Source organism: Ranitomeya variabilis, chromosome 5 (genome assembly GCF_051348905.1).
Source record: "Ranitomeya variabilis isolate aRanVar5 chromosome 5, aRanVar5.hap1, whole genome shotgun sequence".
NCBI lineage: Eukaryota > Metazoa > Chordata > Amphibia > Anura > Dendrobatidae > Ranitomeya > Ranitomeya variabilis.
The window spans coordinates 683,314,305-683,386,393 of NC_135236.1; positions in this window are offsets into that span (position 1 = coordinate 683,314,305).

The window sequence follows — 72,089 nt, forward strand, 5'->3', positions numbered from 1 at the left end:
ATAGGATTAGATACACAGCTCAGCAGTCAGTATCACACAGGATAGGATTAGATACACAGCTCAGCAGACAGTATCACACAGGATAGGATTAGATACACAGCTCAGCAGTCAGTATCACACAGGATAGGATTAGATACACAGCTCAGCAGTCAGTATCACACAGGAGAGGATTAGATACAGCTCAGCAGACAGTATCACACAGGAGAGGATTAGATACAGCTCAGCAGTCAGTATCACACAGGAGAGGATTAGATACACGGCTCAGCAGTCAGTATCATACAGGAGAGGATTAGATACACGGCTCAGCAGTCAGTATCACACAGGAGAGGATTAGATACACGGCTCAGCAGTCAGTATCACACAGGAGAGGATTAGATACACAGCTCAGCAGTCAGTATCACACAGGAGAGGATTAGATACACGGCTCAGCAGTCAGTATCACACAGGAGAGGATTGGATACATTGATCATTTATCATTTGTATTTTGGGGGTCTCGCTTTCCGTATTATTACTCTGCAGGATTTGGGGACCCCACTGCAAGTTGTCGTCGTCCATTTGGAATGGCCAATAATTACATGGTGCCCGAGGTGAACACGGAGGGCAGGAGGAGCGGCAGTTGTTGGCCCCGGGGAAGTAAATGTCGGCCCCCAATAATCCATCCGATTTCCCCCAGATCGGCTCATTATCCGGATGCATGTGGTATGACGATGGCGCGCAGGAATCCGATGTCACCTACGCCGCCATGGAGAAACAATCAGGGAAATATTTGGCAATCTTTTGGGATCAAGTTGAGGAGAGTGCAGCAGTGATCAGGAGAGTGGAGCAGTGATCAGGAGAGTGGAGCAGTGATCAGGTGAGGGGAGCAGTGATCAGGAGTGGAGCAGTGATCAGGTGAGTGGAGCAGTGATCAGGAGAGTGGAGCAGTGAGCAGGAGAGTGGAGCAGTGATCAGGAGAGTGGAGCAGTGATCAGGTGAGGGGAGCAGTGATCAGGAGTGGAGCAGTGATCAGGTGAGTGGAGCAGTGATCAGGAGAGTGGAGCAGTGATCAGGAGAGTGGAGCAGTGATCAGGAGAGTGGAGCAGTGATCAGGAGAGTGGAGCAGTGATCAGGAGAGTGGAGCAGTGATCAGGAGAACGGAGCAGTGATCAGGAGAACAGAGCAGTGATCAGGTGAGGGGAGCAGTGATCAGGAGAACAGAGCAGTGATCAGGTGAGGGGAGCAGTGATCAGGAGAGTGGAGCAGTGATCAGGAGAGTGGAGCAGTGATCAGGAGAGTGGAGCAGTGATCAGGAGAGTGGAGCAGTGATCGGGAGAGTGGAGCAGTGATCGGGAGAGTGGAGCAGTGATCAGGAGAACAGAGCAGTGATCAGGAGAACAGAGCAGTGATCAGGAGAACAGAGCAGTGATCAGGTGAGGGGAGCAGTGATCAGGAGAACAGAGCAGTGATCAGGTGAGGGGAGCAGTGATCTGAGAGGGGAGCAGTGATCGGGTGAGTGGAGCAGTGATCAAGTGAGGGGAGCAGTGATCATGAGAAGGGAGCAGTGATCAGTTGAGGGGAGCAGTGATCATGAGAGGGGAGCAGTGATCATGAGAGGGGAGCAGTGATCATGAGAGGTGAGCAGTGATCAGGAGAGGGGAGCAGTGATCAAGTGAGGGGAGCAGTGATCAGGAGAGGGGAGCAGTGATCAGGAGAGGGGAGCAGTGATCAGGAGAGGGGAGCAGTGATCATGCAAGGAGAGCAGTGAACAGGAGAGGGGAGCAGTGATCATGTGAGGGGAGCAGTGATCAGGAGAGGGGAGCAGTGAACAGGAGAGGGGAGCAGTGAACAGGAGAGGGGAGCAGTGAACAGGAGAGGGGAGCAGTGAACAGGAGAGGGGAGCAGTGATCAGAAGAGGGGAGCAGTGATCAGAAGAGGGGAGCAGTGGTCAGGTGAGGGGAGCAGTGATCAGGAGAGCAGAGCAGTAATCAGGAGAGGTGAGCAGTGATCAGGAGAGGGGAGCAGTGATCATGAGAGGGGAGCAGTGATCATGAGAGGGGAGCAGTGATCGGGTGAGGGGAGCAGTGATCAGGAGAGGTGAGCAGTGATCAAGTGAGGGGAGCAGTGATCAGGAGATGGGAGCAGTGATCAAGTGAGGGGAGCAGTGATCATGCAAGGAGAGCAGTGATCAGGAGAGGGGAGCAGTGAACAGGAGAGGGGAGCAGTGAACAGGAGAGGGGAGCAGTGATCATGTGAGGGGAGCAGTGATCAGAAGAGGGGAGCAGTGGTCAGGTGAGGGGAGCAGTGAACAGGAGAGGGGAGCAGTGAACAGGAGAGGGCAGCAGTGATCAGGAGAGCAGAGCAGAAATCAGGAAAGGTGAGCAGTGATCAGAAGATGGGAGCAGTGATCAAGTGAGGGGAGCAGTGATCAGGAGAGGGGAGCAGTGATCAGGAGAGGGGAGCAGTGATCAGGAGAAGGGAGCAGTGATCAGGAGAGTGGAGCAGTGATTAGGAGAGAGGAGCAGTTATTAGGAGAGTGGAACAGTGATCAGGAGAGCAGAGCAGTGATCAGGAGAGCAGAGCAGTGATCAGGAGAGTGGAGCAGTGGTCAGGAGAGTGGAGCAGTGGTCAGGAGAGGGGAGCAGTGATTAGGAGAGGGGAGCAGTTAGGAGAGTGGAGCAGTGATCAGGAGAGTGGAACAGTGATCAGGCACGTGGAGCAGTGATCAGGAGCATGGAGCAGTGATCAGCAGCGTTGAGCAGTGATCAGGAGCATGGATCAGTGATCATGAGAGAGCAGCAGTGATCTGAAGAGTGGAGCAGTGATCAGGAGAGGGGAGCAGTGATCAGGAGAGTGGAGCAGTGATCTGGAGAGTGGAGCAGTGATCAAGAGAGGGAAGCAGTGATCAGGAGAGGTGAGCAGTGATCAGGAGCATGGAGCAGTGATCAGGAGCATGGAGCAGTGATCAGGAGAGTGGAGCAGTGATCAGGAGAGTGGAGCAGTGATCAGGAGAGTGGAGCAGTGATCAGGAGAGTGGAGCAGTGATCAGGAGCGTGGAGCAGTGATCAGGAGCGTGGAGCAGTGATCAGGAGAGCTGAACAGTGATCAGGAGAGGGAAGCAGTGATCAGGAGAGGGAAGCAGTGATCAGGAGAGTGGAGCAGTGATCAGGAGAGTGGAGCAGTGATCAGGAGCATGGAGCAGTGATCAGGAGAGTTGAACAGTGATCAGGAGAGGGGAGCAGTGATCAAGAGAGGGGAGCAGTGATCTGAAGAGTGGAGCAGTGATCAGGAGAGGGGAGCAGTGATCAGGAGAGTGGAGCAGTGATCTGGAGAGTGGAGCAGTGATCAGGAGCATGGAGCAGTGATCAGGAGAGTTGAACAGTGATCAGGAGAGGGGAGCAGTGATCAGGAGAGTGGAGCAGTGATCTGGAGAGTGGAGCAGTGATCAGGAGCGTGGAGCAGTGATCAGGAGCATGGAGCAGTGATCAGGAGAGGGGAGCATTGATCAGGTTCACAGGACGTTCACAGCCTCTTCAGTTACACATTATAACTAGGCAACCGTCCAGAGGGCGAGGAGGGTGTGACCCTAAATCCACACAATGCTGGTCCCAGGACCCCAATATACTGTGCCCAGAATTATGGCAGCTCTCATCTGAAAGCGATTAGTGGCAGCGGTCCAGTGCGGGGCACTCAGGACCTTTTATTGGATCCGTCCTTCCTGTGGGTGGCCGCTGCCGCCGCCGGTCTCACCCGGTTAAATAGTGGAAAACAATTGCAAGGTAGAGGATGGCAGCGAGCGCTGAGCAAATCTTTCCATTTTATCCGAGCGCTGGAGGAAACGTTAAATATTCCGGGCTCCGAATGTGGAAAGATCCCGCGCCTGCCACGGTCAGCGCAGGGAACGGCGCCCCATGGCATCTCCAGGGCCAAACATCGGCGGGGGCTCAGGAAGAAAAGGAGAATGCAGCAGATACAATGTATCCAGGAGGCGAAACGTGCAAATGCTGCTCCCATCGGGCCCCAGTCTGTCCATATGTCTAGGGCCCCGCGGTGTGCGCCACCTACTCTAGGCCTTAAATAAAGGGGTTCATGGGACACTTAGCGCAAGACTATACTCTGCTGTATATAGACCACAGACCCCCGTATACAGACCCCCTCTATACAGACCGACCCCAGATCCCTGTATACAGACCCCAGACCCCCTGTGTACAGACCCCTGTATACAGACCGACCCCAGATCCCTGTATACAGACCCCAGACCCCCTGTGTACAGACCGACCCCAGATCCCTGTATACAGACCCCAGACCCCTGTATACAGACCGACTCCAGATCCCTGTATACAGACCCCAGACCCCTTTATACAGACCGACCCCAGATCCCTGTATACAGACCCCAGACCCCCTGTGTACAGACCCCAGACCCCTGTATACAGACCAACCCCAGATCCCGGTATACAGACCCAAGACCCCCTTATACAGACCCCACACATCTGTACACAGACCCCAGACCTCCTGTATACAGACCTCAGACCAGACCCCTTAAATCCAGATCCCCTGTATACAGACTCTAGACCCTTGTGTACAGGCCCCAGGCCCCCTGTATAAAGACCCCAGGCCCCTGTATCTGTATACAGAACCTAGACTCCTATATACAGACCCCAGAACCCTGTATAGAGACCCTAGACAGCCTGTATACAGACCCGAGACCCCTGAATACAGACCTCAGATTTCTGTAAACAGAACTCAGACAAGACCCCCTGTGTACAGACCCCACATCAGACCCCCAGTATATAGACTCCAGACCAGACCCCCTGTATACAGACCCCATACCAGACCACCTGTGTGCAGACCCCAGAGAAGGAACCCTATGTACACACCGCAGACCAGTCCCCTACATACATACCCCAGACCAACCATATACACACCCCCGGACGAGACCCCATGTATATAGACCCCAGAGCAGACTCCCTGTGTATAGACCCCAGACCAGACCTCCTCTCTACAAACCCCAGACCAGACCCCCTGTGTGCAGACACCAGACCAGAACCCCTGTATACAGCAAGACATCCTGTATACAGACCCCAGACCAGATCCCCTGTGTACAGATCCAAGACCAGACCCCCTGTGTACAGACAGACACCAGACAAACCACACTTCCTGTAGAAAGACAGGGACCCACACCCACTTCCTGTGGAGAGACAAGAACACACCCCCACTTCCTGTTGGGAGACAAGAACACACCCCCACTTCCTGTGGAGAGACAAGAACACCCCCCACTTCCTGTGGAGATACAAGGGCCTACCCCCACTTCCTGTAGAGAGACAAGAACACCCCCCCACTTCCTGTGGAGAGACAAGGACCTACCCCCACTTCCTGTGGAGAGACAAGGACCGGATTCCATTTCCTGTAGAGAGACAAGGAACTGCCCCCACATCATGAAAAGAGACAAGGACCCTGTCACGGATCCCAGGGAGGATATCTTTATCATCCCCACCACTCACACTAATATGTCATGAACCGGGGTTGTTTGGTTGCCGCTGGTTCCTTTCTGAAGGGGATTTATCTATATCCCACTTCCCAGTTCCGGTTTGGAACTTGCAGCTCTCTGGCACCTCTTTTACCCTCAGGTCAGACCGGGTACTGCACCTGGGATAATTAGTCACCAGAAACGCTGCTTTACTTTGTACTGGCTAATGGGCACACTGCAGCGAGGGTGATATAACTACTCCCACTCAGGCAGGAACAGTAATTATCAACGCCGTCTGTCGCTACAAAGTTTCCCAAACGCACAGGGCAAATCTGCTGCCATCAGCTCCGATTTCATAATTAATAATGGGTCTGGAGCCAACCCAGATTAGTAGCGTAATTCACTTCAGAGAACACGACAGTACATTATAGAGCAAGGAGAAACAAAGCTAGTAATTTTATATATGTTACTCCAAAAAGGTAGGCAGTGTCTACAGAAGTATAAAAAGATATTATAAAAGTAGTCAAGTATTGTATATACAGTACAATTACAAATAAAATGGGATTAAAGTTGAAAAAAACACAGTTCCTTATGTCATTTCATCTCATGGCAAACCATGTGGCTCTGGGGAAGGGGGGGAGGCGATGCATCCAGATGCATTACAGATCTGTCTCACAGCTAGACCCGGGACAAAAGACTAGTGAAGATTGATGTCTCACTCCCTTATCTTCGTGCCCAAAACCAAGGCACTCCCCCTGTGGTGATCTCACTCAGAGGCTGAATACTCCCCTTTCCTATAGCTATGACAAGCCATTTCTATACATAACTCGCTGTATGAACCTCGTAGAAGAACAACACAGTGATCATAATGCTCTCCATGTCGTGAGGGTTCTTTTAAGTATAAACACGGCATAGATAGATGACCCGCTTACGGATAAATCTGTTCCTTGCATTTTGTTGGATTTAGATCCTAGCGATTTCAGTGAGTTATAGATCTCTCGGTGGACATCCGGAACATGTACCTTTTATATCTCTATCCCGGATCGGTGCCATTATACATAACTTTTCAAGAACAAATGAGTCCCATGCGGTTGGAAAGTTGCTATACCAGTTATAGCTGGTATCAGGCGGGAGGGGGGATGAGGGGTTTAGACAGAAGACTGGCTTTCCCAGCTCAAAGCCATAAAAATTCCTCAGCGGTTTCAGTGAGTGTTGCTGGCACGCTGGTCTCACATTACAGCTACATAGCAGGGGGGAGGGAGGAAGAGTGGCTTAGAATTCCAGCCTGTGTCGGCAGGCAGAGGAAACTGCAGCTGAGAGCACTGTATGTGTAATTGAAGTAATAAGAAATTCTTATTTCCTGACAGACCCACCTCCCACTTCCTGTAAAGAGATAAGGACCCACCCCCATTTCCTGTAGAGAGACAAGGACTTGCCCTCACTTCTTGTAGGGAGACAATGACCTGACCCCACATTCTGTAGAGAGACAGAGACTCAACCCCACTTCCTGTAGAGAGACAATGACCAGCCCCCACTTCCTATAGAGAGACAAGGACTTGCCCTCACTTCTTGTAGGGAGACGAGGACCCACCTCCACTTCTTGTAGAAAGACCAGGACATGCCCTCACTTCCGGCAGAGAGACAAGGACCCATCCCCACTTCCTGTAGAGACAAGTTACCCGCCCCCACTTCCTGTAGAGAGACAAGAACCTACCCTCACTTCCTGTACAGAGACAATGACCAGCCCCCACTTCCTGTAGAGAGACAAGGACTTGCCCTCACTTCGTGTAGGGAGACAAGGACCCACCTCCACTTCTTGCAGAGAGACTAGGACATGCCCTCACTTCCGGCAGAGAGACAAGTTACCCGCCCCCACTTCCTGTAGAGACACAAGGACCTACCCTCACTTCCTGTAGAGACAAGGACCTGCCCTCACTTCTTGTATGGAGACAAGGACCCACCTCCACTTCTTGTAGAGACAAGGAACTGCCCTCACTTCCTGCAGAGAGACAAGGATCCGCCCTCACTTTCTGTAAAGAGACAATGGCCAGCTCCACCTCCTGTAGAGACACAAGAACCTACCCTCACTTCCTGTAGAGAGACAATGACCAGCCCCCAGTTCCTGGAGAGAGACAAGGACTTGCCCTCACTTCTTGTAGGGAGACAAGGACCCACCTTCACTTCTTGCAGAGAGACTAGGACATGCCCTCACTTCCGGCAGAGAGACAAGTTACCCGCCCCCACTTCCTTTAGAGACACAAGGACCTACCCTCACTTCCTGTAGAGACAAGGACCTGCCCTCACTTCTTGTATGGAGACAAGGACCCACCTCCACTTTTTGTAGAGAGACCAGGACATGCCCTCCCTTCCTGTAAAAAGAATTGACCCATCCCCACTTCCTGTAGAGAGACAAGGACCCGCCATCACTTCCTGTAGAGACAATGACCCATCCCCACTTCCTGTAGAGACAAAGACTCGCCCCCACTTCCTGTAGAGACAAGGACTTGTCCCCACTTCCTGTAGAGAGACAATGACCAGCCGCCAATTTCTGTAGAGAGAAAAACACCCATCCCCACTTCCTGTAGAGAGACAATAACCAGCCCCCACTTCCTGTAGACAGGGACCCACCTACACTTCTTGTAGAGACAAGGAACTGCCCTCACTTCCTGCAGAGACAAGGATCCGCCCTCACTTTCTGTAAAGAGACAATGGCCAGCCCCACCTCTTGTAGAGACACAAGAACCTACCCTCACTTCCTGTAGAGAGACAATGACCAGCCCCCAGTTCCTGGAGAGAGACAAGGACTTGCCCTCACTTCTTGTAGGGAGACAAGGACCCACCTCCACTTCTTGTAGAGAGACCAGGACATGCCCTCACTTCCGGCAGAGAGAGAAGGACCCATCCCCACTTCCTGTAAAGACAAGGACCCACCCCCACTTCCTGTAGAGAGACAAAGACCCACCCCCACTTCCTGTAGAGAGACCAGGACATGTCTTTACTTCCTGTAGAGACACAAGGACCCGTCCCCACTTCCTGTAGAGAGACAAGGACCTGCACTCACTTCCTGTAGAGACAAGGATCTGTCCCCACTTCCTGTAGAGAGACAAAGACTTGCCCCCACTTCCTGTAAAGAGACAAGGACCTACCCTCACTTTCTGTAGAGACAAGGACCTGCCCTTACTTCCGGTATGGAGACAAGGATCCGCCTCCACCTCTTGTAGAGAGACCAGGACATGCCCTCACTTCCTGTAGAAAGAAAAGGACCCATCCCCACTTCCTGTAGAGAGACAAGAACCCGCCTTCACTTCCTGTAGAGACAAGGACCCATCCTAACGTCCTGTAGAGAGACAATGACTCACCCCCACTTCCTGTAGAGTGAAGGACCTGTCCCCACTTTCTGTAGAGAGATAAAGACTCGCCCCCACTTCCTATAGAGAGACAAGGACTTGCCCTCACTTCTTGTAGGGAGACAAGGACCCACCTCCACTTCTTGTAGAGAGACCAGGACATGCCCTCACTTCTGGCAGAGAGACAAGGACCCGTCCCAACTTCCTGTAGAGACAGTTATCCGCCCCCACTTCCTGTAGAGAGACAAGGACCTACCCTCACTTTCTGTAGACAAGGACTCGCCCTCACTTCCTATAGGGAGACAATGACCCGCCTTCACTTCTTGTAGAGAGACCAGGACATGCCCTCACTTCCTGTAGAGAAACAAGGACTCGTCCCCACTTCCTGTAGATAGACAAGGACCCACCCACACTTACTGTAGAGAGACAAGGATCCACTCTTACTTCCTGTAGAGACAAAGACCCATCCTCACTTCCTTGTTATGATCCTAGTGGCAAGGATCGCAAGTAGGACTATGTTATGGTTCTCAATGGCAAGAGAACATAGCCCAGCAAACATAAGAACTAGCTCTTGGAAGGATGGAAACTAAACTGACCATGAACTAAACCTGCCGCACAACTAACAGTAGCCGGGTAGCGTAGCCTGCGTTTTATCCCTAGACGCCCAGCGCCGGCCGGAGGACTAACTAATCCTGGCAGAGGAAAATATAGTCCTGGCTCACCTCTAGAGAAATTTCCCCGAAAGGCAGACAGAGGCCCCCACAAATATTGGCGGTGATTTTAGATGAAATGACAAACGTAGTATGAAAATAGGTTTAGCAAAATTGAGGTCCGCTTACTAGATAGCAGGAAGACAGAAAGGGCACTTTCATGGTCAGCTGAAAACCCTATCAAAATACCATCCTGAAATTACTTTAAGACTCTAGTATTAACTCATAACATCAGAGTGGCAATTTCAGATCACAAGAGCTTTCCAGACACAGAAACGAAACTACAGCTGTGAACTGGAACAAAATGCAAAAACAAACAAGGACTAAGTCCAACTTAGCTGGGAGTTGTCTAGCAGCAGGAACATGCACAGAAAGGCTTCTGATTACAATGTTGACCGGCATGGAAGTGACAGAGGAGCAAGGTTAAATAGCGACTCCCACATCCTGATGGAAACAGGTGAACAGAGAGGATGATGCACACCAGTTCAATTCCACCAGTGGCCACCGGGGGAGCCCAAAATCCAATTTCACAACAGTACCCCCCCCTCAAGGAGGGGGCACCGAACCCTCACCAGAACCACCAGGGCGATCAGGATGAGCCCTATGAAAGGCACGGACCAAATCGGAGGCATGAACATCAGAGGCAGTCACCCAAGAATTATCCTCCTGACCGTATCCCTTCCATTTGACCAGATACTGGAGTTTCCGTCTGGAAACACGGGAGTCCAAGATTTTTTCCACAACGTACTCCAACTCGCCCTCAACCAACACCGGAGCAGGAGGCTCAACGGAAGGCACAACCGGTACCTCATACCTGCGCAATAATGACCGATGAAAAACATTATGAATAGAAAAAGATGCAGGGAGGTCCAAACGGAAGGACACGGGGTTAAGAATCTCCAATATCTTGTACGGGCCGATGAACCGAGGCTTAAACTTGGGAGAAGAAACCCTCATAGGGACAAAACGAGAAGACAACCACACCAAGTCCCCAACACAAAGCCGAGGACCAACCCGACGCCGGCGGTTGGCAAAAAGCTGAGTCTTCTCCTGGGACAACTTCAAATTGTCCACTACCTGCCCCCAAATCTGATGCAACCTCTCCACCACAGCATCCACTCCAGGACAATCCGAAGATTCCACCTGACCAGAAGAAAATCGAGGATGAAACCCCGAATTACAGAAAAAGGGAGACACCAAGGTGGCAGAGCTGGCCCGATTATTGAGGGCAAACTCCGCTAAAGGCAAAAAAGCAACCCGATCATCCTGATCTGCAGACACAAAACACCTCAAATATGTCTCCAAGGTCTGATTCGTCCGCTCGGTCTGGCCATTAGTCTGAGGATGGAAAGCAGACGAGAAAGACAAATCTATGCCCATCCTAGCACAGAATGATCGCCAAAATCTAGACACGAATTGGGTACCTCTGTCAGAAACGATATTCTCCGGAATACCATGCAAACGGACCACATTTTGAAAAAACAGAGGAACCAACTCGGAAGAAGAAGGCAACTTAGGCAGGGGAACCAAATGGACCATCTTAGAGAAACGATCACACACCACCCAGATGACAGACATCTTCTGAGAAACAGGAAGATCCGAAATAAAATCCATCGAGATGTGCGTCCAGGGCCTCTTCGGGATAGGCAAGGGCAACAACAATCCACTAGCCCGAGAACAACAAGGCTTGGCCCGAGCACAAACGTCACAAGACTGCACGAAGCCTCGCACATCTCGAGACAGGGAAGGCCACCAGAAGGACCTTGCCACCAAATCCCTGGTACCAAAGATTCCAGGATGACCTGCCAACGCAGAAGAATGAACCTCAGAAATGACTTTACTGGTCCAATCATCAGGAACAAACAGTCTACCAGGTGGGCAACGATCAGGTCTATCCGCCTGAAACTCCTGCAAGGCCCGCCGCAGGTCTGGAGAAACGGCAGACAATATCACTCCATCCTTAAGGATACCTGTAGGTTCAGAATTACCAGGGGAGTCAGGCTCAAAACTCCTAGAAAGGGCATCCACCTTAACATTCTTAGAACCCGGCAGGTAGGACACCACAAAATTAAACCGAGAGAAAAACAACGACCAGCGCGCCTGTCTAGGATTCAGGCGTCTGGCGGACTCAAGATAAATTAGATTTTTGTGGTCAGTCAATACCACCACCTGATGTCTAGCCCCCTCAAGCCAATGACGCCACTCCTCAAAAGCCCACTTCATGGCCAAAAGCTCCCGATTCCCAACATCATAATTCCGCTCGGCGGGCGAAAATTTACGCGAGAAAAAAGCACAAGGTCTCATCACGGAGCAATCGGAACTTCTCTGCGACAAAACCGCCCCAGCTCCGATTTCAGAAGCGTCGACCTCAACCTGAAAAGGAAGAGCAACATCAGGCTGACGCAACACAGGGGCGGAAGAAAAGCGGCGCTTAAGCTCCCGAAAGGCCTCCACAGCAGCAGGGGACCAATCAGCAACATCAGCACCCTTCTTAGTCAAATCAGTCAATGGTTTAACAACATCAGAAAAACCAGCAATAAATCGACGATAAAAGTTAGCAAAGCCCAAAAATTTCTGAAGACTCTTAAGAGAAGAGGGTTGCGTCCAATCACAAATAGCCTGAACCTTGACAGGATCCATCTCGATGGAAGAGGGGGAAAAAATATATCCCAAAAAGGAAATCTTTTGAACCCCAAAAACGCACTTAGAACCCTTCACACACAAGGAATTAGACCGCAAAACCTGAAAAACCCTCCTGACCTGCTGGACATGAGAGTCCCAGTCATCCGAAAAAATCAAAATATCATCCAGATACACAATCATAAATGTATCCAAATAATCACGGAAAATGTCATGCATAAAGGACTGAAAGACTGAAGGGGCATTTGAAAGACCAAAAAGCATCACCAAATACTCAAAGTGGCCCTCGGGCGTATTAAATGCGGTTTTCCACTCATCCCCCTGCTTAATTCGCACCAAATTATACGCCCCACGAAGATCTATCTTAGAGAACCACTTGGCCCCCTTTATGCGAGCAAACAAATCAGTCAGCAGTGGCAACGGATATTGATATTTAACCGTGATTTTATTCAAAAGCCGATAATCAATGCACGGCCTCAAAGAGCCATCTTTCTTAGCCACAAAGAAAAAACCGGCTCCTAAGGGAGATGACGAAGGACGAATATGTCCCTTTTCCAAGGACTCCTTTATATATTCTCGCATAGCAGCATGTTCAGGCACAGACAGATTAAATAAACGACCCTTAGGGTATTTACTACCCGGAATCAAATCTATGGCACAATCGCACTCCCGGTGCGGAGGTAATGAACCAAGCTTAGGTTCTTCAAAAACGTCACGATATTCAGTCAAGAATTCAGGAATCTCAGAGGGAATAGATGATGAAATGGAAACCACAGGTACGTCCCCATGCGTCCCCTTACATCCCCAGCTTAACACAGACATAGCTTTCCAGTCAAGGACTGGGTTATGAGATTGCAGCCATGGCAATCCAAGCACCAACACATCATGTAGGTTATACAGCACAAGAAAGCGAATAATCTCCTGGTGATCCGGATTAATCCGCATAGTTACTTGTGTCCAGTATTGTGGTTTATTGCTAGCCAATGGGGTGGAGTCAATCCCCTTCAGGGGTATAGGAGTTTCAAGAGGCTCCAAATCATACCCACAGCGTTTGGCAAAGGACCAATCCATAAGACTCAAAGCGGCGCCAGAGTCGACATAGGCATCCGCGGTAATAGATGATAAAGAACAAATCAGGGTCACAGATAGAATAAACTTAGACTGTAAAGTGCCAATTGAAACAGACTTATCAAGCTTCTTAGTACGCTTAGAGCATGCTGATATAACATGAGTTGAATCACCGCAATAGAAGCACAACCCATTTTTTCGTCTAAAATTCTGTCGTTCGCTTCTGGACAGAATTCTATCACATTGCATATTCTCTGGCGTCTTCTCAGTAGACACCGCCAAATGGTGCACAGGTTTGCGCTCCCGCAGACGCCTATCGATCTGGATAGCCATTGTCATGGATTCATTCAGACCCGCAGGCACAGGGAACCCCACCATAACATCCTTAATGGCATCAGAGAGACCCTCTCTGAAATTCGCCGCCAGGGCGCACTCATTCCACTGAGTAAGCACAGCCCATTTACGGAATTTCTGGCAGTATATTTCAGCTTCGTCTTGCCCCTGAGATAGGGACATCAAGGCCTTTTCCGCCTGAAGTTCTAACTGAGGTTCCTCATAAAGCAACCCCAAGGCCAGAAAAAACGCATCCACATTGAGCAACGCAGGATCCCCTGGAGCCAATGCAAAAGCCCAATCCTGAGGGTCGCCCCGGAGCAAGGAAATCACAATCCTGACCTGCTGAGCAGGATCTCCAGCAGAGCGAGATTTCAGGGACAAAAACAACTTGCAATTATTTTTGAAATTTTGAAAGCAAGACCTATTCCCCGAGAAAAATTCAGGCAAAGGAATTCTAGGTTCAGATATAGGAACATGAACAACAAAATCCTGTAAGTTTTGAACTTTCGTGGTGAGATTATTCAAACCTGCAGCTAAACTCTGAATATCCATTTTAAACAGGTGAACACAGAGCCATTCCAGGATTAGAAGGAGAGAGAGAGAGAAAGGCTGCAATATAGGCAGACTTGCAAGAGATTCAATTACAAGCACACTCAGAACTGAAAAAAAAAAAAAAAAAAAATCTTCAGCAGACTTCTCTTTTCTCTCCTTTCTCTGTCAATTAATTTAACCCTTTATGGCCGGTCAAACTGTTATGGTTCTCAATGGCAAGAGAACATAGCCCAGCAAATATAAGAACTAGCTCTTGGAAGGATGGAAACTAAACTGACCATGAACTAAACCTGCCGCACAACTAACAGTAGCCGGGTAGCGTAGCCTGCGTTTTATCCCTAGACGCCCAGCGCCGGCCGGAGGACTAACTAATCCTGGCAGAGGAAAATATAGTCCTGGCTCACCTCTAGAGAAATTTCCCCGAAAGGCAGACAGAGGCCCCCACAAATATTGGCGGTGATTTTAGATGAAATGACAAACGTAGTATGAAAATAGGTTTAGCAAAATTGAGGTCCGCTTACTAGATAGCAGGAAGACAGAAAGGGCACTTTCATGGTCAGCTGAAAACCCTATCAAAATACCATCCTGAAATTACTTTAAGACTCTAGTATTAACTCATAACATCAGAGTGGCAATTTCAGATCACAAGAGCTTTCCAGACACAGAAACGAAACTACAGCTGTGAACTGGAACAAAATGCAAAAACAAACAAGGACTAAGTCCAACTTAGCTGGGAGTTGTCTAGCAGCAGGAACATGCACAGAAAGGCTTCTGATTACAATGTTGACCGGCATGGAAGTGACAGAGGAGCAAGGTTAAATAGCGACTCCCACATCCTGATGGAAACAGGTGAACAGAGAGGATGATGCACACCAGTTCAATTCCACCAGTGGCCACCGGGGGAGCCCAAAATCCAATTTCACAACAGGACTAGCTAAGTAACTAAACCGACTACAAACTCTGGGGAAGTGGTAACTGAATTGACCGCAACCTGATCCTATCCGCAAACAACTATAGGCAGCCGTGGAACGTTACCTGAAAATCCTAGACGTCTCTTCACGGCCTGAGAAACTGACTATTCCTAGAGGGAACGAAAGTCCTCACTTCCCTCAGTGAAATGACCCCAAAGATATAGAATAGCCCCCCACAAATATTAACGGTGAGTTAAGGGGAAAGCACAAACGCAGAGATGAAATTAGATTTAGCAAATGAGGCCCGCTAACACTAGAAAGCAGAAAATAGAAAGGGAACTGTGCGGTCAATTAAAAACCCTATTCAAAATATCCACGCAGAGATCGCTCGAGCCCACCGCACCAACTAACGGTGCGGGGGAAGCAACTCTGTACCCCAGAGCAAACCAGCAGAAGAAATCACATATTAGCAAGCTGGACTAAACTCATCATACACAGAAATCATATTGCAGACTGATGAGCAAAAAATAATTAAACAGAACTTAGCTTCTCCTGAAGAGACTGAAACCGAAGATAATCAGGAGTAATCAGAATAGCACTGAGTACATTGACAGCCGGCAACAAGTGGAAGTGAAACAGAGCTAAATAGGAAACTCCCAAGTGAATAACGAGGCAGCTGATCAGCCACAGACCCGCAGGATAACAAAACAAAGCCACCAGGGGGAGCCCAAAACAAAAGTCACACAATACCACCTGTGACCACAAGAGGGAGCCCGAAAACAGAGTTCACAACACTTCCTGTAGAGAGACAAAGACTCACCTCCACTTCCTGTAGAGAGACAATGACCCACCCCCACTTCCTGTAGAGAGACAATGACCAGCCCCCAATTCCTGTAGAGACAAAAGGACCCATCCCCACTTCCTGTAGGGAGACAATAACCAGCCCTCACTTCCTGTAGACAAGGACCCGCCTTCACTTCTTGTAGAGACAAGGACCTGCCCTCACTTCCTGTAGAGACAAGGACCATTCCCATTTCATGTAGAAAGACAAGGACTTGCCTCCACATCCTGTAGAGAGACAAGGATCCGCCCTCACTTTCTGTAAAGAGACAATGGCCAGCCCCACTTCCTATAGAGAGACAAGTACCCACCCTCACTTCCTGTGGAGAGACAAAGAATCACCTCCACTTCCTGTAGAGAGACAAGGACCCACCCTCACTTCTTGTAGAGACAAGGACCCATCCCCACTTCCTGTAGAGAGACAAAGACTCGTCCCCATTTCCTGTAGAGACAATGACCAGTCCCCACTTCTTGTAGAGACAAGGACTCGCCCTCACTTCCTGTAGGAAGACAATGACCCGCCTCCACTTCTTGTAGAGAGACCAGGACATGCCCTCACTACCTGTAGAGAAACAAGGACCCGTCCCCACTTCCTGTAGAGAAACAAGGACCCGTCCCCATTTCCTGTAGAGAAACAACGACCCATCCCCACTTACTGTAGAGAGACAGTGATCCACTCTTTCTTCCTGTAGAGACAAGGACCCATCCTAACGTCCTGTAGAGAGACAATGACTCACCCCCACTTCCTGTAGAGTCAAGGACCTGTCCCCCACTTTCTGTAGAGAGATACTCACCTCCTCTTCCTGTAGAGAGACAATGACCAGCCCCCAATTCCTGTAGAGAGAAAAGGACCCATCTCCACTTCCTGTTGAGAGACAATAACCAGCCCCCACTTCCTGTAGACAAGGACCCACCTCCACTTCTTGTAGAGAGACAAGGACCCACCCTCACTTCCTGTAGAGAGACAAGGACCAATCACATTTCCTGTAGAGAGACAAGAACTTGCCTCCACTTCCTGTAGAGAGAGAAGGATCCGCCCTCATTTTCTGTAAATAGACAATGGCCAGCCCCACTTCCTGTAGAGAGACAAGAACCCACCCTCACTTCCTGTAGAGAGACAAAGACTCACTTTCACTTCCTGTAGAGAGACAGGTACACACCCTCACTTCCAGTAGGGATACAAGGACCTGTCCTCACTTCTTGTAGAGAGACCAAGACTCGCCTTCACTTCAGGGCTTAAAACAACACTGTTTAATAAAAGGGTGAAGTTTTAATTATTTATCTACTACATTATAATCACGCCATAGTTAACCCCATGTGTGCCTGCTGCGTCTTCATCTCCAGCAGCATGTGAAGTGTGAAGCTGCAGCTGAATAGTCCCAACAGTTATCACTAATTGTGGAAATGAAAGTGGAGACGCTATTATTTGTGACAATTAATTTACAAATTAATAAAAATATATCGCCATGGCGAATACTGGACTCACTCATTAGAGACCTTTTCCCAGTAATTGCCGTGATGGTGCGCGTGGCCCAACCTGTCTGGTGGATACAATATAGAGAGCAGCAGCGTGATCATTACATCAATCACCTGGTCCTGAACAATCATTAGTATATTCATCCTTCGCGGCTAGTGCAGACGAGCGGGGACCCATGAATGGCTGCTAAATTACAGCCAATTACAGGATTGGTATTTATTTGTGCTGCAGGATCATCTATCTGTATGAGGCCTCCATCGTCACAATGGTTGTGTGAAGACCCAGAATATTGGGCAGGACTCAATCCCAAAGGTGCCCGGGGTCTATATTGTACATAGGCCCCATCATCCAATCCCAACCACACGGGGCGCTCTCCTGTTCATTGACTCAGGCAGTATGGAGAAACTAGTCGCAGGCATTGCTCAGGTGGGATTTTGGTCAATCGACTTCATCCATGGACTCTGAGTTTTAGTTCCTTCCATATATTTTCACTTGGACTCAGCCATTCTAGCAGATTTATTTTCTCTCTCTGAAACCAATTGAGAGTTTCCTTGGCTGTGTGTTTGGGATCATTGTCTGGCTGAAATGTCCTCCCTCGTTTCATCTTCATCATCCTTGTAGATGGCCGCAGATTGCTATCAAGAATGTCTTAGTACATTTGCCCATTCATCCTTCAGTTACTGTACATGAAGTTTGCCAGTGCCATATTCTTAAAAACAGCCCCACACCATGATGTTTCTACCTCCACACCCCACTGTCGGTATGGTGTTATTGGGATGATATGCAGTGCTTTTTGGCCTCCAAAAAACCTGTGTTTTATGGCATCCAAAGAGTTGAATTTTTGTCTAAATGTTGTTGAGCAAACTGCAAACACGCTTGAACGTGCTTTTTGTTCAGCAATGTCGTGCATGGTGAGCATACATACAGGCCATGGAGGTTGTGTGGTGAGAGTGCATACAGGCCATGGAGGTTGTGTGGTGAGCATGCATACAGGCTATGGAGGTTGTGTGGTGAGCATGCATACAGGCCATGGAGGTTGTGTGGTGAGCATACATACAGGCCATGGAGGTTGTATGTATTACTTATGGTATTCTTGTACCTGCTGTTTATAGGTCTTTCTATAGCTCTTCACAGATGGTTCTCGGCTCTTGACAACTCTTCTGATAATTCTTTTCACTCCTCTGTCTGAAATCTTGCGGGGGCAACTGGTCATGTCCCGTTTATGGTGAAATTATGTTCTTCCTCCTTCCGGATTATGGCCCCAGCAGTGCTCACTGGGAACCTTCAGGAGTTTATAAATTCCTCTGCAACCAATGCCATCATGATGTTTTACAATAATAAGGTTGTGAAGGTCTTGAGATGACTCACTGGTGTTACTCTTTATGAGATGTTTCTTGTGTGGCACCTCGGTAATGAGACATCTTTTTATCGGCCATCTAATGAACCAGCTGATATTATTTGTTACTAAGAGGCAGGATTCCTTTCTAATTACTGATAGATCTCAGCCGGTGTCAGGACTTTCCGGGGCTTATTGCTCCTCTCTTTCTTCATGTGTTCAATACTTTTCACTGTGTAATTTCTAATTATTCCACATACTTTATGGACATCTCTGGTGATTTCTGTCCTGTGTGGATTGGATATAACCGACATCTGGGGAGAATTTCATGTCAATAGCACCTTTACCATTAGATTTTCTGAGAACACTGGTGACGAGTTCAATCCTCACGTCACTGCTGTGTATAGAGACGTTCTGTGCGGCCCTATTACGAGTGGTTTTATGTCGGCGTTTGAGCTCAGAAACATAAATGTAACTAATTATAAACTCATGAATAAAGAAAAAGTAATAAAGTAAGTGAACCCCTTTGTTTCCAGGGCAGCTGAGCAAACATCAGACCTGACTGAGTAATTGAGAAGCGTGCAGGGTCGGAGTGTGCGGGTCGGAGTGTGCGGGTCATACGGGGACAGATGTAGTCGGCTTTACCCCCCACATTGCAGTTACTTTAATAGGAGAATTTACAAACTTTCTGTTGTTTGCAATAAATCAATAAAAGAACAAAGTAAAAGTCTGATCACAACTAACAGAACACAATCCGAGTCACTACAGACTCTCCGGATGATTCACCCCCGTAATGATCAGCCTCTTCAGTGATTATCAGTCTCTCCGGCTGTTATAACCTGCTGCAGATATGAAGTGTTGGCCGACACCGGATTCTGGCAATGTCCCTGTGGGATCTGAGCCCAGTCCTTGTGGGCAATGGCCTCCAGGACACTAATATTCTGGGGTACGAGGAGAAAGATCCAGCTGGAAGCAGCGGACACATAGGACATCGGCTCCACCATCTGGAAGAGGCAGGAAGAGCAGGCAGTCACCGACTACCACCAGGAGGGCGGCGCTCAGGAACCCTCCAGTGATTGCAATAGATGGGGGATAAACAATGTCATCGGAACAGTAACTGCCGGACCCCAATAATGAGGCTGCCGTCACACTAGCAGTATTTGGTCAGTATTTTACATCAGTATTTGTAGCCAAAACCAGGAGGGGAACAATTAGAGGAAAAGTATAATAGGAACATCTGCTCCACTTCTGCATTTATCACCCACTGCTGGTTACAAATATGATGTAAAATCCTGACCAAATACTGATAGTGTGACGGCAGCCTGACACTCAGCGCCACATAACCCCGAGGTGCACGGAAATCATCAGTCATTAATGGGTTACACCGTGTCTTATCCTCCAGAGCTGCAATCACTATTCTGCTGTTACATCATGTCTTATCCTCCAGAGCTGCAATCCTCTCCTCTCTGTTCTCAGATACTGAGGGAGAGAAGCTGCAGCCCCGTCCCCCTCCTCTCCCCTCTCACAGACAGACACTGAGGCTGCGTGTCCACGTTCAGGATGGCCGGCGGTATCGCTAAGCCCCGCCCCCTTCTGGGACGCGATGATGCCGGATGTGTTAACTGTACACATCCGGGATCATCGCCCCCCTCCCATAGGGCCCTGTGATATGCCTTGCGGGGAAACTGCGTCCCCGCAAGGTGTACGGACATGCTGCGATCTGAAAAGACGCTCCGCATGTCCGGAGTCGCAGGCCCGCCGCGTGCGGGTTTCCACGCATAGTGGACACGGGATTTCAAAAAATCCCCTCCACTATGCTGGAACATCTGGACGCTGCGTGTTTGACGCTGCAGCTCTGCGCAGCGTCAAACAAGCAGCGTTTACTGACCGTGGACACACACTCTGAGGGAGAGAAGCTGCAGCTCCATCCCCCTCCTCTCTCCTCTCACATACACTGAGGAGAGAAACTGCAGCTGCATACCCCTTCTCTCCACTCTCACTGACACTGAGGGAGAGAAACTGCAGCTGCGCCATCCTCCTCTCCCCTTTCACAGACACTGAGGGAGAGAAGCAGCAGCCCCGTCCCCCTCCTCTCCCCTCTCACAGACACTGAGGGAAACTGCAGCTGCGTCCCCCTCCTCTCCCCTCTCACTGACACTGAGGGAGAGAAACTGCAGCTGCATCCCCCTCGTCTCTCCTTTCACAGACACTGAGTGAGAGAAGCTGCAGCCCAGTCCCCCTCCTCTACCCTCTCACAGACAGACACTGAGGGAGAGAAGCTGCAACTCCGTCCCCCTCCTCTCCCCTCTCACAGACACAGAGGGAGGAAACTGCAGCTGCATACCCTTTCTCTCCCCTCTCACTGACACTGAGGAGAGAAACTGCAGATGCGTCCCCCTTCTCTCTCTTTTCACAGGCACTGAGGGAGAGAAGCTGCAGCCCCGTCCCCCTCCTCCCCTCTCACAGGCAGACACTGAGGGAGAGAAGCTGCAGCTCCATCCCCCTCCTCTCTCCTCTCAGTGACAGAAACTGCAGCTGTGTCCCCCTCCTCTCCCCTGTCACAGACACTGAGTGAGAGAAGCTGCAGCCCCGTCCCCCTCCTCTACTCTTTCACAGACATGGAGGGAGGAAACTGCAGCTTCCTCCCCCTCCTCCCCCCTCTCACTGACACTGAGGGAGAGAAGTTGCAGACCCGTCTCCCTCCTCCCCCCTCTCACAGACAGAGGGAGGAAACTGCAGCTGCATACCCTTTCTCTCCCCTCTCACTGACACTGAGGAGAGAAACTGCAGATGCGTCCCCCTCCTCTCCCCTCTCACAGACAGACACTGAGGGAGAGAAGCTGCAGCCCCGTCCCCCTCCTCCCCCCTCTCACAGACACTGAGGGAGAGAAACTGCAGCTTCATACCCCTCCTCTCCCCTTTCATAGACACTGAGGGAGAGAAACTGCAGCTGCATACCCCTTCTCTCCCCTTTCATAGACACTGAGGGAGAGAAACTGCAGCTGCATACCCCTCCTCTCCCCTCTCACTGACACTAAGGGAGAAAACCTGCAGCCCCGTCCCCCTCCTCTCCCCTCTCACTGACACTGAGGGAGAGAAGCTGCAGCCCCATCCCCCTCCTCTCCCCTCTCACAGATACTGAGGGAGAGAAGTTCCGCAAGTGATTTACAGTACAATGTAAATCAATGGGAAAAAAATGCTGTGCTAATGGTGCAGAAAATTCTGCACGGAAAACGCAGCAGATTAAAGAAAAGAACATGTCACTTCTTTGGGCATGTGCACACGCTGAGTACTGACCGCTGCAGATTCGCAGCAGCTTTCCATGAGTTTACAGTACCATGAAAACCTATGGAAAAGAAAATCCGCAGTGCACATGCTGCAGAAAAAAACGTGCGAAAATGTAGCATTGTTTATTCGGCAGCATGTCAATTCTTTGGATTCCGCAGCGGTTTACACCTGCTCCATAATAGGAATCTACAGGAAACCGCAGGTGGAATCCGCACAAAAAACGCAAAAAAATGCGGTAATTCCGCACAAGTGTTCCCACCCTGACGGGGGGCGACCTGGAGTCTGCAGTTCTCTTCTGGGAAGTTTCTTCTAAAGTAAACTTTGCTATTTCTCTCCCGAATCCTAATAAACCTCCGGATTCTGTGATTCTGTGCGGAGAGTGGGAGAGATTTCTATTGATCAGACTTGTAAATGGCTGAAACGCGAAATCTGCTCCCGGGTCGGATGAATGAGGAACAGCCGGCTGTATGTCGGGAGCTAATGAGACGCGTTATACTGGGGCAGAAAATGTGCCATTGTCATTGATTAGGCGGAGATGTGTGTGTATGGGGGGCCGGCACGTGGCTGACATCAGGTGACATGGCAATGTGAGACCCCCGCCGCCCCCGACAATCAGCAGCACCTGCTGCACACGATCACTAATGCCACCTGCCCGGGGAAAGGCAGGGCCACTACCCATCAGGCACTGGGCCTCGCCCATAGGAATGGACGTGCCCCCCAGATCCAGGTGCTCGGGGGTCTCCAGACGTCCATTCTCTGCTGCATCGAATCCTTGTGGGCGGCCATGTAGGAGCTGAGGGCGACCCCCACAATAGCCCCCAGTATGGCGGCCTGCAGGAGGAGCAGCAGCTCTGGACACATGGAGGGTCCCTGACAAGATGTTGGGGGCTCAGTGTAGAGCAGGACACCAGTGTTATACCGAGGCCACACACAGGGTCACAGCCCCCCGATTATAGACCCCCTGCCTGTGCGGTGTGTGCCCCCTGCACGGCCTCACTTTTCCTCCATAGACTGGTGTAATATAGAGGGGAGCAGGATCCGGTCACAGCTCCGCGGCGGCTCCTCGGGGGCGTGATGATACAATGTATAGAAGAGACGGGAACGTTCTGTCATCACCGTGATGTGCAGGTGTATAGTGTGCAGTATACAGTTTAACATACAGGTGTATAGTGTGCACGTGTATAGTGTATAGTGTGCAGGTGTATAGTGTATAGTGTGCAGTATACAGTATAACATACAGGGGTATAGTGTGCAGGTGTATTGTGTATAGTATACAGGTGAATAGTGTGCAGGTGTATAGTGTATAGTGTGCAGTATACAGTATAACATACAGGGGTATAGTGTGCAGGTGTATTGTGTATAGTATACAGGTGAATAGTGTGCAGGTGTATAGTGTACAGGTGTATAGTGTACAGGTGTATAGTGTACAGGTGTATAGTGTACAGGTGTATAGTGTGCAGGCGTATAGTGTGCAGGCGTATAGTGTGCAGGCGTATAGTGTGCAGGTGTATAGTGTACAGGTGTATAGTGTGCAGGCGTACAGTGTACAGGTGTATAGTGTACAGGTGTATAGTGTGCAGGTGTATAGTGTGCAGGTGTATAGTGTACAGGTGTATAGTGTACAGGTGTATAGTGTGCAGGTGTATAGTGTGCAGGTGTATAGTGTACAGGTGTATAGTGTGCAGGTGTATAGTGTACAGGTGTATAGTGTATAGTGTACAGTATACAGTATAACATACAGGGGTATAGTGTACAGGTGTATAGTGTATAGTGTGCAGGTGTATAGTGTATAGTGTGCAGGTGTATAGTGTGCAGGTGTATAGTGTACAGGTGTATGATGTACAGGTGTATAGTGTATAGTGTACAGTATACAGTATAACATACAGGGGTATAGTGTACAGGTGTATAGTGTATAGTGTGCAGGTGTATAGTGTATAGTGTGCAGGTGTATAGTGTACAGGTGTATAGTGTGCAGGCGTATAGTGTGCAGGTGTATAGTGTACAGGTGTATAGTGTGCAGGAGTATAGTGTGCAGGCGTATAGTGTGCAGGTGTATAGTGTACAGGTGTATAGTGTGCAGGCGTATAGTGTGCAGGTGTATAGTGTACAGGTGTATAGTGTACAGGTGTATAGTGTGCAGGTGTATAGTGTGCAGGTGTATAGTGTGCAGGTGTATAGTGTACAGTATACAGTATAACATACAGGTGTATAGTGTACAGGTGTATAGTGTATAGTGTACAGGTGTATAGTGTATAGTGTGCAGGTGTATAGTGTATAGTGTGCAGGTGTATAGTGTATAGTGTGCAGGTGTATAGTGTATAGTGTGCACGTGTATAGTGTATAGTGTGCAGGTGTATAGTGTACAGGTGTATAGTGTGCAGGCGTATAGTGTGCAGGTGTATAGTGTACAGGTGTATAGTGTGCAGGTGTATAGTGTACAGGTGTATAGTGTGCAGGCGTATAGTGTGCAGGTGTATAGTGTACAGGTGTATAGTGTACAGGTGTATAGTGTGCAGGTGTATAGTGTGCAGGTGTATAGTGTGCAGGTGTATAGTGTGCAGGCGTATAGTGTGCAGGTGTATAGTGTACAGGTGTATAGTGTACAGGTGTATAGTGTGCAGGTGTATAGTGTGCAGGTGTATAGTGTACAGGTGTATAGTGTACAGGTGTATAGTGTGCAGGTGTATAGTGTGCAGGTGTATAGTGTACAGGTGTATAGTGTGCAGGTGTATAGTGTACAGGTGTATAGTGTATAGTGTACAGTATACAGTATAACATACAGGGGTATAGTGTACAGGTGTATAGTGTATAGTGTGCAGGTGTATAGTGTATAGTGTGCAGGTGTATAGTGTGCAGGTGTATAGTGTACAGGTGTATGATGTACAGGTGTATAGTGTATAGTGTACAGTATACAGTATAACATACAGGGGTATAGTGTACAGGTGTATAGTGTATAGTGTGCAGGTGTATAGTGTATAGTGTGCAGGTGTATAGTGTACAGGTGTATAGTGTGCAGGCGTATAGTGTGCAGGTGTATAGTGTACAGGTGTATAGTGTGCAGGAGTATAGTGTGCAGGCGTATAGTGTGCAGGTGTATAGTGTACAGGTGTATAGTGTGCAGGCGTATAGTGTGCAGGTGTATAGTGTACAGGTGTATAGTGTACAGGTGTATAGTGTGCAGGTGTATAGTGTGCAGGTGTATAGTGTGCAGGTGTATAGTGTACAGTATACAGTATAACATACAGGTGTATAGTGTACAGGTGTATAGTGTATAGTGTACAGGTGTATAGTGTATAGTGTGCAGGTGTATAGTGTATAGTGTGCAGGTGTATAGTGTATAGTGTGCAGGTGTATAGTGTATAGTGTGCACGTGTATAGTGTATAGTGTGCAGGAGTATAGTGTACAGGTGTATAGTGTACAGGTGTATAGTGTGCAGGTGTATAGTGTGCAGGTGTATAGTGTGCAGGTGTATAGTGTACAGGTGTATAGTGTATAGTGTACAGTATACAGTATAACATACAGGGGTATAGTGTACAGGTGTATAGTGTACAGGCGTATAGTGTGCAGGTGTATAGTGTGCAGGTGTATAATGTACAGGTGAATAGTGTATAGTGTGCAGGTGTATAGTGTACAGGTGTATAGTGTGCAGGTGTATAGTGTGCAGGCGTATAGTGTACAGGTGTACAGTGTGCAGGCGTATAGTGTGCAGGTGTATAGTGTATAGTATACAGGTGTATAGTGTACAGGCGTATAGTGTACAGGTGTATAGTGTACAGGCGTATAGTGTACAGGCGTATAGTGTACAGGCGTATAGTGTACAGGCGTATAGTGTACAGGCGTATAGTGTACACAGTATAACATACAGCCGTATAGTGTACAGGTGTATAGTGTACAGTATAACATACAGGGGTATAGTGTACAGTGTGCAGGCGTATAGTGTACAGTATAACATACAGGTGTATAGTGTATAGTATATAGTGTACAGGTGTATAGTGTACAGTATAACATACAGGTGTATAGTGTATAGTATATAGTGTACAGGTGTATAGTGTACAGGTGTATAGTGTACAGTATAACATACAGGGGTATAGTGTGCAGGCATATAGTGTACAGGTGTATAGTGTATAGTATACAGGTGTATAGTGTGCAGGTGTATAGTGTGCAGGTGTATAGTGTGCAGGTGTATAGTGTACAGGTGTATAGTGTACAGGCGTATAGTGTGCAGGCGTACAGTGTACAGGTGTATAGTGTGCAGGTGTATAGTGTGCAGGTGTATAGTGTGCAGGTGTATAGTGTGCAGGTGTATAGTGTACAGGTGTATAGTGTACAGGTGTATAGTGTGCAGGTGTATATTTTGCAGGAGTATAGTGTGCAGGCGTATAGTGTGCAGGCGTATAGTGTGCAGGCGTATAGTGTGCAGGCGTATAGTGTGCAGGTGTAAAGTGTGAAGGTGTATAGTGTACAGGTGTATAGTGTACAGGTGTATAGTGTACAGGTGTATAGTGTATAGTATACAGGTGTATAGTGTGCAGGTGTATAGTATACAGGTGTATAGTGTGCAGGTGTATAGTGTACAGGTGTATAGTGTACAGGCGTACAGTGTACAGGTGTATAGTGTGCAGGTGTATAGTGTGCAGGTGTATAGTGTACAGGTGTATAGTGTACAGGTGTATAGTATATAGTATACAGGTGTATAGTGTGCAGGTGTATAGTGTATAGTATACAGGTGTATAGTGTGCAGGTGTATAGTGTGCAGGTGTATAGTGTACAGGTGTATAGTGTACAGGTGTATAGTGTACAGGCGTATAGTGTGCAGGCGTACAGTGTACAGGTGTATAGTGTACAGGTGTATAGTGTGCAGGTGTATAGTGTGCAGGTGTATAGTGTGCAGGTGTATAGTGTGCAGGCGTATAGTGTGCAGGTGTATAGTGTGCAGGTGTATAGTGTACAGGTGTATAGTGTGCAGGTGTATATTTTGCAGGAGTATAGTGTGCAGGCGTATAGTGTGCAGGTGTATAGTGTACAGGTGTATATTTTGCAGGAGTATAGTGTGCAGGAGTATAGTGTGCAGGAGTATAGTGTACAGGTGTATAGTGTGCAGGCGTATAGTGTGCAGGCGTATAGTGTGCAGGTGTATTGTGTGCAGGTGTATAGTGTGCAGGCGTATAGTGTGCAGGTTTATAGTGTGCAGGCATATAGTGTACAGGTGTATAGTGTACAGGTGTATAGTGTGCAGGCGTATAGTGTGCAGGCGTATAGTGTGCAGGCATATAGTGTGCAGGCGTATAGTGTGCAGGAGTATAGTGTACAGGTGTATAGTGTGCAGGAGTATAGTGTGCAGGAGTATAGTGTGCAGGCGTATAGTGTGCAGGCGTATAGTGTGCAGGTGTATTGTGTACAGGTGTATAGTGTACAGGTGTATAGTGTGCAGGTGTATAGTGTGCAGGCGTATAGTGTGCAGGCGTATAGTGTACAGGAGTATAGTGTGCAGGCGTATAGTGTACAGGCGTATAGTGTACAGGCGTATAGTGTGCAGGCGTATAGTGTGCAGGCGTATAGTGTGCAGGCGTATAGTGTACAGGCGTATAGTGTACAGGAGTATAGTGTGCAGGCGTATAGTGTACAGGTGTATAGTGTGCAGGTGTATAGTGTGCAGGAGTATAGTGTACAGGTGTATAGTGTGCAGGAGTATAGTGTGCAGGAGTATAGTGTGCAGGCGTATAGTGTGCAGGCGTATAGTGTGCAGGTGTATTGTGCACAGGTGTATAGTGTACAGGTGTATAGTGTGCAGGCGTATAGTGTGCAGGCGTATAGTGTGCAGGCGTATAGTGTGCAGGCGTATAGTGTGCAGGTGTATAGTGTACAGGTGTATAGTGTACAGGTGTATAGTGTGCAGGTGTATATTTTGCAGGAGTATAGTGTACAGGTGTATAGTGTGCAGGTGTATAGTGTGCAGGTGTATAGTGTGCAGGTGTATAGTGTGCAGGAGTATAGTGTACAGGCGTATAGTGTGCAGGTGTATAGTGTGCAGGAGTATAGTGTGCAGGAGTATAGTGTGCAGGTGTATAGTGTGCAGGCGTATAGTGTGCAGGTTTATAGTGTGCAAGCGTATAGTGTGCAGGTGTATTGTGTATAGTATACAGGCGTATAGTGTGCAGGCGTATAGTGTGCAGGAGTATAGTGTACAGGTGTATAGTGTACAGTTGTATAGTGTGCAGGTGTATAGTGTGCAGGCGTATAGTGTGCAGGTTTATAGTGTGCAAGCGTATAGTGTGCAGGTGTATTGTGTATAGTATACAGGTGTATAGTGTGCAGGTGTATAGTGTGCAGGTGTATAGTGTGCAGGCGTATAGTGTGCAGGCGCATAGTGTGCAGGCGTATAGTGTACAGGTGTATAGTGTGCAGGTGTATAGTGTGCAGGCGTATAGTGTGCAGGTTTATAGTGTGCAGGTGTATAGTGTACAGGTGTATAGTGTACAGGTGTATAGTGTGCAGGTGTATAGTGTGCAGGCGTATAGTGTGCAGGTTTATAGTGTGCAAGCGTATAGTGTGCAGGTGTATTGTGTATAGTATACAGGTGTATAGTGTGCAGGTGTATAGTGTGCAGGTGTATAGTGTGCAGGCGTATAGTGTGCAGGCGCATAGTGTGCAGGTGTATAGTGTGCAGGTGTATAGTGTGCAGGTGTATAGTGTGCAGGAGTATAGTGTACAGGTGTATAGTGTGAAGGTGTATAGTGTGCAGGCGTATAGTGTGCAGGTGTATAGTGTGCAGGTGTATAGTGTGCAGGTGTATAGTGTGCAGGAGTATAGTGTACAGGTGTATAGTGTGCAGGTGTATAGTGTGCAAGCGTATAGTGTGCAGGTGTATTGTGTATAGTATACAGGTGTATAGTGTGCAGGTGTATAGTGTGCAGGTGTATAGTGTACAGGAGTATAGTGTACAGGAGTATAGTGTGCAGGTGTATAGTGTGCAGGTGTATAGTGTACAGGAGTATAGTGTACAGGAGTATAGTGTGCAGGTGTATAGTGTACAGGTGTATAGTGTGCAGGTGTATAGTGTGCAAGCGTATAGTGTGCAGGTGTATTGTGTATAGTATACAGGTGTATAGTGTGCAGGCGTATAGTGTGCAGGTGTATAGTGTGCAGGCGTATAGTGTGCAGGTGTATAGTGTGCAGGTGTATAGTGTGCAGGTGTATAGTGTGCAGGAGTATAGTGTACAGGTGTATAGTGTGCAGGTGTATAGTGTGCAAGCGTATAGTGTGCAGGTGTATTGTGTATAGTATACAGGTGTATAGTGTGCAGGTGTATAGTGTGCAGGTGTATAGTGTACAGGAGTATAGTGTACAGGAGTATAGTGTGCAGGTGTATAGTGTGCAGGTGTATAGTGTACAGGAGTATAGTGTACAGGAGTATAGTGTGCAGGTGTATAGTGTACAGGTGTATAGTGTGCAGGTGTATAGTGTGCAAGCGTATAGTGTGCAGGTGTATTGTGTATAGTATACAGGTGTATAGTGTGCAGGCGTATAGTGTGCAGGTGTATAGTGTGCAGGCGTATAGTGTGCAGGTGTATAGTGTGCAGGTGTATAGTGTGCAGGTGTATAGTGTGCAGGAGTATAGTGTACAGGTGTATAGTGTGCAGGTGTATAGTGTGCAAGCGTATAGTGTGCAGGTGTATTGTGTATAGTATACAGGTGTATAGTGTGCAGGTGTATAGTGTGCAGGTGTATAGTGTACAGGAGTATAGTGTACAGGAGTATAGTGTGCAGGTGTATAGTGTGCAGGTGTATAGTGTGCAGGAGTATAGTGTACAGGTGTATAGTGTGCAGGTGTATAGTGTACAAGCGTATAGTGTGCAGGTGTATTGTGTATAGTATACAGGTGTATAGTGTGCAGGTGTATAGTGTGCAGGTGTATAGTGTACAGGTGTATAGTGTGCAGGCGTATAGTGTGCAGGCGTATAGTGTGCAGGCGTATAGTGTGCAGGTGTATTGTGTATAGTATACAGGTGTATAGTGTGCAGGTGTATAGTGTGCAGGCGTATAGTGTACAGGTGTATAGTGTGCAGGTGTATAGTGTACAGGTGTATAGTGTGCAGGTGTATAGTGTGCAGGTGTATAGTGTACAGGTGTATAGTGTGCAGGCGTATAGTGTGCAGGTGTATAGTGTGCAGGTGTATAGTGTGCAGGAGAATAGTGTACAGGTGTACAGTGTGCAGGTGTATAGTGTGCAGGCATATAGTGTGCAGGCGTATAGTGTACAGGTGTATAGTGTACAGGTGTATAGTGTGCAGGTGTATAGTGTACAGGTGTATAGTGTGCAGGTGTATAGTGTGCAGGCGTATAGTGTACAGGTGTACAGTGTGCAGGCGTATAGTGTGCAGGTGTATAGTGTATAGTATACAGGTGTATAGTGTACAGGCGTATAGTGTACAGGTGTATAGTGTACAGGCGTATAGTGTACAGGCGTATAGTGTACAGGCGTATAGTGTACAGGCGTATAGTGTACAGGCGTATAGTGTACACAGTATAACATACAGCCGTATAGTGTACAGGTGTATAGTGTACAGTATAACATACAGGGTGTTGTGAATTCGGTTTGTGGGCTCCCCCGGTGGTCTGTTATGGTAGTGTCTCTTATGTGCCTTCCTCCATCTCTGATTACCTGTCGCCACCCTCTTGGGGAGTTTCCTATTTAAGGCTGCTTGGCTGTTAGTCACATGCCGGCCAACAATGTGCTAGTAGCATTCTGTTGCATTCACCTGCCTCAAGTTCCAGTTCAGCTAAGTTGAATTTTGTTTCTTGTTTTGCTATTTTTGTCCAGCTATCTGCAATGTGACTCTTCAGTGCTGGAAGCTCTTGTGGACAGAAAATTACTACTCCAGTGGCATGAGTTGTCACTGGAGTTTAAAGTAATTTCTGGATGGTGTTTTTGAATAGTGATTTTTAGGTCGACCGTGAAGTAACACTTTCCTGTCCTTCTGCTATCTAGTAAGCGGACCTCACTGTGCTAAATCTGCTGTTCATCCTACGTATGTCATTTCCTCTGAACTCACCGTCAATATCTGTGGGGGCCTACTATCATCTTTTGGGGTTCCTCACTGGAGGTAAGGCAGGCCTGTATATTCCTCTTATAGGGGTAGTTAGATCTCCGGCTGGCGCGTGGTGTCTAGGGCATCGTAGGTACATCCCCCGGCTACTGTAAGTGTTGGGTCAGGTTCAGGTCACGGTCGACCTTAGTTTCCATCACCCGAGAGCTAGTCCGTTTTGTATTTTTTTCCCATGGTCATTGGGGTAACCATAACAGTTTGGCCGGCCAGTAAAAAATCTATGTGTTAAAATATGCACTAAAGTAGGAAGGAGAAGAAAAGGTTTTTTTTTTTCTGTGTTTGAAAGTGCACCTTAGTTTGATCATTTGTATTCCTTGCTTAAACTGCAGTCTTCAGCCTTTTTTTTTTCTCCTCTCCTCTTAACCTCTGAATGCTTGGGTTACACCCATTTGAAACATGGATCCACAGAGTTTAGTTGCGGGTTTGAATAACCTTGCGACAAAAGTACAGAACCTACAAGATTTTGTTATACGTGCTCCAATGTCTGAACCTAAGATTCCTCTGCCTGAATACTTTACCGGAGACAGATCCCGGTTTTTGAGTTTCAGAGAAAATTGCAAATTGTTTTTGTCTCTGAGATCTCACTCTGCTGGTGATCAGACTCAACAAGTTAAAATTGTTATCTCTCTATTGCGCGGCGACCCACAAAGTTGGGCATTTGCATTATCGCCAGGGGATCCTGCGTTGTTAAATGTAGATGCGTTTTTTCAGGCTTTGGGGTTGCTTTATGAAGAACCTAATTTGGAGATTTTGGCTGAGAAAGCCTTGATAGCTCTTTCCCAAGGGCAAGATGAAGCTGAGATATACTGCCAGAAATTCCGTAAATGGTCGGTGCTTACTAAATGGAATGAGTGCGCTTTAGCAGCTAATTTCAGAGAAGGTCTCTCTGATGCCGTGAAGGATGTCATGGTGGGGTTCCCTGTGCCTACAGGTCTGAATGATGCCATGAAATTGGCTATCCAGATTGATCGGCGTTTGCGGGAGCGCAAATCTGTGCACCATATGGCGGGGTCTTCTGAGGAAGAATCTGTGCACCATATGGCGGTATCTTCTGAGCAAAAACCTGTGCACCATATGGCGGTGTCTTCTGAGCAAAGACCTGTGCACCATTTGGCGGTGACCTCTGAAAAGGCATTAGAGCATATGCAATGCGATCGTGTTTTGTCTAGAGGCGAACGTCAAAATTACAGGCGCAAAAATGGATTGTGCTTCTACTGTGGAGATCCAGCTCATGTTATATCAGCATGCTCTAAACGTATAAATAAGGTTGATAAAAAGGTTGATAAATCTTTTTCTACAGGTACCTTGCAGTCAAAATTTCTTTTGTCCGTGACATTGATTTGTACCTTATCATCTGTGACTGTGAATGCTTATGTGGATTCTGGCGCCGCTCTGAGTCTCATGGATTGGTCCTTTGCCAAGCGTTGTGGGTTTGATTTGGAGCCGTTGGAAGTTTCTATTCCCCTGAAGGGTATTGATTCTACACCTTTGGCTAGCAATAAACCACAATATTGGACACAAGTGACTATGCGTCTTACCCCAGACCATCAGGAGATTATTCGTTTCCTTGTATTATATAACCTACATGATGTCTTAGTGCTTGGATTACCATGGTTACAGATTCATAATCCCGTCTTGGACTGGAAATCTATGTCTGTGTTGAGCTGGGGATGTCGGGGTATTCATGGGGATGCACCTTTGGTTCCTATTTCTTCATCTACTCCCTCTGAGATCCCAGCATTTCTGTCAGATTTTTATGATGTCTTTCAAGAGCCTAAAGTTGATTCTCTCCCTCCCCACAGAGAGTGTGACTGCGCTATTGAATTGATCCCCGGTAGTAAGTTTCCTAAGGGTCGCTTGTTTAATTTGTCTGTACCTGAACATACTGCTATGCGGGAGTATATCAGAGAATCCTTGGAAAAGGGTCATATTCGCCCCTCGTTGTCTCCACTAGGGGCAGGATTTTTCTTTGTAGGTAAAAAGGATGGTTCATTGAGACCTTGTATCGACTATCGACTTTTGAATAAGATTACAGTTAAATACCAGTACCCGTTACCTTTACTGACTGATCTGTTTGCTCGTATAAAGGGGGCTAAGTGGTTCACTAAGATCGATCTACGTGGTGCGTATAATTTGGTGCGGATTAAGCAGGGGGATGAGTGGAAGACCGCATTTAATACGCCTGAAGGCCATTTTGAGTATTTGGTAATGCCTTTCGGTCTCGCAAATGCCCCTTCCGTTTTTCAGTCCTTTATGCACGATATTTTCCGTGAATATCTGGATAAATTTATGATTGTGTATTTGGATGATATTCTTGTTTTTTCGGAGGACTGGGAATCTCACGTTCAACAGGTCAGGAGAGTTTTTCAGGTTTTGCGAGCTAATTCTCTTTTTGTAAAGGGCTCAAAGTGTAGTTTTGGAGTTCAGAGAATTTCCTTTTTGGGATATATTTTTTCCCCTTCATCTATGGAGATGGACCCTGTCAAGGTCCAGGCTATTTGTGATTGGATGCAACCTACTTCTTTGAAGAGTCTGCAAAAGTTCTTGGGTTTTGCTAATTTCTATCGCCGATTTATAGCGGGTTTTTCTGCCATTGCTAAACCTTTGACTGATTTGACCAAAAAGGGTGCTGATGTTGCTAATTGGTCCTCTGCGGCTGTGGAGGCCTTTCAAGAGCTTAAGCGCCGCTTTTCTTCCGCTCCTGTGTTGCGCCAACCTGATGTGTTACTTCCGTTCCAGGTTGAGGTGGATGCTTCGGAGATCGGAGCAGGTGCAGTTTTGTCGCAGAAAGATCCTGACTGCTCAGTAATGAGACCATGTGCGTTTTTCTCCCGAAAATTTTCGCCCGCTGAGCGAAATTATGATGTGGGAAATCGGGAACTTCTGGCCATGAAGTGGGCGTTTGAGGAGTGGCGTCATTGGCTTGAGGGTGCTAGACACCAGGTGGTGGTCCTCACTGACCACAAGAATCTAATTTATCTTGAGTCGGCCAGGCGTCTGAATCCTAGACAGGCGCGCTGGTCGTTGTTTTTCTCCCGATTTAACTTTGTGGTGTCATATCTGCCTGGGTCCAAGAATGTGAAGGCGGATGCCCTCTCTAGGAGTTTTGAGCCTGACTCGCCTGGTGATTCCGAACCTACCGGCATCCTGAAGGATGGGGTGATATTGTCAGCTGTCTCCCCAGACCTGCGGCGTTCTTTGCAGGAGTTTCAGGTGGATAGGCCTGATCGCTGTCCGCCTGGTAGACTGTTTGTCCCTGATGATTGGACCAGTAGAGTTATCTCGGAGGTTCATTCTTCCGCGTTGACAGGTCATCCTGGAATTTTTGGCACCAGGGATTTGGTGTCTAGGTCCTTCTGGTGGCCTTCTTTGTCTCGAGATGTGCGCATGTTTGTGCAGTCTTGTGATGTTTGTGCTCGGGCCAAGCCCTGCTGTTCTAGGGCCAGTGGGTTGTTGTTGCCCTTGCCTATTCCTAAGAGGCCTTGGACGCACATCTCTATGGACTTTATTTCTGACCTTCCGGTTTCTCGTAGGATGTCTGTCATCTGGGTGATTTGTGACCGTTTTTCCAAGATGGTTCATTTGGTACCTTTACCCAAATTGCCCTCCTCCTCTGAGTTGGTTCCTCTATTTTTTCAGAATGTGGTGCGTTTGCATGGTATTCCTGAGAATATAGTGTCTGACAGGGGTACTCAGTTTGTGTCTAGATTTTGGCGGACGTTCTGTGCCAGGATGGGTATCGATTTGTCTTTTTCGTCTGCATTCCATCCTCAGACTAATGGCCAGACTGAGCGTACTAATCAGACCTTGGAGACTTACTTGAGGTGTTTTGTGTCCGCTGATCAGGATGATTGGCTTGACTTTTTGCCATTGGCAGAGTTTGCCCTTAACAATCGGGCTAGTTCTGCCACTTTGGTTTCTCCATTTTTTTGTAATTCAGGGTTTCACCCTCGCTTTTCGTCCGGTCAATTGGAGTCTTCGGATTGTCCTGGAGTGGATGCTGTGGTTGATAGGATGCATCAGATTTGGGGACAGGTTGTGGACAATCTGAAGTTGTCCCAGGAGAAGACTCAACAGTTCACTAATCGTCATCGGCGTATTGGTCCTCGTCTTTGTGTTGGGGACCTGGTGTGGCTGTCTTCTCGATTTGTTCCTATGAAGGTCTCGTCTCCTAAGTTTAAGCCTCGGTTTATCGGCCCTTATAGGATTCTGGAGGTTCTTAATCCTGTGTCCTTTCGTTTGGACCTCCCAGCATCTTTTAATATCCATAATGTTTTCCATCGGTCATTATTGCGGAGGTATGAGGTACCGGTTGTTCCTTCTGCTGATCCACCTGCTCCTGTGTTGGTTGAGGGTGAATTGGAGTATGTGGTGGAAAAGATCTTGGACTCCCGTGTTTCCAGACGGAAACTTCAGTATCTGGTTAAGTGGAAAGGTTATGGCCAGGAGGATAATTCTTGGGTGACAGCATCCGATGTTCATGCTCCCGATTTGGTTCGTGCATTTCATAGTGCTCATCCAGGTCGCCCTGGTGGTTCTGGTGAGGGTTCGGTGCCCCCTCCTTAAGGGGGGGGTACTGTTGTGAATTCGGTTTGTGGGCTCCCCCGGTGGTCTGTTATGGTAGTGTCTCTTATGTGCCTTCCTCCATCTCTGATTACCTGTCGCCACCCTCTTGGGGAGTTTCCTATTTAAGGCTGCTTGGCTGTTAGTCACATGCCGGCCAACAATGTGCTAGTAGCATTCTGTTGCATTCACCTGCCTCAAGTTCCAGTTCAGCTAAGTTGAATTTTGTTTCTTGTTTTGCTATTTTTGTCCAGCTATCTGCAATGTGACTCTTCAGTGCTGGAAGCTCTTGTGGACAGAAAATTACTACTCCAGTGGCATGAGTTGTCACTGGAGTTTAAAGTAATTTCTGGATGGTGTTTTTGAATAGTGATTTTTAGGTCGACCGTGAAGTAACTCTTTCCTGTCCTTCTGCTATCTAGTAAGCGGACCTCACTGTGCTAAATCTGCTGTTCATCCTACGTATGTCATTTCCTCTGAACTCACCGTCAATATCTGTGGGGGCCTACTATCATCTTTTGGGGTTCCTCACTGGAGGTAAGGCAGGCCTGTATGTTCCTCTTATAGGGGTAGTTAGATCTCCGGCTGGCGCGTGGTGTCTAGGGCATCGTAGGTACATCCCCCGGCTACTGTAAGTGTTGGGTCAGGTTCAGGTCACGGTCGACCTTAGTTTCCATCACCCGAGAGCTAGTCCGTTTTGTATTTTTTTCCCATGGTCATTGGGGTAACCATAACAACAGGGGTATAGTGTACAGTGTGCAGGCGTATAGTGTACAGTATAACATACAGGTGTATAGTGTATAGTATATAGTGTACAGGTGTATAGTGTACAGTATAACATACAGGTGTATAGTGTATAGTATATAGTGTACAGGTGTATAGTGTACAGGTGTATAGTGTACAGTATAACATACAGGGTATAGTGTGCAGGCATATAGTGTACAGGTGTATAGTGTATAGTATACAGGTGTATAGTGTGCAGGTGTATAGTGTGCAGGTGTATAGTGTGCAGGTGTATAGTGTACAGGTGTATAGTGTACAGGCGTATAGTGTGCAGGCGTACAGTGTACAGGTGTATAGTGTGCAGGTGTATAGTGTGCAGGTGTATAGTGTGCAGGTGTATAGTGTGCAGGTGTATAGTGTACAGGTGTATAGTGTACAGGTGTATAGTGTGCAGGTGTATATTTTGCAGGAGTATAGTGTGCAGGCGTATAGTGTGCAGGCGTATAGTGTGCAGGCGTATAGTGTGCAGGCGTATAGTGTGCAGGTGTAAAGTGTGAAGGTGTATAGTGTACAGGTGTATAGTGTACAGGTGTATAGTGTACAGGTGTATAGTGTATAGTATACAGGTGTATAGTGTGCAGGTGTATAGTGTGCAGGTGTATAGTGTGCAGGTGTATAGTGTACAGGTGTATAGTGTACAGGCGTACAGTGTACAGGTGTATAGTGTGCAGGTGTATAGTGTGCAGGTGTATAGTGTACAGGTGTATAGTGTACAGGTGTATAGTATATAGTATACAGGTGTATAGTGTGCAGGTGTATAGTGTATAGTATACAGGTGTATAGTGTGCAGGTGTATAGTGTGCAGGTGTATAGTGTACAGGTGTATAGTGTACAGGCGTATAGTGTACAGGTGTATAGTGTACAGGTGTATAGTGTGCAGGTGTATAGTGTACAGGTGTATAGTGTACAGGTGTATAGTGTGCAGGCGTATAGTGTACAGGCGTATAGTGTGCAGGCGTACAGTGTACAGGTGTATAGTGTACAGGTGTATAGTGTGCAGGTGTATAGTGTGCAGGTGTATAGTGTGCAGGTGTATAGTGTGCAGGCGTATAGTGTGCAGGTGTATAGTGTGCAGGTGTATAGTGTACAGGTGTATAGTGTGCAGGTGTATATTTTGCAGGAGTATAGTGTGCAGGCGTATAGTGTGCAGGTGTATAGTGTACAGGTGTATATTTTGCAGGAGTATAGTGTGCAGGAGTATAGCGTACAGGTGTATAGTGTACAGGTGTATAGTGTGCAGGCGTATAGTGTGCAGGCGTATAGTGTGCAGGTGTATTGTGTACAGGTGTATAGTGTGCAGGCGTATAGTGTGCAGGTTTATAGTGTGCAGGCATATAGTGTACAGGTGTATAGTGTACAGGTGTATAGTGTGCAGGCGTATAGTGTGCAGGCGTATAGTGTGCAGGCATATAGTGTGCAGGCGTATAGTGTGCAGGAGTATAGTGTACAGGTGTATAGTGTGCAGGAGTATAGTGTGCAGGAGTATAGTGTGCAGGCGTATAGTGTGCAGGTGTATTGTGTACAGGTGTATAGTGTACAGGTGTATAGTGTGCAGGTGTATAGTGTGCAGGTGTATAGTGTGCAGGCGTATAGTGTGCAGGCGTATAGTGTACAGGAGTTGTCACGATTCACACCGTGACTGTCACCAATTGTCAAGATCCCTTAGCCGCTGCCTACAATATGTCACGGATTGGGGTGACTTTAGACCAACAGACGGCTATCACATGTGCAGGGGGGTTATCCTAGTTATCCCTCCACTGCCACAATGTGATGAAAAAAAACACACACGAGGTTATTGACCTCTTAGTTTACAGCAGGGGCTTATTTTAGGTATCCCACTGCTCTTCAGTATACCATGAACTGCAGGGATTTGTGTCTATCCCGCTTACAGTTCCACTTAAACCTTGCAGCTCTCTGGCGCCCCCCTTTCTGTCAGGTCAGATTAGGTACTGCACCTAGGGTGATTAGTCGCCAGAAACGCTGCCTGCTATGTACTGGCTATTGGGTGCACTGCAGCGACGCGATAACTACTCCCACTCAGGCAGGAACAATAATTATCAAGCCGCAGTCGCTACAGGGACCCCCAAAAGCCGGCACACGGTCGCTGCCACCAGCTCCAATTGAACGGGTCTGGAGCCAACCCCCAAAATAGTAGCGTAATTCCCTTCAGAGACAGGGTACGTATTTAGAGCAGGAAGGACGAACTAGTATTAAATATGATACCCCATAAATGATTTTTAGGCAGTGTTTATAAAATATTTTACAAAGATGTTACAAATGAGACAATTGCAAATATGTACAAGGTAATTATGAAAATAAAAGGATTAAAGGAAGAAACGATAACACTCACATTTCTCAGATCATTGCATGGCAGTCAGCCAGACATCCCAGCTCATTGGATGTGCTGCTCAGGGCTCACAGGAAAAGAGAAGAACAAGACTGACCCGGGAGATCTGGCCACAACTTTATAATCTACAGTCTGTGACCTCACAGAAAGGGCTGGCTTTTCCAGATCCTCCTACCTTTCAGTCTGAGTAACTTGGATACAAATTGGTCTAATGCTTATAACTCCGTCCCAGTACATATCAGAGTCATATCACACCCAGCATAGAGCTTGTATTAACATGAGCTTTCTAAGGAGATCAAATATGTCCTATTATTTACAGAGCAATCCCTACTTCTTCCCCCGATGGAGTTAGGCGACTGTGTTTAGAGTGATGGGTAGATGCTTCGACGGAGATAAAGAATATGTATTTATCATTCCACTATCCTAAATAGTTTGTCTAATATCTCACAATAACCGAACAAAGGACCGCATGGTTCTAGAAGTTTCTCTAACTGTTAAAGCTGAGCACTTACTACTACAGGAACTGGGGGTCGTAAATGCCTTTCGTCAATAAAACTCACTTCCCCCATCTACATTGGCAAGCAAGCTCAACTCTGAAGCAAAAGTCAAGGGGGGCCTCCTAGCCCACATCCTGGGCTGACAAGAGCACTAAACTTATGATATTTCATACCATATCGTGACACCTCCCCCTTTTGGCGTGCGCTACGGCGGCAGGACCTCTCGGTATGCCTCCATGCGCACCTCCGTTGGTTCACCCTGGCGGGACAGTCCATCTGCATTCCCATGCTCCCTGCCCGCTTTGTGTTCAATGGTGAAGTCAAATTGCTGAAGGGCAAGGCTCCAGCGTAGCAACCTGCCATTGGTTCCACACATGGTGCTTAGCCAGCGCAGAGGGTTGTGGTCGGTCACCACAGTGAAGGTGCGACCGTACAAGTAGGGCTGCAAGCGCTGCAGGGCCCAGACTATGGCCAGGCACTCCTTCTCAATGGTGGAGTAGGCCACTTCCCTCAGCAAAAGTTTCCGGCTCAGGTACAACACGGGGTGCTCTTGGTCCTCCGAGTCAACCTGGCTGAGCACAGCACCGAGGCCAAACTCACTGGCGTCGGTCTGTACCAAGAACGGTCGACTGCTGTCGACTGCTTTCAACACAGGGGCGTTGCACAGTGCTGTTTTCAACGCCTGGAAGGCCCCCTCACAGCCATCTGTCCAGTTGACGATGTGGGGTAGCTTCTTCCTGGTGAGGTCCGTCAAAGGTTTTGCCAGGCTACTATAGTGCTGCACGAAGCGCCTATAGTACCCTGCAGTGCCCAGGAAGGACATCACCTGTTTCTTGTTCCTGGGAGTGGGCCAGTTCACGATCACGCCCACTTTGTCAGGCTCCGGTTTCAGGGTGCCTCCGCCTACCCGGTGCCCCAGGTAGTGGACCTCCCTCATGCCCATCTGGCACTTTCCCGGCTTGATAGTCAGTCCTGCTCGGTGAATTCGCCCGAGCACCTCCTCGAGATGCTGCAGGTGTTCATCCCAGGAGGGACTGAAGATGGCAATGTCATCTAAGTACGCCACAGCGTACTTCTCCAGTCCCTGAAGCAGGAGATTGACCATCCGCTGGAAAGTGGCAGGGGCATTCTTCATGCCGAAGGGCATGACCGTGGACTCGTACAGTCCAAAGGGTGTGATAAAGGCGGACTTCTCCTGCGCCTCGGGGCTCAGGGGAATCTGCCAGTATCCGCGACTCAGATCCATTATTGTCAGGTATTCTGCGCCAGCTAACTTCTCAAGCAGCTCCTCGATGCGCGGCATTGGGTGCGCGTCAGAGGCTGTAATGGCGTTGAGCCCCCTGTAGTCCACGCAGAACCGGGTGGTCCGGTCCTTCTTTGGCACGAGAACTACAGGTGAGACCCACGCGCTCTTTGACCGTCGAATCACCCCCAGCTGTAACATCTCATCGATCTCCTGGCGCATAATCTGCTGCACCTGGTCAGAGATTCGATAGGGTGTTCGCCGTAGTGGGGCGTGATTCCCGGTGTCCACCTCGTGGACGGCTAACTCAGTCCGTCCAGGCCGGTTGGAGAACACGACCCGGAAGGGTTCCAGCATGGTTTGCAACTGCAACCGCTGTGGTTCATCTAGCGAGGCGCTTACCTCCACGTCCTCAATGGACCCACGGGCCTTGGCTTGGGCCAGCATGTCCAGGAGGGTGTCTTCCTCCCCGTCTTCGGGTAAGCTGCAGACCGGTAGGACGAAAGGTTCACGTTCGTGATGAGCTTTCATCATGTTGATGTGAAAGGCCTTTCGCCTACCCCGAGTGTGGTCAAGCGTGACCACATAGGTGACCGGGTTGAGCTGTTGGTGGACGACGTACGGGCCCTCCCAGGCTGCCTGAAGCTTATCCGTTGGTACAGGAACCAGCACCCACACCTTTTGACCCACGTGGTAGGTCCGCTCCTGGGCGTTCTGGTCATACCAGTGCTTCTGATCAGCCTGAGCCTGCGTCATGTTGTCATGCACCAACTGCGTCAAGGTCTGCATCTTGTCACGGAAGCGCATGACATACTCCACTATGGACACTTCCGAAGGGTTCGGCTCCTCTTCCCAGGATTCTCTTACCAACCCAAGGGGTCCCCGGACTCGCCTGCCGTACAGGAGCTCGAAGGGGGAGAACCCCGTCGGGGCCTGCGGAACCTCTCTGTAAGCGAATAGCAGGTGTGGGAGGTACCGCTCCCAGTCGCGCCCTTGTGTCTCAACCAGCATGCGTAGCATCTGTTTGAGGGTACCATTGAAGCGTTCACACAAGCCATTGGTCTGTGGGTGATACGCACTCGATACCAGGTGCTTCACCTGCATTTTCTTACAGAGAGCCTCCATTAGGTGAGACATAAATTGGGTCCCTCGATCAGTAAGCATTTCCCTGGGAAATCCTACACGTGAAAAGATGGCCAACAGGGCATCCGCCACCTTATCTGCCCTAGTTGACGACAGAGCTACTGCCTCTGGGTACCGGGTAGCGTAGTCTACCACAGTAAGAATAAATCGCTTTCCAGAGCTGCTGGAGACGGCCAGCGGGCCCACAATGTCCACCGCAATCCTCTGGAAAGGCTCCTCTATCACTGGCAAAGGGATCAGGGGAGCCTTAAGAGCAGGCCCCGCCTTCCCCACTCTTTGACAGGTGACACAGGAGCGGCAGTAGTTTGACACATCTGTCCCCATCTTAGGCCAATAGAAGTGTTGAGACAGCCGGGCCTTAGTTTTGCTGATACCCAAGTGTCCAGCTAGCGGGATCTCATGGGCAATCCGCAACAACTCACCCCGGAATTGCTGTGGGACGACCAGCTGTCTTTCCCTCAACCACTCCTTTTGTGATTCTCCGGGTACTGTCTCCCGGTACAACCTTCCTCCTTCCCAGAACACCTTCTCCTTATCAGTCTCGGAGAAGCGCGTCCCGGCGAGTTGTCTCAAACTCTCTAGGCTCGCATCTGTGTGCAGAGCGGCCTGAAACTCCTGGCTAGGGGAAGCCAGAAGCGACGTCAGGGTCCCTTCCCCACGGGAGCCCTCTGGGACCTCCACTGGGTCCACCTCTGGTTCAGTCACACTGATGACTGAGGAGGGTCCGGAAGGCAGACAGGTATCTGCGTTCCGGGCACTCTGACTGCGGGTGACAGCAGCTACGTAGGCTGTCTCCCCGGGGGTTTCTACAGACCCATCAGCCGATGCTGCTATGGGCTCTACCTCCCCATCCACCCCCATTACCTCAGGAGCATTGCTACTTATGGGCCAGTTACCTTCCTCGGTGGCACTGGTCAATTGCATGGCATCACCTTGCTCACGGTTCCCATGTATCTCCCCATTTCCGGTAGCACCGACACTTGCCCCTGCTAGGGGTTCCTCAGCCGTCTCACTCCGCAGAGCGACGTGGCTGAGCACTCCTGTACCTATGGACACATCAACTTTCACAGAAACATCATTATCAGATACAGTTGGCACAGGTACAACATTTCCACCATCAATCCTAGGGAAAAAATGGTTAACAGATGCATCATTACAAGATAAAGCATGGTCAGGTAACACATGCGATTTCCCATCATCATCATCATCATCAGGGTTAACGTTACCCTTATTAGCAGATTGGGGAGGGGTGTCAGGGACGTAGTATGCAAACAACCTCCCCAAATCAGTCCCCAACAAAACATCAGTGGGCAAATTATCAGACAGCCCCACTTCTTTCACCCCGCTCCCGGCACCCCAATCAATAAAAACCCGGGCCATTGGCAAGGGACAGCTGATGCCCCCAATCCCAGTGACAGTTAGGGTTTTCCCCGGAATGATTTCTTCAGGGGCCGCCAGTTCGGGTCGGATGAGGGTTCGTTCAGCCCCGGTGTCCTTGAGGCCTGTAGCAACACGACCTCCCACAGTGACGGGCTGTACGTTGTCACACACCCTCCCAACCACACCACCCACCAAAAGAACGGCTGCATTAGGCCCTGGGGCCTGGGATGAGGGGTTCTTCTGCTTGGCTTGACATTGGTGACTGAGGTGTCCAGTCTGCCTGCAGTGGTAACACTGGCGAAGTTCGGTGGTAGGCCTGGTGCTGTTGGCCACGGGGACAGGACCTCTGGTGTGTTGGCTGGCAGGGGTACCGGCGTTGGCTGCAGGCTTACCCCCTCTCCAGCTGGTGGTGACTGGCTTCCGCACTTCCGATCTACGGTTGGCCTCATAGGCATCGGCAATCTGCGCTGCTTTCGTCACATCGTTGGGTTCTCTGTCCATCACGAACTGTCGCACTTCAGTTGGGCAAAGACGGAAGAACTGGTCTGTGATCATCAGGTCTCGCAGCTGTGCAAAGGTGGTCACTGACAGTCCTTGGGTCCACTGGTCAAAGTGGGTCCCCAGTCTATGCACCACATCACTGTAACTGTCGTGTGGGCCACGTAGGAGGGTCCGAAACTTTTTACGGTACACCTCGGGTGTAAGCTGGTACTTGGCTATCAGAGCCTGCTTGATGGCCTCATAGTCACCATCTTGTTCTTGAGGGAGGGCGGCAAACGCCTCCAGAGCTTTTCCTCTCAGCCCTGGTGTAAGGTACCGTGCCCATTCTTGTGTAGGCAGCTGGTACTGTCTGCAGGCTTTCTCAAAGGCCCGCAGAAAAGTGTCCAAGTCCCCATCCTTTTCCATAACAGGAAAGTGGTCGGGCCGGGGCTTTGGTGTCTGAGCGCTGCTGGGCTCACGACCGGACTGGGACAACCCCTGCATTTGCAGTCGGGCCATCTGCAGCTGGTGCTCCCGCTGCGCTTGGGCCTCTCGCTCGGCTCGGGCCTCGGCCTCCTGCCGGTATTGCTGAATCAGCTGCAGACGTCGGTCCAGGTCATCTGCAGAGCATTGTTGCAGAGCCAGCTGCAGGAGGTGGTCTGCACCCTCCTGGTTGCCAGTAGGGCCCGTATTCAGTGGTTGGACCTCTGCTGCAGCACCATGTTCGCTTGTGCCGGCTTCTGCGGCCTCTGGGCTCTGTGGCCTGGCTTGGTCTACTTCAAATTGCACCAGTTCAGCGACCATTTGAGCCTTGGTTTTGTTTGTACAGTCAATCTGCTGTGACATGCACAAGGCCATAAGAGTGTCCTTGGACTGCTTCTTATAAAAGGTTTCTCCCAGCACAACCATGGTTGCCAAATAAAAGATAGGATAGAAAAACGAAGAAAAAGGGAGGGGATAATCACCAGTACACAATTGTCTCACAACTAATAAACACTGAGTTCGTTCTCCAAACTTATTTGCGCAGAGTTCTCGCAAGAACTTTCTGCAAGTTTTTAGTGAGAGGAATGATTGCTCAAACCAAATCACTAATGCTCTAATATCCCACCGCCTTGCCACCAATATGTCACGATTCACACCGTGACTGTCACCAATTGTCAAGATCCCTTAGCCGCTGCCTACAATATGTCACGGATTGGGGTGACTTTAGACCAACAGACGGCTATCACATGTGCAGGGGGGTTATCCTAGTTATCCCTCCACTGCCACAATGTGATGAAAAAAAACACACACGAGGTTATTGACCTCTTAGTTTACAGCAGGGGCTTATTTTAGGTATCCCACTGCTCTTCAGTATACCATGAACTGCAGGGATTTGTGTCTATCCCGCTTACAGTTCCACTTAAACCTTGCAGCTCTCTGGCGCCCCCCTTTCTGTCAGGTCAGATTAGGTACTGCACCTAGGGTGATTAGTCGCCAGAAACGCTGCCTGCTATGTACTGGCTATTGGGTGCACTGCAGCGACGCGATAACTACTCCCACTCAGGCAGGAACAATAATTATCAAGCCGCAGTCGCTACAGGGACCCCCAAAAGCCGGCACACGGTCGCTGCCACCAGCTCCAATTGAACGGGTCTGGAGCCAACCCCCAAAATAGTAGCGTAATTCCCTTCAGAGACAGGGTACGTATTTAGAGCAGGAAGGACGAACTAGTATTAAATATGATACCCCATAAATGATTTTTAGGCAGTGTTTATAAAATATTTTACAAAGATGTTACAAATGAGACAATTGCAAATATGTACAAGGTAATTATGAAAATAAAAGGATTAAAGGAAGAAACGATAACACTCACATTTCTCAGATCATTGCATGGCAGTCAGCCAGACATCCCAGCTCATTGGATGTGCTGCTCAGGGCTCACAGGAAAAGAGAAGAACAAGACTGACCCGGGAGATCTGGCCACAACTTTATAATCTACAGTCTGTGACCTCACAGAAAGGGCTGGCTTTTCCAGATCCTCCTACCTTTCAGTCTGAGTAACTTGGATACAAATTGGTCTAATGCTTATAACTCCGTCCCAGTACATATCAGAGTCATATCACACCCAGCATAGAGCTTGTATTAACATGAGCTTTCTAAGGAGATCAAATATGTCCTATTATTTACAGAGCAATCCCTACTTCTTCCCCCGATGGAGTTAGGCGACTGTGTTTAGAGTGATGGGTAGATGCTTCGACGGAGATAAAGAATATGTATTTATCATTCCACTATCCTAAATAGTTTGTCTAATATCTCACAATAACCGAACAAAGGACCGCATGGTTCTAGAAGTTTCTCTAACTGTTAAAGCTGAGCACTTACTACTACAGGAACTGGGGGTCGTAAATGCCTTTCGTCAATAAAACTCACTTCCCCCATCTACATTGGCAAGCAAGCTCAACTCTGAAGCAAAAGTCAAGGGGGGCCTCCTAGCCCACATCCTGGGCTGACAAGAGCACTAAACTTATGATATTTCATACCATATCGTGACAGGAGTATAGTGTGCAGGCGTATAGTGTACAGGTGTATAGTGTACAGGTGTATAGTGTGCAGGCGTATAGTGTGCAGGCGTATAGTGTGCAGGCGTATAGTGTACAGGAGTATAGTGTGCAGGCGTATAGTGTACAGGTGTATAGTGTGCAGGTGTATAGTGTGCAGGAGTATAGTGTACAGGTGTATAGTGTGCAGGAGTATAGTGTGCAGGAGTATAGTGTGCAGGCGTATAGTGTGCAGGCGTATAGTGTGCAGGTGTATTGTGCACAGGTGTATAGTGTACAGGTGTATAGTGTGCAGGTGTATAGTGTGCAGGCGTATAGTGTGCAGGCGTATAGTGTGCAGGTGTATAGTGTGCAGGCGTATAGTGTGCAGGTGTATAGTGTACAGGTGTATAGTGTACAGGTGTATAGTGTGCAGGTGTATATTTTGCAGGAGTATAGTGTACAGGTGTATAGTGTGCAGGTGTATAGTGTGCAGGTGTATAGTGTGCAGGTGTATAGTGTGCAGGAGTATAGTGTACAGGCGTATAGTGTGCAGGTGTATAGTGTGCAGGAGTATAGTGTGCAGGAGTATAGTGTGCAGGTGTATAGTGTGCAGGCGTATAGTGTGCAGGTTTATAGTGTGCAAGCGTATAGTGTGCAGGTGTATTGTGTATAGTATACAGGTGTATAGTGTGCAGGTGTATAGTGTGCAGGTGTATAGTGTGCAGGCGTATAGTGTGCAGGCGTATAGTGTGCAGGAGTATAGTGTACAGGTGTATAGTGTACAGTTGTATAGTGTGCAGGTGTATAGTGTGCAGGCGTATAGTGTGCAGGTTTATAGTGTGCAAGCGTATAGTGTGCAGGTGTATTGTGTATAGTATACAGGTGTATAGTGTGCAGGTGTATAGTGTGCAGGTGTATAGTGTGCAGGTGTATAGTGTGCAGGCGCATAGTGTGCAGGCGTATAGTGTACAGGTGTATAGTGTGCAGGTGTATAGTGTGCAGGCGTATAGTGTGCAGGTTTATAGTGTGCAGGTGTATAGTGTACAGGTGTATAGTGTACAGGTGTATAGTGTGCAGGTGTATAGTGTGCAGGCGTATAGTGTGCAGGTTTATAGTGTGCAAGCGTATAGTGTGCAGGTGTATTGTGTATAGTATACAGGTGTATAGTGTGCAGGTGTATAGTGTGCAGGTGTATAGTGTGCAGGCGTATAGTGTGCAGGCGCATAGTGTGCAGGTGTATAGTGTGCAGGCGTATAGTGTGCAGGCGTATAGTGTGCAGGTGTATAGTGTGCAGGTGTATAGTGTGCAGGTGTATAGTGTGCAGGAGTATAGTGTACAGGTGTATAGTGTGCAGGTGTATAGTGTGCAAGCGTATAGTGTGCAGGTGTATTGTGTATAGTATACAGGTGTATAGTGTGCAGGTGTATAGTGTGCAGGTGTATAGTGTACAGGAGTATAGTGTACAGGAGTATAGTGTGCAGGTGTATAGTGTGCAGGTGTATAGTGTGCAGGAGTATAGTGTACAGGTGTATAGTGTGCAGGTGTATAGTGTACAAGCGTATAGTGTGCAGGTGTATTGTGTATAGTATACAGGTGTATAGTGTGCAGGTGTATAGTGTGCAGGTGTATAGTGTACAGGTGTATAGTGTGCAGGCGTATAGTGTGCAGGCGTATAGTGTGCAGGCGTATAGTGTGCAGGTGTATTGTGTATAGTATACAGGTGTATAGTGTGCAGGTGTATAGTGTGCAGGCGTATAGTGTACAGGTGTATAGTGTGCAGGTGTATAGTGTACAGGTGTATAGTGTGCAGGTGTATAGTGTGCAGGTGTATAGTGTACAGGTGTATAGTGTGCAGGCGTATAGTGTGCAGGTGTATAGTGTGCAGGAGAATAGTGTACAGGTGTACAGTGTGCAGGTGTATAGTGTGCAGGCATATAGTGTGCAGGCGTATAGTGTACAGGTGTATAGTGTACAGGTGTATAGTGTGCAGGCGTATAGTGTGCAGGCGTATAGTGTACAGGTGTATAGTGTACAGGTGTATAGTGTGCAGGCGTATAGTGTGCAGGCGTATAGTGTACAGGTGTATAGTGTACAGGTGTATAGTGTACAGGTGTATAGTGTGCAGGTGTATAGTGTGCAGGTGTATAGTGTGCAGGTGTATAGTGTACAGGTGAATAGTGTGCAGGTGTATAGTGTGCAGGCGTATAGTGTGCAGGGGTATAGTGTACAGGGGTATAGTGTACAGGTGTATAGTGTACAGGTGTATAGTGTGCAGGTGTATAGTGTGCAGGTGAATAGTGTGCAGGTGTATAGTGTACAGGTGTATAGTGTGCAGGTGTATAGTGTACAGGGGTATAGTGTACAGGTGTATAGTGTACAGGTGTATAGTGTGCAGGTGTATAGTGTACAGGTGTATAGTGTGCAGGTGTATAGTGTACAGGGGTATAGTGTACAGGTGTATAGTGTGCAGGTGTATAGTGTACAGGTGTATAGTGTGCAGGTGTATAGTGTGCAGGTGTATAGTGTGCAGGTGTATAGTGTGCAGGTGTATAGTGTGCAGGTGTATAGTGTACAGGGGTATAGTGTACAGGTGTATAGTGTGCAGGTGTATAGTGTACAGGTGAATAGTGTGCAGGCGTATAGTGTGCAGGGGTATAGTGTACAGGGGTATAGTGTACAGGTGTATAGTGTACAGGTGTATAGTGTGCAGGTGTATAGTGTACAGGTGAATAGTGTGCAGGTGTATAGTGTACAGGTGTATAGTGTGCAGGTGTATAGTGTACAGGGGTATAGTGTACAGGTGTATAGTGTGCAGGTGTATTGTGTATAGTATACAGGTGTATAGTGTATAGTGTACAGGTGTATAGTGTGCAGGCGTATAGTGTACAGACATACAGTGAGGGTCAGGAGGGTAGCGGTGATCTGTCAGGCTCCATATCTCCCCATCCACCACTGCTGAACATGAGACCGCCATCATTACAGACAGTCACTTCCATCTCACACATACATGTGACTTGTAGTTCTTTAGCACATGATCAGTTCTGCAGATTCTCCTCAGGTTGAGGTCTGGGGACTGTGGGGACAACCAGCTCCTCTACCTCATTGTCACTGACCCACTTCTTCTCCATTCTCGCCGTTTCCTTGGTGTTGTTCTCCTGCTGGAGCACTGTGTCGTCCTTGTCATACCCATAGTACTGGAGTGTACGGAGCAGCTCGTCTTGTAGGATTCTCACATATATCGAGAGCACCATCGTTCCTCACCAAGTGTCCAACGCTTCTGGCTGTATAACCATCCCGGCTCATCAGGCTTCCTCCACCGAACTTGTCATTTCCTTCAATCTCTCGATCCATTAGCTCCTTATTCCCTTGTTTCCTCCAGACCCATTTGCAGCCATCAGAGCCGTCTATTGACCTTCATCTCATCGCTCCAGATCACCCGTTTCCAATCTTCTACGTCCACTTTTCTGACTTTTTGTAAACTTGAGCTGCAGGTACTCAGCAGAGGAGAGAGAAGCTGTAGGGACACAGCAGAGGAGAGAGAAGCTGCAGAGACACAGCAGAGGAGGGAGAAGCTGCAGAGACACAGCAGAGGAGGGAGAAGCTGCAGGGACACAGCAGAGGAGAGAGAAGCTGCAGGGACACAGCAGAGGAGGAAGAAGCTGCAGAGACACAGCTGGGGAGAGAGAAGCTGCAGAGACACAGCAGAGGAGAGAGAAGCTGCAGAGACACAGCAGAGGAGAGAGAAGCTGCAGGGACACAGCAGAGGAGAGAGAAGCTGCAGGGACACAGCAGAGGAGAGAGAAGCTGTAGGGACACAGCAGAGGAGGAAGAAGCTGCAGAGACACAGCTGGGGAGAGAGAAGCTGCAGAGACACAGCAGAGGAGAGAGAAGCTGCAGAGACACAGCAGAGGAGGGAGAAGCTGCAGAGACACAGAAGAGGAGGAAGAAGCTGCAGAGACACAGCTGGGGAGAGAGAAGCTGCAGAGACACAGCAGAGGAGAGAGAAGCTGCAGGGACTCAGCAGAGGAGAGAGAAGCTGCAGGGACTCAGCAGAGGAGAGAGAAGCTGCAGGGACTCAGCAGAGGAGAGAGAAGCTGCAGGGACTCAGCAGAGGAGAGAGAAGCTGCAGGGACTCAGCAGAGGAGAGAGAAGCTGCAGGGACACAGCAGAGGAGGAAGAAGCTGCAGAGACACAGCTGAGGAGAGAGAAGCTGCAGGGACACAGCAGAGGAGGGAGAAGCTGCAGAGACACAGCAGAGGAGGAAGAAGCTGCAGAGACACAGCAGAGGAGAGAGAAGCTGCAGAGACACAGCTGGGGAGAGAGAAGCTGCAGGGACACAGCAGAGGAGGAAGAAGCTGCAGAGATACAGCTGGGGAGAGAGAAGCTGCAGAGACACAGCAGAGGAGGGAGAAGCTGTAGGGACACAGCAGAGGAGAGAGAAGCTGCAGGGACACAGCAGAGGAGAGAGAAGCTGTAGGGACACAGCAGAGGAGGAAGAAGCTGCAGAGACACAGCTGGGGAGAGAGAAGCTGCAGAGACACAGCAGAGGAGAGAGAAGCTGCAGAGACACAGCAGAGGAGGGAGAAGCTGCAGAGACACAGCAGAGGAGGAAGAAGCTGCAGAGACACAGCTGGGGAGAGAGAAGCTGCAGAGACACAGCAGAGGAGAGAGAAGCTGCAGGGACTCAGCAGAGGAGAGAGAAGCTGCAGGGACTCAGCAGAGGAGAGAGAAGCTGCAGGGACTCAGCAGAGGAGAGAGAAGCTGCAGGGACTCAGCAGAGGAGAGAGAAGCTGCAGGGACACAGCAGAGGAGGAAGAAGCTGCAGAGACACAGCCGAGGAGAGAGAAGCTGCAGGGACACAGCAGAGGAGGGAGAAGCTGCAGAGACACAGCAGAGGAGGAAGAAGCTGCAGAGACACAGCAGAGGAGAGAGAAGCTGCAGGGACACAGCAGAGGAGGGAGAAGCTGCAGGGACACAGCAGAGGAGGAAGAAGCTGCAGAGATACAGCTGGGGAGAGAGAAGCTGCAGAGACACAGCAGAGGAGAGAGAAGCTGCAGAGACACAGCAGAGGAGGGAGAAGCTGCAGAGACACAGCTGGGGAGAGAGAAGCTGCAGAGACACTGCAGAGGAGAGAGAAGCTGCAGAGACACAGCAGAGGAGGGAGAAGCTGCAGAGACACAGCAGAGGAGGAAGAAGCTGCAGAGACACAGCTGGGAGAGAAGCTGCAGAGACACAGCAGAGGAGAGAGAAGCTGCAGGGACTCAGCAGATGAGAGAGAAGCTGCAGGGACTCAGCAGAGGAGAGAGAAGCTGCAGGGACTCAGCAGAGGAGAGCGAAGCTGCAGGGACTCAGCAGAGGAGAGAGAAGCTGCAGGGACACAGCAGAGGAGGAAGAATCTGCAGAGACACAGCCGAGGAGAGAGAAGCTGCAGGGACACAGAAGAGGAGAGAGAAGCTGCAGGGACACAGCAGAGGAGGGAGAAGCTGCAGAGACACAGCAGAGGAGGAAGAAGCTGCAGAGACACAGCAGAGGAGAGAGAAGCTGCAGGGACACAGCAGAGGAGGGAGAAGCTGCAGAGACACAGCAGAGGAGAGAGAACCTGCAGGGACACAGCAGAGGAGAGAGAAGCTGCAGGGACACAGCAGAGGAGGGAGAAGCTGCAGGGACACAGCATAGGAGGAAGAAGCTGCAGAGACACAGCAGAGGAGGAAGAAGCTGCAGAGACAAAGCAGAGGAGGGAGAAGCTGCAGGGACACAGCAGAGGAGGGAGAAGCTGCAGAGACACAGCAGAGGAGGGAGAAGCTGCAGGGACACAGCAGAGGAGGGAGAAGCTGCAGAGACACAGCAGAGGAGGGAGAAGCTGCAGGGACAGCACAGGAGGAAGAAGCTGCAGAGACACAGCTGGGGAGAGAGAAGCTGCAGAGACACAGCAGAGGAGCGAGAAGCTGCAGGGACACAGCAGAGGAGGGAGAAGCTGCAGGGACACAGCAGAGGAGGGAGAAGCTGCAGGGACACAGCAGAGGAGGAAGAAGCTGCAGAGACACAGCAGAGGAGAGAGAACCTGCAGGGACACAGCAGAGGAGGGAGAAGCTGCAGGGACACAGCAGAGGAGGGAGAAGCTGCAGAGACAGAGCAGAGGAGAGAGAACCTGCAGGGACACAGCAGAGGAGGGAAAAGCTGCAGAGACACAGCAGAGGAGGAAGAAGCTGCAGAGACACAGCAGAGGAGAGAGAACCTGCAGGGACACAGCAGAGGAGAGAGAAGCTGCAGGGACACAGCAGAGGAAGGAGAAGCTGCAGAGACACAGCAGAGGAGGGAGAAGCTGCACAGACACAGCAGAGGAGAGAGAACCTGCAGGGACACAGCAGAGGAGAGAGAAGCTGCAGGGACACAGCAGAGGAGGGAGAAGCTGCAGGGACACAGCAGAGGAGGGAGAAGCTGCACAGACACAGCAGAGGAGAGAGAAGCTGCAGGGACACAGCAGAGGAGGGAGAAGCTGCAGAGACACAGCAGAGGAGGGAGAAGCTGCAGGGACACAGCAGAGGAGGGAGAAGATGCAGAGACACAGCAGAGGAGGGAGAAGCTGCAGAGACACAGCTGAAGAGACAGAACCTGCAGGGACACAGCAGAGGAGAGAGAAGCTGCAGGGACACAGCAGAGGAGGGAGAAGCTGCAGAGACACAGCAGAGGAGGGAGAAGCTGCAGGGACACAGCAGAGGAGAGAGAACCTGCAGAGACACAGCAGAGGAGGGAGAAGCTGCAGGGACACAGCAGAGGAGGGAGAAGCTGCAGAGACAGCAGAGGGGAGAGAAGCTGCAGGGACACAGCAGAGGAGAGAGAAGCTGCAGGGACACAGCAGAGGAGGGAGAAGCTGCAGGGACACAGCAGAGGAGGGAGAAGCTGCAGGGACACAGCAGAGGGGAGAGAAGCTGCAGGGACACAGCAGAGGAGGGAGAAGCTGCAGGGACACAGCAGAGGGGAGAGAAGCTGCAGGGACACAGCAGACGAGGGAGAAGCTGCAGAGACACAGCAGAGGGGAGAGAAGCTGCAGGGACACAGCAGAGGAGGGAGAAGCTGCAGAGACACAGCAGAGGAGAGAGAACCTGCAGGGACACAGCAGAGGGGAGAGAAGCTGCAGGGACACAGCAGAGGAGAGAGAACCTGCAGAGACACAGCAGAGGAGGGAGAAGCTGCAGAGACACAGCAGAGGAGGGAGAAGCTGCAGAGACACAGCAGAGGAGAGAGAAGCTGCAGGGACACAGCAGAGGGGAGAGATGTATGGCGGCAGCAGGTGGCTCCTTCCCTGGTCCCGCCATCATGTATATAACAGAACCGTCTCAGAGATGGCGGATCAGTCCGTTCTGGTGATGACGCGGCGTCGGCCTCCCGCAATCACCCGTGTGACTTCCTTCCACATGATGTCGGCGCCTTTCATCTGCTCACACGCCGGTGTCGCTGCTGTTACCTGGTTAGAGCATTAAGCGCGGAGATGAAAGACGCGGCACGGACGCCGTGTTCCGCCATTGTTTGTCGCTCCTGCAGACAGCTGTGAATATTTCAGTAATCGGCGCTCGTTAATGTTCAGGCGACATTTTGTCACTTGTCGAAAATAAAAAGAGAAATTAGAATCCTGCGTGAAATCCGCAGCTCCGGCGTCAGACGATGACACAGAATGAAATAATAATTAGGCGTCACTTACGCGGAAGATCTGAACGAGCCGCGTCCGTCACCGCGAGGCCTCATGGAATATTCATCACCAGCGGCAACAAAGTATCAGAAGTGGAAAGGAAACTACACATGGTCGTAACCTAACAATGCGGTGTGAAAGTATCTCCGGAGCCGGACCACGACCATCACCTGCTGGAAACCGAGGCGAGAAGCCCCCAACTGGGCACAACACCCAGCCAACGCCAATACTAGGTGTCATACTCCAGGTCTTTTATTAAATAAAATACTTTACATGACAATAACTAAGATACATTACAAATAAAACACCACAGAACAAAACATAAGAACAAAGCTCCAATCAGACGACAACAAACGACAAAAATCACAAAGAAATAAACCAGAAATGGAACCAAAATGGAGAAAGTTCATGACCTACAAATCAGGGACGAGAAAGAAAAATTCCAATAAAAATAAAGAAAGCAAAACTAAAAGACGACAAACAAAATACTCATAACTACATGAATACCCCTGTAAAAATTTTACATAATAAATAGTATAAAATCATGTAAGACCCCCGGCCCAGCTTCATTCATACTACTATATACAACCCCAACTACATTCACACCGTCCTATATACAATATTATATACAATATATACACTATAAACACATTATACTAAACCGAACACTATACAACACCGCAAACACAACAAAACCCTACTGGTCCCACTGCCTCACCTTACAGCCACCCCCTTACACCACCACATTCACCCCACAACAAACCTAAATACAATACAGTGTACAAAATTATTATTATTTTTTTTTATTATATTTCCATTTTTTTTTTTTTAAATATATAAACACACACCTACTCTAACTATCCCGCCACCCCTGATCCAGCTCTGGCCACAAAGTTCAGGAATTATCCGAGCTAGGATCAGGCCCCAAAGTTTTTCCCCAGGCGGGGCCTGGGCCAGGCCAGATCAGTCTCTTATCACCGCCATTGAAACCCCCCAATCCCCCCACCCAACCTAACTAAGACCCTCTATTATACACACTATATACAATATATACAATACACTATATACAATATATACAAAAACCAACATCACAGAACACAACCTACATACTCACCACCCAAGGCTCAAGTTCGATGCCTGCAAACCTTCTATTCAGGGAACAGAAATACAAAACAAAAATCTAGGGTGTAAAGATATCAGCCCACCACCAGGATATAGGAGCGCTAACGGACTAAGGCACCCCGAAGGAGAAACCCCTCCAGAGATGGGCCGCCCTCCGGGCACCCAGTCTTTCGCACTCCAGAGAACGCACCTTCACCAGGGCACCTAGGATGCTGCTATAAACTTCATCTACATGGAGGATTTTACTCTGCGTCGTAACTAAAACTCGTGCGTTCCACGTGAAGTACCTGACCACTGCGCTGACTAAGAATAAAGTGGCTCGGTCCCTTCTCCCGAGGTCTCTGAACGCTCCATAGGCCCACTCGGCATAGGACAGAGTGGCCAGCCGCGGCCAACCAATGGAAGCGCCCACCCTGTTGTACACCTCTGTATTAAAGGGACAATGAGGCAGGAAGTGCTCCATGCTTTCCAGCATGGTAGCGCAATCCTCACGGGGACAATTCCTGTCCACGGAGCTCCTGTGCTTCAAATTGTCCCTCACATACAACTTACCTTGGAAGCAGCGCCAAGTCAAGTCCCAATACTTCTTGGGGATCCTGCTAGAATTTAACAAACTTAACCCAACCTCTAGATCCCGACTCGGGCAGTCCTTGAGGACCAGTGGTCTCTGAAAATGCGAAAGCAAGACCCGCATGTTGAGGAGTTTCCTCGGGAGGGACCTCACTTCCCACATTCCCAGACCCCACCGGCGCATCATCTTCAGAACCGGGGTAACATAAGCCGGGAGATGCCCGTGCGGTGTGCGAAGATCCTTCAATCTTCCCCCTGTCTCCCATTCCTGAAAGAAAGGCTGAAACCATCCCTTGCAGGAGAATACCCACGGAGGAGCCCTCTCTTTCCAAAGGGTTTGCCACGTTAACTTTCAAAAAGGTGTTCACTAGGAACACCACGGGGTTTACCATATTCAACCCCCCTAGTCTCCTCGTGCGATAAGTGACCTCCCGTTTGACTAGGTTTAGTCTATTCCCCCATAACATCTGGAAGAACAGACTGTAGACCCGTGTCCAGAGAGGCTCCGGCAAGACACAGACGCTGCCCAGGTAGATTAGCAAGGGGAGCAGGAAAGCTTTGCACAGGTCAACCCTTTCCCTCAGGGTCAAAGACCAACCCTTCCATTGGTCCACTCTTTGGGCGACACCTTTAATTCTGCCTTCCCAGTTTTTCGTGGGGTAATCACCCTGGCCAAATTCGATGCCTAGGACTTTGGCATGTTCTTGGGGTTCGGGGAGGGTGTCCGGAAGATCAAACATGGGATCCCCGCCTCCCAGCCAGAGACTCTCACACTTGTCCTGGTTGACCTTGGACCCGGATGCCTCCGAGTAGCTCTCCACTTCTGACATCACCACCATCACCTCCTCTTGCGAAGAAACAAAAACGGTAACGTCGTCCGCGTAGGCCACTACCCTCAGGATAGCCTCTGGCGCCAAACCGCCCATCCCCACCCCCGCCAACGGTCCACAATCAACCCTTCTGAGGAAGGGATCAATCGCAAACGCGTAAAGCAAAGGGCTAAGAGGGCAGCCCTGGCGGACACCAGATCCCACCCCGAAAGGTTGTCCAATCCACCCGTTTACCAGAGGGAAAGTCTCAGCCCCTGCGTACAAGGTCTTAAGCCAGTCCACAAACCCTCCAGGCAGACCATACCTCAAAAGAGTGGACCAGAGGTACTCGTGGTCGACCCGATCAAAGGCTTTTGCCTGATCCAGGGTCAGCAAGAACCCCTTCCAAAGGCCCGCCCTGCCCCGCTCCACGGCCTCTCGGACACCCAGAACAGCACTGAAAGTGCTACGGCCAGGAACGCAACAGTGCTGGGCCTCCGAAAGGAGCCGTGGTGCAAACTTCACCAGCCTGTTGAAGAGTATCTTAGCCAAAACCTTCCTGTCCACATTGAGAAGTGATATGGGACGCCAATTCTCAATGCGTGACGGATCCTTACCCTTTGACAAAATGATCAAAGCCGACCTCCTTAATGATCTCGGCAGAGTGCCCGAGGAGAGACACTCATTAAACACCTGAGTCAAGAGCGGGACCCGGCGATTTTTTGGGCCGGAGCCCATCGATCGCCAGTCTCACTTCCTCTTCTTTGATCGCTTCTGCCAAACCGCCCAGCGAGACGTCAGCCCCTGGCTCAGGAACAGCTTCAGCCAGGAAAGCCGACATCCTGTCACGATCCAGTTCCTTCCTTCCCAAGAGGTGCGAGTAGTATGAACTGACAACCTCCAAGATCCCTGATCTGGACCTTCTCATGGATCCCGTACTGTCCATCAGCCCTGTCACTATCTTACTATTCACTGACATCTTGCAGCTTCTGTAAGGGTCGGGCGAGTAGTACTTCCCGTAGTCCCTCTCAAAAACCAAAGATGCGTGCCTATCGTACTGACACCTCTTTAGCAAGGATTTCACACTGGAGATCGCCTCGTGGCTACCCCCAGTCGAGACAAGATGCTCGAGTTTCCTCCTCAGGCTCTGATACAGGCGATCCCGGTTCAGGCTTCTGAGGTTCGAGAGTTGCCGGAAGAATCTCGCCACCCGATGTTTGAACAGTTCCAACCACTCAGACTTAGTGTTACTTAGGCCCAGCAGTGGTACCTGGCTCTGAAGAAATTCCTCGAAGGACCGTCTTACAGCTTCTTCCTCAAGGAGTGACGAATTCAGCTTCCAATAACCTCTTCCCATCCGAGGAGTCTCTGTAACGCTCAGAGAAAACATAATCAAACAGTGATCGGAGAATTCCACCTCCACAACCGACAACGGCGAGGAAACGGCCTCCTCCTTCAAATAAAACCCGTCTAACCTAGACCTGCACTGACTACCTCTAAAAAAGGTGAACCCCACGTGACCTGTGTTGTGCCAGATGTGGACATCCACCAGGCGTGCCTCACTTACTATCCTATTTAGCGCGACGCAATCGTAAGCCAGCCGGTCTCCGGAATATCCTCTATCACAGGGTCTCGTGACGTTGTTGAAATCCCCTCCAAAGACCACCTGCCGACTCGAAAATAAGTAAAGTTTGATCTTCATGAAGAGACACTTGAGGTCCCACTTGGACTGGGGACCGTAGATGTTAATGAGCCGAAGCTCCTGTCCCCCCATGGAGACATCTAGGATCAAGCATCTCCCCATTTCTAACTCGATCAATCGTCTGCATTCAACCGCTGCGGTCTTAAAAAGGACCGCCACCCCGCTATACGGCTCGGCTGCAAGAGACCAGTAGGAGGGCCCGTGCCTCCACTCCCGCCTTGCTTTATGCATGGTTGATAGGTCGGTCAACCTAGTCTCCTGCAAAAACAAAATGTCGGCGTCAAGTTGGCCAAGAAAATGAAAGGCCGTGTACCTTGCCACATCTGACTTTATGCTGGCAACATTAATGGTTGCCAGCATCAATGGGGTGGGTGCCGCCATCATGATTGATTGAATTGGATAGCCTTTTTCTTCCGACCCCCAACAGTTTCACCCTCTTCCTCTGACAATGATGAGTTTTTAGTGCGCTTAAGACAAACAGACTCATCCATTCTCTCCTTACATACACTCTGGCCCTTGTCTGGTGGTCCTGAGGTAGTCCCCCCCCCAGAAGGCTTTGTATTTGCCCCCTGAGAAGAAGACCCAGCGACCTCCTGAGCCCCAACAACCTTGTCCGCAACCTCCGGCCCCGGGTCCCCATCGCCCCCCTCTGGAGGGGAGTCCTGGAGGGCCCGGAACCGGTTAGAGAGATCCACCAGAGGGGGGGCGGCTGGACCTTTCAATGGCACCTGGATCAGGGCTACGGAGTCAGAGGGGTCGCACTCCAAGGAGGAGGCTCGAGGCCCGGACCCCCTCTTATCCCTAGTTGTTTTCCTGTTACCCTTTTTCTTTTGCTGTGACCACTCCCCCTCTCCCTCATCCAGACTGTCACCGGATGAAGGTTCCTGGGCAGACATGGCGTCCTTTTGCTCCTCCCTTTCAAGTTTCTTGACTTCCTCATTCAATTCGCCGTCTTTAGGATCCTCAGCTGCAAGTGAAGCACCCGGGTCAGAGTTTAGGGTCATTACTCCCTGCCCCCTGTTCCCATGGCGCTGCTGCTGCCGCCTGATATTGGATGGCGGCAGCCTGCTCCTCACCGGTTCCCTGCCTCCTCCGCCTCTGCTGGTCCCTTCACCGGCGAGATTAGTCCCGGCTTTCGCCTGTCCCGCACTCGCCGCTTTCAGGACCGCATTGGCAAAGGAACGCGGACAGCGACTGAACGGGTGACCGAGGTCACCACACAGGTTACACCTAATCCTGCCACATGTAGCAGCAAGATGGCCGAGGTCCCCACACAGTGCGCATTTCTGGGTGGTACACTGCGCACTGAAGTGTGTGGGGCTGCCGCACCTGTGACAGACTTTAGGCTGCCCCCGGTAGAAAATCAAGATCCTGTCCCTCCCCAAAAATGTTGAGGAAGGGATATGGGTAACGGTGTTTCCTGAAACCTTCAATTTCACCATGAAGGTCCAGGCTCCTGACCAGATACCATGCTCGTCGAGGGTCTTTTCAGGAATACCGACGATGTCGCCGTATCGTCCAACCCAGGTGGAGATGTCGACACAGGAAAGTGACTCGTTACTGGTCAAAACGGTCACCTTCCTGACCGAGTTCTGGCGGGATATTGCTACAGGGAGGAAACCCCGCCATTCGGGGCGACCCCGAGCCAGCTCATGGCGAGACCAGAAAAGCTCAAGGCCCTCCGGTCTCACGAAGCTGACATCGAAGTAGGAGGTCCCATAGGGATGGATCAAGGCGAAGATGTCATATGCCACGAAGCCCATCCCCAGCAGGAGCTCAGCAACCTTTGACCGATCAGGACAGGCATCCTTGCTTACCCACTGGAGACGGGCCACGTTCCTACGGTTACTCCTCTGCCCCGGTGTCAGCAGAGACCAGACAGTCTCTGCCCCTCTGTCTCGGAAGGCGGAAAGACCGTGTCTCTCTATCCAGAAAGACAGATCAACCTCCCTCCCCTCTACATTGATGGAACTCTCCCCTCTCCTCAGGGCGTCCAGGAAGCGCTGCTGCAAGTCACCATCCTTAGGGTCACCAGACAAGGGCGCACTACTACCCCCAGCAGTGACAGCCCCTGAATAGCTTGGGGCTGAAGACCCCGCCACCGCTGGGGGGGGGCAGCTGGACCACTACCTGCTTCCCCTCCACCAACACCAGTAATGCTCTCCTCATTCACTCCGCCACTACTCCCATCATTGGCAACGTCACTACTCCCATCATTCACTCCACCAGTACTCCCACCATTCACTCCACCACTACTCCCATCATTCACTCCACCACTACTCCCTCCATTCACTCCACCACTACTCCCACCATTCACTCCACCACTACTCCCACCATTCACTCCACCACTACTCCCACCATTCACTCCACCACTACTCCCATCATTCACTGCACCACTACTCCCATCATTCACTCCACCACTACTCCCATCATTCACTCCACCACTACTCCCGCCATTCACTCCACCACTAACTCCCACCATTCACTCCACCACTACTCCCACCATTCACTCCACCACTACTCCCATCATTCACTCCACCACTACTCCCATCATTCCCCTCACCACTTCCCATCACTTTTTTTCCAGTATTCTCACCACCATTTGTCCCACTGTTCTCTGCACCTTCCACAGTAACATCCATTTTCTCCTCACTTGTGTCTGGCTTCTCTGCACTCACACCTGCTGGACCGGGGGAGGGGTGCAGCACCACACCCGTTTTCCCTTGATTGGTGCTCTGTTGTGTCTCTGGAGCGCCTTGCCCCCCTACTGCAGCAGTTTGTATTTTATTATTCTCGGCCCGCTGCTTGTTGGGGGGCGCCGCCTGCCCTGCACCCACAGACTTCGGGGTCCTGGTGTCACATTTGGGTGCTGGAGCACTCTGTCCTCCCGTCGCAGCAGGGCGCCCAGTGTTCTCTGCAGATGATTTTTCCTGCTTTTTTTTGTCCTTTTTGGACTCGCTGCTCTCCTGTCGCAGCCGCGTGCCTCTCCTCTGTTGAGGCGCACTGCGCCCCTGTCACAACAGTGCGCCCGCCTTTCGCCGCACCAAGTTTCTCGGACCTGCCCCCCACAGCCCCGGTGTCGGCCGGCTCAGCCGTAGCGAGCAGGGATGGAGTCTGCCCACACCGTCCCCCTTTCACAACGGCGTGGACATCCCCCTCGCCCCCCTCAGCCCCGGTGATAACCGGCTTAGCCGCAGAGGGCAGGGAGGGAAACTCCTCGGGGTCCCCTATGTCCGGCGCCGTGAGTACCTCCACAGCCTCGCCCCCTGCACTGTTCCCCGCACAGACGGCAGCACCGCCGGACGTCCTCCTCCTCTCCCCACCTTGCCTATGCCCTGGACCCACTGCAGAGCCCGTGCCTTTAGGTTTGGTGGGGTTTACACAGGAGGTGGTAGGTGTAGCATCATCCATCAGTACATATCTGTAACTCACCACCTCCCGTGCGGTCTCCTTCGTTGTCTTCTTCCTCTTCTTAGTTTCCTCTGCTGGCTCGTCCTCACCAAAGGAAAAGCGGTCCAGGTTCACTGGAGACTCCAGCTGTCGGATCTCCTGTAGCAGACCGCCCTCCTCCTCTTCCTCCGCTGACACTCCAGCCTGTGCTGTCGGAGTCCTCTGCCGTGCCGGGAGGCCGCTTCCCTGTTGTCGGCTCTGCGACTCACTCTCCCGGCTGGTTCCAGCTTGTAGGACTCCAGTTACAGCCACATCGGCGGCGTCCTCCTCGTCGCTTAGGACGCCGGCTGGCGGTTCTCCTGAGGTATTTAACCCCTTCATTTCTGAGAACCGCCGCTGGTTCCTAAACCTCTCCAGGAAGGGACCTGCGCTTTTCTCAATCCCCTCCCGGAGGAGCACAAACCGGACCATCTCATCTCTGAGGGCTCTGAACCTCTGGGAGGTCGCAGGTCTCTCCTTGTTAGAGGCTCGGGTGTTCAGGATCCGTGCCTCCCGCAGCTTCTCCTTCAGCTCGGTCAGTGCTTTGCCGGCGTCCTCATACTCACGTAGCATGGCGACCACTCGGGAGGAGAAGGTACTCGTGGACTCGCCGGAGCTCCTCTCCCCCCAGGATGTTCCTGGGCTCTCCTTCCTGGGGCCTGGGGTGCCCCTGTCTCCCTCTCTGGGCGGACGATGAGCTGTCTCAGGGTTGGAGTAGGTGGGTAAGGTTTTCTTCACCCGTCCCGACCTCCTCAGTCCCTCTTGGGCCGGTTGCTGCTGCTGCTCTCTGTCCCCCGCCGGCACAGACCGGGGAACAGAAGCCTGGGAAGCCATGCCGGCCTCCCAGGAAGCCTGCCTCTCCCTGGGGAGAAGAGAGGCAGACTCTGGGCCTCCTGCTGGAAGTGCTGGAGCTCACAATACAGGTGCTGCTCCCAGCAGGGTGTGACTGATTCTGGGCACCTGTCCTCCAGTCGCCTCCAGAGCTGCGCTCACTATTCTGCTGTTACATCGTGTATTATCCTCCAGTCACCTCCAGAGCTGCACTCACAATTCTGCTGTCACTGCACCATGTCTTATCCTCCAGTCACCTCCAGAGCTGCACTTACTATTCTGCTGTTACATCGTGTCTAATCTTCCAGGTCTTTTATTAAATAAAATAAAAAATACTTTACATGACAATAACCAAGGTACATTACAAATAAAACACAACAGAACAAAACATAAGAACAAAGCTCCAATCAGACGACAACAAACGACAAAAATCACAAAGAAATAAACCAGAAATGGAACCAAAATGGAGAAAGTTCATGACCTACAAATCAGGACCGAGAAACAAAAATTCCAATAAAAATAAAGCAAAGCTAAAAGACAACAAACAAAATACTCATAATTACATGAATACCCCTGTAACAATTTTACATAATAAATAGTATAAAATCATATAAGACCCCCGGCCCAGCTTCATTCATACTACTATATACAACCCCAACTACATTCACACCATCCTATATACAATATTATATACAATATATACACTATAAACACATTATACTAAACCGAATATTATACAACACCGCAAACACAACAAAACCCTACTGGTCCCACTGCCTCACCTTACAGCCACCCCCTTACACCACCACATTCACCCTACAGCAAACCTAAATACAATACAGTGTACAAATTTTTTTTTTTTATTATTATTATTTATTTATTTTTTTTCCTTTTTTAATATATATACACACACCTACCCTAACTATCCCGCCACCCCTGATCCAGCTCTGGCCACAAAGTTCAGGAATTATCCGAGCTAGGATCAGGCCCCAAAGTTTTTCCCCAGGCGGGGCCTGGGCCAGGCCAGATCAGTCTCTTATCACCGCCGTTGAACCCCCCAATCCCCCCACCCAACCTAACTAAGACCCTCTATTATACACACTATATACAATATATACAATACACTATATACAATATATACAAAAACCAACATCACAGAACACAACCTACATACTCACCACCCAAGGCTCAAGTTCGATGCCTGCAAACCTTCTATTCAGGGAACAGAGATACAAAACAAAAATCTAGGGTGTAAAGACATCAGCCCGCCACCAGGATATAGGAGCGCTAACGGACTAAGGCACCCCGAAGGAGAAACCCCTCCAGAGATGGGCCGCCCTCCGGGCACCCAGTCTTTCGCACTCCAGAGAACGCACCTTCACCAGGGCACCTAGGATGCTGCTACAAACTTCATCTACACGGAGGATTTTACTCTGCGTCGTAACTAAAACACGTGCGTTCCACGTGAAGTACCTGACCACTGCGCTGACTAAGAATAAAGTGGCTCGGTCCCTTCTCCCGAGGTCTCTGAACGCTCCATAGGCCCACTCGGCATAGGAAAGAGTGGCCAGCCGCGGCCAACCAATGGAAGCACCCAGCCTGTTGTACACCTCTGTATTAAAGGGACAATGAAGCAGGAAGTGCTCCATGCTTTCCAGCATGGTAGCACAAGCCTCACGGGGACAATTCCTGTCCACGGAGCTCCTGTGCTTCAAATTGTCCCTCACATACAACTTACCTTGGAAGCAGCGCCAAGTCAAGTCCCAATACTTCTTGGGGATCCTACTAGAATTTAGCAAACTTAACCCAACCTCTAGATCCCGACTCGGGCAGTCCCTGAGGACCAATGGTCTCTGAAAATGCGAAAGCAAGACCCGCATGTCGAGGAGTTTCCTCGGGAGGGACCTCACTTCCCACATTCCCAGACCCCACCGGCGCATCATTTTCAGAACCGGGGTAACATAAGCCGGGAGATGCCCGTGCGGTGTGCGAAGATCCTTCAATCTTCCCCCTGTCTCCCATTCCTGGAAGAAAGGCTGAAACCATCCTTTGCAGGAGAATACCCACGGAGGAGCCCTCTCTTTCCAGAGGTTTGCCACGTTAACTTTCAAAAAGGTGTTCACTAGAAACACCACGGGGTTTACCATATTCAACCCCCCTAGTCTCCTCGTGCGATAAGTGACCTCCCGTTTGACTAGGTTTAGTCTATTCCCCCATAACATCTGGAAGAACAGACTGTAGACCCGTGTCCAAAGGGGCTCCGGCAAGACACAGACGCTGCCCAGGTAGATTAACAAGGGGAGCAGGAAAGCTTTGCACAGGTCAACCCTTTCCCTCAGGGTCAAAGACCAACCCTTCCATTGGTCCACTTTTTGGGCGACACCCTTGATTCTGCCTTCCCAGTTTTTCGTGGGGTAATCACCCTGGCCAAATTCGATGCCTAGGACTTTGGCATGTTCTTGGGGTTCGGGGAGGGTGTCCGGAAGATCAAACGTGGGATCCCCGCCTCCCAGCCAGAGACTCTCACACTTGTCCTGGTTGACCTTGGACCCGGATGCCTCCGAGTAGCTCTCCACTTCTGACATCACCACCATCGCCTCCTCTTGCGAAGAAACAAAGACAGTAACGTCGTCCGCGTAGGCCACTACCCTCAGGATAGCCTCTGGCGCCAACCCGCCCATCCTCACCCCCGCCAACGGTCCACAATCAACCCTTCTGAGGAAGGGATCGATCGCAAACGCGTAAAGCAAAGGACTAAGAGGGCAGCCCTGGCGGACACCAGATCCCACCCCGAAAGGTTGTCCAATCCACCCGTTTACCAGAGGGAAAGTCTCAGCCCCTGCGTACAAGGTCTTAAGCCAGTCCACAAACCCTCCAGGCAGACCATACCTCAAAAGAGTGGACCAGAGGTACTCGTGGTCGACCCGATCAAAGGCTTTTGCCTGATCCAGGGTCAGCAAGAACCCCTTCCAAAGGCCTGCCCTGCCCTGCTCCACGGCCTCTCGGACACCCAGAACAGCACTGAAAGTGCTACGGCCAGGAACGCAACAGTGCTGGGCCTCCGAAAGGAGCCGCGGTGCAAACTTCACCAGCCTATTGAAGAGTATCTTAGCCAAAACCTTCCTGTCCACATTGAGAAGTGATATGGGACGCCAATTCTCAATGCGTGACGGGTCCTTACCCTTTGACAAAATGATCAAAGCCGACCTCCTTAATGATCTCGGCAGAGTGCCCGAGGAGAGACACTCATTAAACACCTGAGTCAAGAGGGGGACCAAGGAGTCCCTAAAGGTCTTAAAGAACTCGGATGTTAAGCCATCCGGACCTGGCGATTTTTTGGGCCGGAGCCCATCGATCGCCAGTCTCACTTCCTCTTCTTTGATCGCTTCTGCCAAACCGCCCAGCGAGAGGTCAGCCCCTGGCTCAGGAACAGCTTCAGCCAGGAAAGCCGACATCCTGTCACGATCCAGTTCCTTCCTTCCCAAGAGGTGCGAGTAGTATGAACTGACGACCTCCAAGATCCCTGATCTGGACCTTCTCAGGGATCCCGTACTGTCCATCAGCCCAGTCACTATCTTACTATTCACTGACATCTTGCAGCTTCTGTAGGGGTCGGGCGAGTAGTACTTCCCGTAATCCCTCTCAAAAACCAAAGATGCGTGCCTATCGTACTGACACCTCTTTAGCAAGGATTTCACACTGGAGATCGCCTCGCGGCTACCCCCAGTCGAGACAAGTTGCTCGAGTTTCCTCCTCAGGCTCTGATACAGGCGATCCCTGTTCAGGCTTCTGAGGTTCGAGAGTTGCCGGAAGAATCTCGCCACCCGATGTTTGAACATCTCCCACCACTCAGACTTAGTGTTACTTAGGCCCAGCAGCGGTACCTGGCTCTGAAGAAATTCCTCAAAGGACCGTCTTACAGCTTCTTCCTCAAGGAGTGACGAATTCAGCTTCCAATAACCTCTTCCCATCCGAGGAGTCTCTGTAACGCTCAGAGAAAACATAATCAAACAGTGATCGGAGAACTCCACCTCCACAACCGACAACGGCGAGGAGACGGCATCCTCCTTCAAATAAAACCTGTCTAACCTAGACCTGCACTGACTACCTCTAAAAAAAGTGAACCCCGCGTGGCCTGTGTTGTGCCGGATGTGGACATCCACCAGGCGTGCCTCACTTACTATTCTATTTAGCGCGACGCAATCGTAAGCCAGCCGGTCTCCGGAACCTCCTCTATCACAGGGTCTCGTGACGTTGTTGAAATCCCCTCCAAAGACCACCTGCCGACTCGAAAATAAGAAAGGTTTGATCTTCATGAAGAGACACTTGCGGTCCCACTTGGACTGGGGACCGTAGATGTTAATGAGCCGAAGCTCCTGTCCCCCAATGGAGACATCTAGGATCAAGCATCTCCCCATTTCTAACTCGATCAATCGTCTGCATTCAACCGCTGCGGTCTTAAAAAGGACCGCCACCCCACTATACAGCTCGGCCGCAAGAGACCAGTAGGAGGGCCCGTGCGTCCACTCCCGCCTTGCTTTATGCATGGTTGATAGGTCGGTCAACCTGGTCTCCTGCAAAAACAAAATGTCGGCGTCAAGTTGGCCGAGAAAATGAAAGGCCGTGTACCTTGCCACATCTGACTTTATGCTGGCAACATTAATGGTTGCCAGCGTCAATGGGGTGGGTGCCGCCATCATGATTGATTGAATTAGATAGCCTTTTTCTTCCCACCCCCAACAGTTTCACCCTCTTCCTCTGACAATGATGAGTTTTTAGTGCGCTTAAGACAAACAGACACATCCATTCTCTCCTTACATACACTCTGGCCCTTGTCTGGTGGTCCTGAGGTAGTCCCGACCCCAGAAGGCTTTGTATTTGCCCCCTGAGAAGAAGACCCAGCGACCTCCTGAGCCCCAACAACCTTGTCCGCAACCTCCGACCCCGGGTCCCCATCGCCCCCCTCTGGAGGGGAGTCCTGGAGGGCCCGGAACCGGTTAGAGAGATCCACCAGAGGGGGGGCGGCTGGACCTTCCAATGGCACCTGGATCAGGGCTACGGAGTCAGAGGGGTCGCACTCCAAGGAGGAGGCTCGAGGCCCGGACCCCCTCTTTTCCTTAGTTGTTTTCCTGTTACCCTTTTTCTTTTGCTGTGACCACTCCCCATCTCCCTCATCCAGACTGTCACCGGATGAAGGTTCCTGGGCAGACATGGCGTCCTTTTGCTCCTCCCTTTCAAGTCTCTTGACTTCCTCGCTCAATTCGCCGTCTTTAGGATCCTCAGCTGCAAGTGAAGCACCCGGGTCAGAGTTTAGGGTCATTACTCCCTGCCCCCTGTTCCCATGGCGCTGCTCCTGCCACCTGATATTGGATGGTGGCAGCCTGCTCCTCACCGGTTCCCTGCCTCCTCCGCCTCTGCTGGTCCCTTCACCGGCGAGATTAGTCCCGGCTTTCGCCTGTCCCGCACTCGCCGCTTTCAGGACCGCATTGGCAAAGGAACGCGGACAGCGACTGAACGGGTGACCGAGGTCACCACACAGGTTACACCTAATCCTGCCACAGGTAGCAGCGAGATGGCCGAGGTCCCCACACAGTGCGCATTTCTGGGTGGTACACTGCGCACTGAAGTGTGTGGGGCTGCCGCACCTGTGACAGACCTTAGGCTGCCCCCGGTAGAAAATCAAGATCCTGTCCCTCCCCAAAAATGTTGAGGAAGGGATATGGGTAACGGTGTTTCCTGAAACCTTCAATTTCACCATGAAGGTCCAGGCTCCTGACCAGATACCATGCTCATCGAGGGTCTTCTCGGGAATACCGACGATGTCGCCGTATCGTCCAACCCAGGTGGAGATGTCGACACAGGAAAGTGACTCGTTACTGGTCAAAACGGTCACCTTCCTGACCGAGTTCTGGCGGGATATTGCTTCAGCGAGGAAACCCTGCCATTCGGGGCGACCCCGAGCCAGCTCATGGCGAGACCAGAAAAGCTCAAGGCCCTCCGGCCTCACGAAGCTGACATCGAAGTAGGAGGTCCCATAGGGATGGATCAAGGCAAAGATGTCATATGCCACGAAGCCCATCCCCAGCAGGAGCTCAGCAACCTTTGACCGATCAGGACAGGCATCCTTGCTTACCCACTGGAGACGGGCCACGTTCCTACGGTTACTCCTCTGCCCCGGTGTCGGCAGAGACCAGACAGTCTCTGCGCCTCTATCTCGGAAGGCGGAAAGACCGTGTCTCTCTATCCAGAAAGACAGATCAACCTCCCTCCCCTCTACATTGATGGAACTCTCCCCTCTCCTCAGGGCGTCCAGGAAGCGCTGCTGCAAGTCACCATCCTCAGGGTCACCAGACAAGGGCGCACTACTACCCCCAGCAGTGACAGCTCCTGAATAGCTTGGGGCTGAAGACCCCGCCACCGCTGGGGAGGCAGCGGGACCACTACCTGCTTCCCCTCCACCAACACCAGTAATGTTCTCCTCATTCACTCCACCACCACCACTATTCCCATCATTTGCAACATCACTACTCCCATCATTTACTCCACCACTGCTCCCATCATTCATTCCACCACTATTCCCACCATTCACTCCACCACTACTCCCATCATTCACTCCACTACTACTCCCATCATTTCCTGCACAGCTGCTTTCATTCTTCTTACCACTGCCACCACTTCCCGTCACTTTTTTTCCAGTATTCTCACCACTATTTGTAAAACTGTTCTCTGCACCTTCCACAGTAACATCCATTTTCTCCTCACTTGTGTCTGGCTTCTTTGCACTCACACCTGCTGGACCGGGGGAGGGGTGCAGCACCACACCTGTTTTCCCTTGATTGGTGCTGGCTCTCTGTTGTGTCTCTGGAGCTCCTTGCCCCCCTACTGCAGCAGTTTGTATTTTATTATTAGTCAGGGCCCGCTGCTTGTTGGGGGGCGCCTCCTGCCCCGCACCCACAGCCTTCGGGGTCCCGGTGTCACATTTGGGTGCTGGAGCAATCTGTCCTCCCGTCGCAGCAGGGCGCCCAGTGTTCCCTGCAGATGATGTTTCCTGCTTTTTTTTTCCTTTTTGGACTCGCTGCTCCCCTATTGCAGCCGCGTGCCTCTTCTCTGTTGAGGCGCACTGCGCCCCTGTCACAACAGTGCGCCCCCCTTTCGCCGCACCATGTTTCTCGGACCTGCCCCCCACAGCCCCGGCGTCGGCCGGCTCAGCCGTAGCGAGCAGGGATGGAGTCTGCCCACACCGTCCCCCTTTCGCAACGGCGTGGACATCCCCCTCGCCCCCCTCAGCCCCGGTGATAACCGGCTTAGCCGCAGAGGGCAGGGGGGAAACTCCTCGGGGTCCCCTATGTCCGGCGCCATGAGTACCTCCACAGCCTCGCCCCCTGCACTGTTCCCCGCACAGACGGCAGCACCGCCGGACGTCCTCCTCCTCTCCCCACCTTGCCTATGCCCCGGACCCACTGCAGAGCCCGTGCCTTTAGGTTTGGTGGGGTTTACACAGGAGGTGGTAGGTGTAACATCATCCATCAGTACATATCTGTAACTCACCACCTCCCGTGCGGTCTCCTTCGTCTTCTTCTTCCTCTTCTGGGTTTCCTCTGCTGGCTCGTCCTCACCAAATAAGAAGCGGTCCAGGTTCACTGGAGACTCCAGCTGTCGGATCTCCTGTAGCAGACCGCCCTCCTCCTCTTCCTCCGCTGACACTCCAGCCTGTGCTGTCGGAGTCCTCTGCCGTGCCGGGAGGCCGCTTCCCTGTTGTTGGCTCTGCGACTCACTCTCCCGGCTGGTTCCAGCTTGTAGGACTCCAGTTACAGCCACATCGTCGTCCTCCTCCTCCTCGTCGCTTAGGACGCCGGCTGGCGGCTCTCCTGAGGTATTTAACCCCTTCATTTCTGAGAACCGCTGCTGGTTCTTAAACCTCTCCAGGAAGGGACCTGCGCTTTTCTCAATCCCCTCCCGGAGGAGCACTAACCGGACCACCTCATCTCTGAGGGCTCTGAACCTCTGGGAGGTCACGGGTTTCTCCTTGTTAGAGGCTCGGGTGTTCAGGATCCGTGCCTCCTGCAGCTTCTCCTTCAGCCCGGTCAGTGCTTTGCCGGCGTCCTCATACTCACGTAGCATGGCGACCACTCGGGAGGAGAAGGTACTCGTGGACTCGCCGGAGCTCCTCTCCCCCCAGGGGTGCCCCTGTCTCCCTCTCTGGGCGGACGATGAGCCGTCTCAGGGTTGGAGTAGGTGGGTAAGGTTTTCTTCACCCTTCCTGACCTCCTCAGTCCCTCTTGGGCCGGTTGCTGCTGCTGCTCTCTGTCCCCCGCCGGCACAGACCGGGGAACAGAAGCCTGGGAAGCCATGCCGGCCTCCCAGGAAGCCTACCTCTCCCTGGGGAGAAGAGAGGCAGACTCTGGGCCTCCTGCTGGAAGTGCTGGAGCTCACAAGACAGGTGCTGCTCCTAGCAGGGTGTGACTGATTGTGGGCACCTGTCCTCCAGTCACCTCCAGAGCTGCACTCACTATTCTGCTGTTACATGGTGTCTTATCCTCCGCTCACCTCCAAAGCTGCACTCACTATTCTGCTGTTACATCGTGTCTTATCCTCCAGTCACCTCCAGAGCTGCACTCACTATTCTGCTGTTACATCATGTCTTATCCTCCAGGTCTTTTATTAAATAAAATAAAAATACTTTACATGACAATAACCAAGGTACATTACAAATAAAACACAACAGAACAAAACATAAGAACAAAGCTCCAATCAGACGACAACAAACGACAAAAATCACAAAGAAATAAACCAGAAATGGAACCAAAATGGAGAAAGTTCATGACCTACAAATCAGGACCGAGAAACAAAAATTCCAATAAAAATAAAGCAAAGCTAAAAGACAACAAACAAAATACTCATAATTACATGAATACCCCTGTAAAAATTTTACATAATAAATAGTATAAAATCATATAAGACCCCCGGCCCAGCTTCATTCATACTACTATATACAACCCCAACTACATTCACACCGTCCTATATACAATATTATATACAATATATACACTATAAACACATTATACTAAACCGAACACTATACAACACCGCAAACACAACAAAACCCTACTGGTCCCACTGCCTTACCTTACAGCCCCCCCCTTACACCACCACATTCACCCCACAACAAACCTAAATACAATACAGTGTACAACATTTTTTTTTTATTTTTTTTTTATTTATTTATTTTTTTTCCTTTTTTAATATATATACACACCTACTCTAACTATCCCGCCACCCCTGATCCAGCTCTGGCCACAAAGTTCAGGAATTATCCGAGCTAGGATCAGGCCCCAAAGTTTTTCCCCAGGCGGGGCCTGGGCCAGGCCAGATCAGTCTCTTATCACCGCCGTTGAACCCCCCAATCCCCCCACCCAACCTAACTAAGACCCTCTATTATACACACTATATACAATACACTATATACAATATATACAAAAACCAACATCACAGAACACAACCTACATACTCACCACCCAAGGCTCAAGTTCGATGCCTGCAAACCTTCTATTCAGGGAACAGAGATACAAAACAAAAATCTAGGGTGTAAAGACATCAGCCCACCACCAGGATATAGGAGCGCTAACGGACTAAGGCACCCCGAAGGAGAAACCCCTCCAGAGATGGGCCGCCCTCCGGGCACCCAGTCTTTCGCACTCCAGAGAACGCACCTTCACCAGGGCACCTAGGATGCTGCTACAAACTTCATCTACACGGAGGATTTTACTCTGCGTCGAAACTAAAACTCGTGCGTTCCACGTGAAGTACCTGACCACTGCGCTGACTAAGAATAAAGTGGCTCGGTCCCTTCTCCCGAGGTCTCTGAACGCTCCATAGGCCCACTCGGCATAGGACAGAGTGGCCAGCCGCGGCCAACCAATGGAAG